Source organism: Ranitomeya imitator, chromosome 2 (genome assembly GCF_032444005.1).
Source record: "Ranitomeya imitator isolate aRanImi1 chromosome 2, aRanImi1.pri, whole genome shotgun sequence".
NCBI lineage: Eukaryota > Metazoa > Chordata > Amphibia > Anura > Dendrobatidae > Ranitomeya > Ranitomeya imitator.
The window spans coordinates 7556154-7628242 of NC_091283.1; positions in this window are offsets into that span (position 1 = coordinate 7556154).

Here is a 72089-nt window from a genome sequence, read left to right on the forward strand (position 1 = left end):
GAGTACAGAAGTCTGAACCAAACTTTCTTTTTTTACAGAACCTGACGAACCCGGACATCCGAGGGTCGGCCCATCGCCAGTCACCATGTTTGTCACCTCACCATTTAGTTTGGAGCTAGAGGAAGACCTTGGCTATGCTTTACATACGGAGATAGCGCGTTATTATAATTTATATACTGTTATGTCATTTGTGACGAGCTCCATATATCTCCATTGATCAGTCACAAGATGGACGATGATATACAGATTGGTCAAATGTTACGGCCATTGCACGACGGACCCTCATTCCCCAATAGTCTTCTACTGACCAGGCAAGCACGGTAACAGGACAGGAGGCAAGAAAGCAAGCAAGGTAGAAACATGCAGGTCACCGAGTTCTGGGGAAATGACTGGAGGTCGGGTGTCTCGAGGGCCCAGATCCGAGGTTGGCATTTATTATATCGATGTATCTGAGCACTAAAGCTGATAATATTATTACTTTCCATTATTTAACCTGCAGTCAGTGGAGGGTAGAATGTAGTTATCTTTCAATTTAGGAAATAAAGATGAATGAACCGCCGGTGTGAGGAGAAGAGAGCTGCTTCCTTCCTTACTGATCGTGTTATTATATAGGAAGCCATAGACAGGGCAGCTCTGGGGGGAAATATCACCTGCAGATGTGGAAGATCTCATTTTTCTTTAAAAAGATTTTAAAAATTCTTTAAAAAAAAAAAAAAGTGATTTTCCGTTGCTCCGTCAGGAGATGTTTCTGCTATTGTCTTCTCTCTGTGGCCACCCGGTGGTTGTGATGTGATTTGCAGTCTGCTTTTGATTTTGTTAGAATGTCCTAATAATGTCTGAATCATGGCAAATCGGAGTCTTTACCCTCGGCCATAAACAGTAAACGTTGGGTGCGGTAAACATGGTGTCGATCCGAAAGCTTTACACAGCCGCCACCTGACTGTAACAGCAGCGACCAGAGCTGGTTTATAAAACAAAAACATTTCAATCTTCCTTCTTTTCCAATAAATAAATAAAATAAGCATATTTTGGTATTTCTGTAAAAGTCCAACCTATCAAAACATATGTTAAATGGTGTAACTCAAAGCCAGAGTTATCATTTATCCAAACATCGGATACACCGCAGGTTATTAGCAAAGAACAACTGCAGCTGCCTCGACCACAAAATAACGAGCCCTAGCACGGTTCACTCGACAGAAAAATCAAAAGGTTATTGGAACACAATCCACATTTTTGGTGCCAAGTTCTGATATTTTTCAGTCACTAAAATTATAGAATAAAAATCTATCTGCTTAGTATCATCGTGATAGGACTTACCTATTTTACCGCGTCATTTTTACACCAGATTGCACAATTTGAAAATGAAGCTGAAAAAAAAAATAGTGAAATCTCATGGTATTTTTCATCATTTCACCCCATTTGGATTTTTTTTTCAGTACATACAGATGCTTCCCACAAAATTAGAATATCATCAAAAAGTCAATTTATTTCAGTTCTTCAATTCAAAAAGTGAACCTCCAATATTCTATAGAGTCGTTACACACAGAGTGATCTATTTCACGTGTTTATTTCTGTTAATGTTGATGATTATGGGAAAAATGGGTAGAACTCAGTCAAGGGAGCGGCGAAAGGAAACTCTGACACAAAATGGGGTCAAACCACAATGCGTTTCGACGGAAGCACTGTCTTCATCAGGTACTCTGTACCCTCCTCACACTAGGGCAACCCTTCCTAGCGCTCCTAAGACATCCGCCTGCTACTGACTTTAATGTTGATTATGGCTTACAGGCAATTAAAACCCAAAAGTCATTATCTCAGTAAGTTAGAATAATTAACAAAAAAAACACCTGTAAAGGCTTCCTAAGCGTTTATAAAGGTCCTTAGTCTGTTTCAGTAGCTCCACAATCATGGGGAAGACTGCGGACCTGACAGATGTCCAGAAGGCGTCACTGACACACTCCACAAGGAGGGGAAGCCACAAAAGGTCATTGATAAAGAAGCCGACTGTTCACACAGTGCTGTATCCAAGAATATTAATGGAAAGTGGAGTGTAAGGAAAAAGTGTGGTAGAGAAAGGTGCACAAGCAACCGGGATAACCGCAGCCTGGAAAGGATTGTTAAGAAAAGACCATTCTGTAATGTGGAGGAGATTGACAAGGAGCGGACTGCTGCTGGAGTCATTGCTCCACCACACACAGACGTCTCCAGGACATGGACTACAAGTGTCACATTCCTTGTGTCAGCCACTCATGATCAATAGACAATGCCAGAAGCGTCTTACCTGGGCCAAGGAGAAAAAGAACCGGACTGTTGTCAGTGGTCCAAGGTGTTGTGTTCAGATGAAAGTAAATTTTGCATTTCATTTGGAAATCAAGGTCCCAGAGTCTGGAGGAAGAGTGGAGAGGCCACAATCCGAGCTGCTGGAGGTCTAGTGTGAGGTCTCCACAATCAGTGATGGTTTGGGAGCCATGTCATCTGCTGGTGTAGGTCCGCTGTGTTTTATCAAGACCAAAGTCAGCACAGCCGTCTACCAGGACATTTTAGAGCACTTCATGCTTCCCTCTGCTGACAAGCTTTTTGGAGATGGAAATGTCATTCTCCAGCAGGACTTGGCCTCTGTCCACACGGCCAAAAGTACCAATACCTGGTGTAAAAACAACAGTATCACTGGGCTTGATTGGCAGCAAACTCGCCTGACCTTAACCCCATAGAGAATCTATGGATATTGTCAAGAGGAAGATGAGAGACACCAGACCCAACAATGCAGACAAGCTGAAGGCTGCTATCAAAGCAACCTGGGCTTCCATAACCCCTCAGCAGCGCCACAGGCTGATCGCCTCCATGCCACGCCACATTGATGCAGTAATTGATGCAAAAGGAGCCCAGACCAAGTACTGAGTGCATTTACTGAACATACATTTCAGCAGGACATTTCAGATTGTTCAATCATTTTTCAAGCTGGTGTTATAAAGTATTCTAATTTACTGAGATAATGACTTTGGGGTTTTCATTGGCTGTAAGCCATAATCATCAACATTAACAGAAATAAACACGTGAAATAGATCACTCTGTGTGTAATGACTCTATAGAATATAGGAGATTCACTTTTTGTATTGAAGAACTGAAATAAATTCACTTTTTGATGATATTCTAATTTTGTGAGATCCATTTTTCTTCTCTGATAGGTCCATGTTTTCTCTGTGATGTCTTACCTATTTGGTAGGTCCATCTTTCCTCCCTGGTAAGTCCAACATTCTTCTCTTTTAGGTCCATCTTTCCTCTCTAGTAGGTTCAACTTTTCTCTCTGCTAGGTCCATGTTTCTTTTATGGTAGGTCCATTTTTCCTCTCTGGTAGATCCATCTTTCTTATCTCACAGGTCCATCTTTCTTCTCTGCTAGGTCCATCTTTTCTCCCTGCTAGGTCCATCTTTCTTATCTCGCAAGGCCATCTTTCCTCTCTGCTAGGTCCATATTTCCTCTCTGCTAGGTCCATCTTTCCTCACTGATAGGTCCATCTTACCTTTCTGCTAGGTCCATCTTTCCTCTCTGCTTTGTCCATCTTTCCTCTCTGCTAGGTCCATCTTTCTTATCTCGCAAGTCCATCTTTCCTCTCTGCTAGGTCCATCTTTCCTCACTGATAGGTCCATCTTTCCTCTCTGCTAGGTCCATCTTTCTTATCTCGCAAGTCCATCTTTCCTCTCTGCTAGGTCCATATTTCCTCTCTGCTAGGTCCATCTTTCCTCACTGATAGGTCCATCTTACCTTTCTGCTAGGTCCATCTTTCCTCTCTGCTTTGTCCATCTTTCCTCTCTGCTAGGTCCATCTTTCCTCTCTGCTAGGTCCATCTTTCCTCTCTGCCAGGTCCATCTTTCCTCTCTGCCAGGTCCATCTTTCCTCTCTGCTATGTCCATCTTTCCTCACTGATGGGTCCATCTTTGCTCTCTGCTAGGTCCATCTTACCTTTCTGATAGGTCCATCTTTCCTCTCTGCCAGGTCCATCTTTCCTCTCTGCTATGTCCATCTTTCCTCACTGATGGGTCCATCTTTGCTCTCTGCTAGGTCCATCTTACCTTTCTGCTAGGTCCATCTTTCCTCTCTGCCAGGTCCATCTTTCCTCTCTGCTGGGTCCATCTTTCCTCTCTGCTGGGTCCATCTTTCCTCTCTGCTGGGTCCATCTTTCCTCTCTGCTGGGTCCATCTTTCCTCTCTGCTAGGTCCATCTTTCCTCTCTGCTGGGTCCATCTTTCCTCTCTGCTGGGTCCATCTTTCCTCTCTGCTAGGTCCATATTTCCTCTCTGCTAGGTCCATCTTACCTCTCTGCTAGGTCCATCTTTCCTCTCTGCTGGGTCCATCTTACCTTTCTGCTAGGTCCATCTTTCCTCTCTGCTAGGTCCATCTTTCTTATCTCGCAAGTCCATCTTTCCTCTCTGCTAGGTCCATCTTTCCTCTCTGCTAGGTCCATCTTTCCTCTCTGCCAGGTCCATCTTTCCTCTCTGCCAGGTCCATCTTTCCTCTCTGCTGGGTCCATCTTACCTTTCTGCTAGGTCCATCTTTCCTCTCTGCTAGGTCCATCTTTCCTCACTGATGGGTCCATCTTTGCTCTCTGCTGGGTCCATCTTACCTCTCTGCTAGGTCCATCTTTCCTCTCTGCTAGGTCCATCTTTCCTCTCTGCTTTGTCCATCTTTCCTCTCTGCTTTGTCCATCTTTCCTCTCTGCTTTGTCTATCTTACCTCTCTGCTAGGTCCATCTTTCCTCTCTGCTAGGTCCATCTTTCCTCTCTGCTGGGTCCATCTTACCTTTCTGCTATGTCCATCTTTCCTCTCTGCTAGGTCCATCTTTCCTCTCTGCTAGGTCCATCTTTCCTCACTGATGGGTCCATCTTTCCTCTCTGCTAGGTCCATATTTCCTCTCTGCTTGGTCCATCTTTCCTCACTGATAGGTCCATCTTACCTTTCTGCTAGGTCCATCTTTCCTCTCTGCTTTGTCCATCTTTCCTCTCTGCTAGGTCCATCTTTCCTCTCTGCTAGGTCCATCTTTCCTCTCTGCCAGGTCCATCTTTCCTCTCTGCCAGGTCCATTTCTCCTCTCTGCTAGGTCCATCTTTCCTCACTGATGGGTCCATCTTTCCTCTCTGCTAGGTCCATCTTTCCTCTCTGCTGGGTCCATCTTACCTTTCTGCTAGGTCCATCTTTCCTCTCTGCTAGGTCCATCTTTCCTCTCTGCTAGGTCCATCTTTCCTCTCTGCTAGGTCCATCTTTCCTCTCTGCTTTGTCCATCTTTCCTCTCTGCTTTGTCCATATTTCCTCTCTGCTAGGTCCATCTTTCCTCTCTGCTAGGTCCATCTTTCCTCTCTGCTTTGTACATCTTTCCTCACTGATGGGTCCATCTTACCTCTTTGGTAGGTCCATCTTACCTTTCTGATAGGTACACCATTACTTGATTGCATTTTTATGCCAATCATCTCTAGTTCTTAGATCAGTAGATGATCTCCATTTTCAGCATGGCTATAAGGATCTAATTAAATTTTATCAATAAATTTCTCTGCAGTAGGTCTGATCTGATACCATAAGAATTTGTGTAATTAAAGCTAATAAAAAGTGATCCTTTCAACGCGGCCTTATAACTTACAGTATCCAGTAAAGATGCAGTTGAGTGATTGATCTGCAGATGGTGGTGCCCAGTGAATATGATGCATAATAACATGATAATGTACCAGTCCATGAGCCTGGGCATCTGATACAGTATAAGAGAGTCCTGTCAACAGGACATTGTATTGGAATGAATGAGAGGTCGTCAAAATGAGGGAAATGGAAGATTAGATGAGCACTATAGTTTAGAAAATCCTCTTTTTAACATACCATTAGTGAATAGAGGGAATTCGAGCCTCCCATCTTCAAACATTTCTTGGACAACCCATTCATTTCAATGACAATTGTGCAGTTCCTTATTCTTCCTGTGGAGGCGCTGCAGCGCAGAAAAACACAGAAATGGATCCAACAGACCACAGCTGATCTCTGTGACAACTATACCCTGGTTCAGATTGTAGTCAGTGGCCAATATAACGAAAACATCTCCAAGTGACTGTTTCTGCTCCAGTATAGCAGTATATAATATACAGTATATACAAAGAAAACATAAAAAGCACAAAAACTGAGGTGGGAGGTTGAGGGCAGCATGTGTTCCCTGCTACGGTCATAGCAGAGCGAGCCACTAAGGGAACACTTAAACACCAGAATATAACTCCAAGTAAATCAAACTGTGAAATCAAACTGTCCACTTAGGAAGCCACACTGATTGCTGTTGTGCAAATGGAATAGACAACAGATGGAAATTATTGGCAATTATCAAGACACCCTCAATAAAGGAGCGGTTCTGCAGGTGGGGACCACAGATCACATCTCAGTACCAATGCTTTCTGGCTGATGTTTTGGTCACTTTTGAATGTTGGTTGTGCTTTCGCACTCGTGGTAGCATGAGACGGACTCTGCAACCCACACAGGTGTCTCAGGTAGTGCAGCTCATCCAGGATGGCACATCAATGCGAGCTGTGGCAAGAAGGTTTGCTGTGTCGGTCAGCGTAGTGTCCAGAGGCTGGAGGCGCTACCAGGAGACAGGCCAGTACACCATGAGACGTGGAGGGGGCCGTAGGAGGGCAACAACCCAGCAGCAGGACCGCTACCTCAGCCTTTGTGCAAGGAGGAACAGGAGGAACACTGCCAGAGCCCTGCAAAATGACCTCCAGCAGGCCACAAATGTGCATGTGTCTGCACAAACGGTTAGAAACCGACTCCATGAGGATGGTCTGAGTGCCTGACGTCCACACATGGGGGTTGTGCTCACAGCCTAACACTGTGCAGGACACTTGGCATTTGCCACAGAACACCAGGATTGGCAAATTCACCACTGGTGCCTTGTGGTCTTCACACATGAAAGCAGGTTCACACTGAGCACATGTGACAGACGTGACAGTCTGGAGACGCCGTGGAGAGAGATCTGCTGCCTGCAACATCCTTCAGTATGATCGGTTTGGCAGTGGATCAGTAATGGTGTGGGGTGGCATGTCTTTGGAGGGCCGCACAGCCCTCCATGTGCTCGCCAGAGGTAGCCTGACTGCCATTAGGTACCGAGATGAGACCCTCAGACCCCTTGTGAGACCATATGCTGGTGCGGTTGGCCATGGATTCCTCCTAATGCAGGACAATGCCAGACCTCATGTGTCTGGAGTGTGTCAGCAGTTCCTGCGAGATGAAGGCATTGAAGCTATGGACTGGCCGCCCGTTCCCCAGACCTGAATCCGATTGAGCAAATCTGGGACATCATGTCTCGCTCCATCCACCAACGTCACGCTGCACCACAGACTGTCCAGGAGTTGGCGGATGCTTTAGACCAGGTCTTGGAGGAGATCCCTCAGGAGACCATCCACCGCCTCTTCAGGAGCATGCCCAGGCGTTGTAGGGAGGTCACACAGGCACGTGGAGGCCACACACACTACTGAGCATCATTTCCTTGTCATGAGGCATTTTCACTGACGTTGGATCAGCCTGTAAGTTCATTTTCCACTTTGATTTTGAGCATCATTCCAACTCCAGACCTCCGTGGGATATTCATTTTGACTTACATGTTTTATTGTTCTGAACACTTTCCACTATGATATGAATAAAAATTTTCAACTGGAATATTTCATTCAGAGATATCTAAGATGTGGTATTGTAGTGTTCCCTTTATTTTTTTGAGCAGTGTAGTAACCGCAGACTTCTAGTTGGGTGGCATGCTGCACAAATGGCGTCATGTTTACAATTGTTTCATCTGTAACTATGTCTAAAACTCGTGAAGAGTAGACTGAGGTCCACACTGACGGCTGGGTACAGGCAGTATTTGTTATAGGAATGTTTCATGTAGAGATGATGTATCTGTTGCCCCTTTATGTATCAGGTCTGCAGGGTCGGAGCCGCTACATCGCTGTTATCACTACAGACTCCACATCCAATCAGCAGATGCTGCTGTTTTCAAACTTGCAAATCCCGCTGCCCCTCTCCTGGCATCTCACCACCTGCCGGACCCATCTGATCCCAAGGGGCGAATTCTGGCTGCAAACAACAGCCTGACACAACGTGATGCTGCGCGGGGTGACAGCTGACACGTGTAACACGGACATAGGGGAGGAGCCTGCACACCGTCCGCTGGATACAAAGTGTAATAGAGCCTGATTACCGGAAACTCCAAGATCTCTAATAATACGGCTACATTTCTCCGATAACAGAAATCCAGTGATCATGGAATATGAATGGATATAAAGCAAGTGATGTAGTGTCTTCCTCACTATATATTATCTATCTATCTATCTATCTATTATCTATCTATTATCTATCATCTATCTATTATCTATATATTATCTATCTATATTATCTATCTATTATCTATCTATCTATTATCTATCTATTATCTTTCTATTATCTATCTATCTATTATCTATGTATCTATTATCTATCTATTATCTATCTATTATCTATCTATTATCTATTATCTATTATCTATCTATTATCTATATATTATCTATCTATCTATTATCTATCTATCTATTATCTATGTATTATCTATCTATTATCTATCTATCTATTATCTATCTATCTATTATCTATCTATCTATTATCTATTATCTATCTATCTATTATCTATCTATTATCTATCTATCTATTATCTATCTATTATCTATATATTATCTATCTATCTATTATCTATCTATAATCTATACATTATCTATCTATTATCTATCTATAATCTATATATTATCTATCTATCTATTATCTATCTATTATCTATCTATTATCTATCTATTATCTATCTATATATCTATCTATCTATCTATTATCTATCTATTATTTATATTTCTATTTTCTATCTATTATCTATCTATTATCTATCTATTATCTATCTATCTATCTATCTATTATCTATCTATTATCTATCTATCTATTATCTATCTATTATCTCTCTATTATTTATCTTTTATCTATCCTGTATCTGTCATTCTGTGACCTGTAATATTTCTACTTTCATGTTTTGGGGATAAACAATAATACTATTTTGATATCACATTAATGTCCTTCTGATTATTGATGATTATTATTAGTTTTTCTCAGGCTTCTCCTAGTTTCTTGTTACTGTTGCAGTTTTGTGTTACAATTGTGTGACTGATGTTACGTCCATCTTGGTGACCCACAAACTAAGGACTCGTTGTCTATTGACATATTAGACTTATATTTTATATTAATCCTCAGTCTGTTATGATCCAATCAGCGCTCGGTGCAATATTCAAACTGCCCATGGATGCGGCTCCTGATGCGTCCGGATCTGTACCGGGCAGAAGGGGCCGCTTTGCCCCCAAATGTCCCAAATGGGGGACAAAGGAGAAGCCACTTAACCCCTGAGCCCCTGGGACAGACGCTGCGGACAATGGGCACACGCCTGGCAGATTGTAGATAAAGGACGGAGGGTAATGATGGGCGGATTATCACATTATAACAAATCGCCACACAATGCACCGAGCCGGGCGACGCAGCACTGGAGCAACACGTGCAGCCACACGGGGGCCCGAGCGTCCGGGGCCACGACCACCCGCAAAATAGACGGAAGAAGTAGCAGTGATATTATTAACATTATTATTGCTAGTAGATAAAGTAATAGCAGCAATAGTAGTAACGTTAGTAATAGTAATTGTAGCAGTGATATTATTATTATTATTATTATTATTAGATAAATTTATAGCATCAATAGTAGTAATATTAGTAATAGTAATTGTAGCAGTGATATTATTATTATTATTATTATTAGAGAATGTAATAGCATCAATAGTAGTAACATTAGTAATAGTAATTGTAGCAGTGATATTATTATTAGATAATGTAGTATTATTAGTAATTGTCGCAGCCGCTGTATCATTGGTAACAGGAGCAGTTTATTAGTAGTAGCAGTAATTGTCAGTCATCGCTGCGCGGCTGTGGCGCCGGTGCGGAGCCCGTGGCTGTGACGCCGGTGTGGAGCCCGTGGCTGTGACGCCGGTGTGGAGCCCGTGGCTGTGACGCCGCTGCGGAGCCCGTGGCTGTGACGCCGGTGTGGAGCCCGTGGCTGTGGCGCCGGTGCGGAGCCCGTGGCTGTGACGCCGGTGCGGAGCCCGTGGCTGTGACGCCGGTGTGGAGCCCGTGGCTGTGACGCCGGTGTGGAGCCCGTGGCTGTGACGCCGCTGCGGAGCCCGTGGCTGTGACGCCGGTGTGGAGCCCGTGGCTGTGACGCCGCTGCGGAGCCCGTGGCTGTGACGCCGGTGTGGAGCCCGTGGCTGTGACGCCGGTGCGGGGCCCGTGGCTGTGACGCCGCTGCGGAGCCCGTGGCTGTGACGCCGGTGCGGAGCCCGTGGCTGTGACGCCGGCGCGGAGCCCGTGGCTGTGACGCCGGTGCGGAGCCCGTGGCTGTGACGCCGGTGTGGAGCCCGTGGCTGTGACGCCGGTGTGGAGCCCGTGGCTGTGACGCCGCTGCGGAGCCCGTGGCTGTGACGCCGGTGTGGAGCCCGTGGCTGTGACGCCGCTGCGGAGCCCGTGGCTGTGACGCCGGTGTGGAGCCCGTGGCTGTGACGCCGCTGCGGAGCCCGTGGCTGTGACGCCGGTGTGGAGCCCGTGGCTGTGACGCCGGTGTGGAGCCCGTGGCTGTGACGCCGCTGCGGAGCCCGTGGCTGTGACGCCGGTGCGGAGCCCGTGGCTGTGACGCCGGTGCGGAGCCCGTGGCTGTGACGCCGGCGCGGAGCCCGTGGCTGTGACGCCGGTGCGGAGCCCGTGGCTGTGACGCCGGCGCGGAGCCCGTGGCTGTGACGCCGGCGCGGAGCCCGTGGCTGTGACGCCGGTGCGGAGCCCATGGCTGTGACGCCGGTGCGGAGCCCGTGGCGGACGCCCCGTAGTAATTAGCAGTGAGAGTGACTACAATGGACATAAGTAGCTGGATCCCGATAACGACCGCCGGTGACAGCTCCGTTCAGTAATCCCCTTGTCCCCTGCCCTCCACCCCCTCGTTACAGCGACAGCTCTTGCAGCCAATCAGCAGGCAGCGCCACATTTAAAGCGCCCAATCCGCATGGTCGTCATCCTCGCAGCTGAGCCGCCGGGAGCTGGAAGGTGAATTTCTTCTACAATGGGGCAGACAGATGGCTGTAACAAGACTCGGGAATGACTCTGCTTTTCAGGGGGCTTCTCAATGTCTTGACCTTGTGGGACCCCTGGGCAGAGGCACGCGTGGACTAATCAATGAGCCTGACATCCAAAGTTATTCACCTCAGCCAGAGACTGATCCAAGCATTAGAGGAAGACGCCATGAATACATTGTTACACCAGGAGGGTAAAATATTGTGATATTTATTATCAGTTCTATAGTGCCATCATATTCCGGAGCGCTGTACAGACAACATCACTGTCCCCGCTGGGGCTCACAATCTAATAATAATAATAATAATCTTTATTGTTATATAGCGCTAAGTAATTCCGCTGCGCTTTACAGATTGCACACATTATCATCACTCTCCTCGCTGGGCTGACAATCTATCAGTATGTCTTTGGAATGTGGGAGGAAACCGGAGAACCCGGAGGAAACCCACGCAAACACGGAGAGAACATACAAACTCCTTGCAGATGCGGTTTTTGATGGATTTAAACCCAGGACCTCAGAGATGCAGAGCAACAGCACTAACCACTGAGCCAATGTGTGCTAACCACTGAACCACCATGTGCTGACCACTGAACCACCATGTGCTAACCACTGAGCCTATGTATGTTAACCACTGAGACACCATGTAACAGCCACTAAGCAACTGTGCTAACCAACGTGTCATCAAGTGCTAACCCCTGAGTCACCATGTACTAATCACTAAGCAACTGTGCTAACCACTGAGCCACCATGTGCTAACCACTGAGCCACCATGTGCTAACCACTGAGACTCCATGTGCTAACCACTGAGACTCCATGTGCTAACCACTGAGTCACCATGTGCTAACTACTGAGCCACCATGTGCTAACCACTGAGCCACCATGTGCTAACCACTGAGACTCCATGTGCTTGCCACTGTGTGCTAACTGCTGAGCCACCATGTGCTAACCACTGAGCCACTGTGTGCTAACTACTGAGCCACCATGTGCTAACCAATGAGACTCCATGTGCTTACCACTGAGCCACTGGGTGCTAACCACTGAGTCACCATAGAATGGGTAGATCTGTGAGTGGATGGATGGATGGATGGGAGGATGGATGGATGGATGGATGGATAGCTTAATGGGTGGATGGATGGATAGAAGGATGGATGGATGGGTAGATGGATAGATGGATAGAAGGATGGATGGATGGATAGATGGGTTGGTGGACAGTTGGATGGATGGGAGGATGGGTGGATGGATAGATGGATGGATGGATGGATGGATGGGTAGATGGATGGATCGGTGGATGGATGGATGGGAGGATGTGAGGATGGATGTATAGATGGATGGGTACATGGATGGATGGATGGATGGATGGATGGATGGATGGATAGATGGATGGGTACATGGATGGATGGATAGATGGATGGATGGATGGATAGATGGATGGGTACATGGATGGATGGATGGATGGATGGATGGGTGGATGGATGGATGGGTGGATGGAGGGGAGGATGGATGGGTGGATGGATAGATGGATGGGTACATGGATGGATGGATGGATGGATGGATGGATAGATGGATGGATAGATGGATGGGTACATGGATGGTTAGATGGATGGGTGGTTGGATGGATGGACGGATGGATGGATGGATGGGTGGATGGATGGGTGGATGGATAGATGGATGGGTGGATGGATAGATGGTTAGATGGATGGGTGGTTGGATGGATGGACGGATGTTGTTACTTTGTGTGACTCTGTACATGTCTGCATGTTATCAGGATTATTTCGGCCACTTCTGGTGATGTTTGTGTATTTATAGCATCGATGATACATTATAATCCTTATTACACGTAGGTTTGTGTTCACATTGTCTCCGCTGTCCGTGCTTTTTGTACATTTGTTATGTGAATTCTATGGAGTTTATCATTAACATGAACGTCTTGTAACTTGTGTATTTATTGTATTTTACGTGCATTCAAGCATTTTTCTTGTACTTTGTGTTTTCATGGATGTGTTATGAGCGCATTATTTTTATGTTATTCACATTTATCTGCGTTTCTCGTCCTTTGTGTATTTTTATATATGATGCATATTCATGTGCTGCACTGGAGTTTATGATTATTATACGTGAGCTTCTTGTAACAAACACGTCAAAAGGAGAAAAGTTCCGCAGCAAAACATGAAAAAATGTTATCGAAAATAAAATATCCAGTTTATTTAGATTGATTAAAATACAATGAACTGCATTAGGCCACGTTCACACGGTCAGTGTTTGGTCAGTTTTTGGTCAGTATTTTACATCAGTGTTTGTAGCCAAAACCAGCAGTGGGTGATAAATCCAGAAGTGGTGCAGATGTTTCTATTATACTTTTCCTCTGATTGTTCCTCTCCTGATTTTGGCTACAAATACTGATGTAAAATCCTGACCGTGTGAACATGGCCTAAATATAGGACAGGAAAACGGAGGATCCATAATAGTAGACCTTATGCATTTTGGCTGTCCATGTCCTTACCCAGCCATGTCCTGAGTTGTGTCACTTTGTATCCCTCGCTTTCCCTTCCTATTTTTAATGCACTTTATTGTAATTTAATGGATCGAAATAAAGTGAATTTTTGTTTTCAATAATATTTTTTTTATTTTTTGCCGCCTGTCTTCTCCTTTTGGTGCGTTTGCCGTGGGGATGTCAGCCCGCTATATCCACACATTCATTCTCGAACTTCATGGTGAACTGATGTTTTATCTTTTTCTTGTAACTTTAGTGAATGTCTTGTACTTTATGTTCACTTTATGCATTGTTGCATTTTATGTATTTGTTATGTCCACATTATGTATTTTTGTTTTTGTTTTTACATTTAGGTATATTTTATGTCTAGTGTATGTACTGATTTATGAATATTTTTGTACATTTTGTATTGAAGCATATAATAATAATAATAATAATAATAATAATAATAATCTTTATTTATATAGCGCCAACATATTCCGCAGCGCTTTACAGTTTAACAGTTTCAAACACAAAAGTCATATTTTATGTGCTCTTTATGTATTATTGTACTTTTTGTATTTATATCCATTTTTTGTTTTTATATTTTTTACATATTATTGGTAATAATTGTTTAGCAGAGTTAGTTTTATACTTCGGTCAGATTTTATGCTCGTAGTAATACAAGGATTGTGCAGACCATAAACCCATCTGCATCCCATAAAGTGTCATCCTTTGTATCATTTCACCTGTGACCACCCCAGAACCGTTCATCCAATCAGAATTCAGAGCTACGTTTAAATGCACCAATCCTGTCCAGGTCCTCTGCATGTTATGGCCCTTACTAATCCCCAAGGTCAGGAACAATGGCAGAAAATTGTGACCATTTGACCCAACACTCATCTTCTCCAACGGAAAACCCTGTGAGTGGGTCCCAGCTGTGAGTGCAGGCGGCGAAGGCCGGAGCTCGTCCTCATCCTCCCCTGATAGCAGGGCAACAATGTAGCAGTAATGTATTGTAACATTCCATAGATTCTATTATTGTGCAGAACTCAGAGGATTCTCTTCTCCTGCAGCAAGTGAGCTGAGGATGACAAGGCAATGCATTGTGGAATGCATCCTGCGTCTGCTGCAGAACCTCTTTGTAATGATAAAAATATTAATGTCAATCTCTCTGCTTCCAGATAAGAGACTCCTCGGGAACTGTAATATGGAGAACTGCACAATACTGACAGCCTCCGTCATCCAGTATCTACAGTATGTACACCTCTACCACCGTCTTCTGTGCTCGTTACATTCTAAGAAACATCTTGAAAAAGGACCAAAAATTGGACTGAAACCTTAATTACTGAATAAAGAAGGAAGTCTGTTTTTTTTTTTTTACCCATAAAGGGGTTTTCCCATGAACAAAAGTTCATTTTAGTCAATAGATCTTGCAATAATAACAATTTCCACAATTAGATTGGATTAAATAAAATGTTCCTGTGCTGAGATAATCTTATCAATGTTCCCCTGCTGTACTGTGTAATGGTCGTGTCTGACCGTACAGGTACATGGTCTGATCGTACCACAGCCCCTGGGCGGGGGGGGGGGGAAGCCACGGACAGTGTACAGTTAGCACAGCAGTGGATCACAGCCATGGGGGATAACACTTCCCTGCCTGTTTTTAAGCAAGGTTTTGATTCAAAGAATCATTTTGTATCCTGTAGTGTATTGTCTATATCCCCCCGCCCAGGGGCTGTGGTACGATCAGACCATGTTCCTGTACGGTCAGACACGACCATTACACAGTACAGCAGGGGAACATTGATAAGATTATCTCAGCACAGGAACATTATATTTAATCACACCCGATTGTGGACGTTATTATTATCCCAAGATCTATTGGTTAAAATGAACTTTTGTATGTGGGAAACCCTTTAATCTTGGACTGTGCACATGGCTGTGACCGGTGACTGTTACACGACTATGACGCAGGGTGAAGCTCTGACACTTTCTTATTGCCGTCCGCGCGGCTCGTCCTGCAAGACTGAAGTGTACATAAGATGAAGTCTCCTCCATTTACAGCCTGTCAGTAATCCGCGCTGTCATCATTTATATGCACAGATGTCATAACACGATGCGGAGGGCGGATCTGTGAGACATCGATAATTAATGCAGCCCCGGTCGCCAGGACAGCAGATGAACTGGGAACTAGCAGCTGAACAGAATTCCTTCATCATCTGTCAATCAGAATCTCTTCACTTTCTGTTTAGTTTTATTGATTTCTCCTGTCTCTTTCTGAATTTCCTTTTTACTTTTATTTTAAAAATGCCTCCAGTATTTCTTCTTTTCTTCCATATTTCCTTCCTCTCTTTCTTTTTATCTATATACTCTTTCTTTTTTTGCTTTCTTTGTGTCTCTTTCCAGTCTTCATTTTTTTCTTCAATCCTAAACCTTCATCTATTCTCCCTTTGTTGTATCTACTCTTTCTTGTCTATATATAAATAGATCTAAACGTTCTTTCTTTTGCATTTTTTATTCTCTTTTTGACTTTTATAATTCTTCTTTCCTTCTTTCCTTCTTTCCTTCTTTCCTTCTTTCTTTCTTTCTTTCTTTCTCAATATCTCTCTATTTCTTTCTTTCTTTAGATCTTTCTTTTTTTCTGTCTTTCTTAATATCTCTTGTCTATTTATAAATATATCTAAACGTTCTTTCTTTTGCATTTTTGCATTTTTTATTCTCTTTTTGACTTTTATTGTTCGATTTTAAAAATGTATGTAACCTCTCCTTCCTTCCTTTTTCTTTCTTTCTTTCACAATATCTCTCTATTTCTTTCTTTCTTTAGATCTTTCTTTTTTTCTTTCGTTCTTAATATCTCTTGTCTAAATATAAATATACCGGTATCTAAATGTTCTTTCTTTTGCATTTTTGCATTTTTTATTCTCTTTTTGACTTTCATTTTTATTCTATTAGAAAATGTATGTAACCTCTCCTTTCTTTCTTTCTTTCTTTCTTTCTTTCTTTCTTTCTTTCTTTCTTTCTTTCTTTCTTTCTCTGTCAGTCTCTGTCTGTCTTTCTTTCTTAATATCTCTTTCTATTTTTCTTTCTTTCTTAATATCTCTTTCTTTCTTCATTTCTTTCTTAATATCTTTCTTTCTTTTTTTCTTTCTTTCTTTTTCTTTCTTTCTTTCTTTCTTTCTTTCTTTCTTTCTTTCTTTCTATCTCCTTCTTTCTCTTTTTTTCTTTCTCTTTCTTTCTCTCTTTCTCTCTCTCTCGAATTTGAACTTTTGAATGTAGCACTGGTCTCTGATTGGCTGCTGTTGCTGCCTCATCACTATTCACATATGCTACATGTCTGTTAATGGCACAGAAGGGGCCGTGAAATGACAGCAATTGTTACCATCCACCTCTCGTGTCTCCCCTTTTCCCCATAGTTTGTAGCTTGCGAGCAGCAGGGCCCTCACTCCTCCTGGTATCTGTTTTGAACTGTATTTCTGTTATGCTGTAATGTCTATTGTCTGTACAAGTCCCCTCTATAATTTGTAAAGCGCTGCGGAATATGTTGGCGCTATATAAATAAAAATTATTATTATTATTATGACTGTACCCACAGATGCCACAATCACAGCCATCAAAGCCCTGGAGGAGACTATTCACTGCCCAGAAATGTTTTTTTCCTTTTTATTTTTTTGTCATAGTAATTTACCACTTGTAGTAGGTGAAATAATAGTGGTACTCCATCTGATGGGTATTTCAGTGGGAGGACTTCTTATCTGCGGCATATTTATCCTGTGTAACATCATTTCTTGCTGCTCCTCAATAATAATAATAATAATAATAATAATTTTTATTCCATAGTAGTTTTTTAGACTTTACTGGTTCTGGCTGTGTGGCATCATTTCTTGCTAGTTCTCTATAATAACAATAATTATCATACTGAGGACTGATTTCTTTGTCATGGTCCGGTCTTTTCTGATGAGCTGGTTTATTTTACGTTTGTTGATGTGATAAAATGTAACAAATACTGATGAGTAGTGTTGAGCGATACCTTCCGATATCGGAAAGTATCGGTATCGGATTGGATCGGCCGATATTCAAAAAATATCGGATATCGCCGATACCGATACCCGATCCCAATGCAAGTCAATGGGACCAAAATATCGGAATTAAAATAAACCCTTTCTTTCCTTGTAGGTTCATTCTACATGAAGGAAAACAACTAAGAATAATGTAGGATGTATTTGGGGAGGTGGCGGAGACATTAAAGTCATAGAGGTTTAGCGCAATCAAATAGAATAGCCTTTTTTTTTTTAAAGACGTTCGTAGTGACTAAGATATTGACTATGTAAATTTTTTTTTATTTTGTCAGATATTGATGTTTCACTATTCCACGCCCTTCCCCTTTTTTTTTAAACTTTTCCCACACTTTCATCTTCATCATCATCAGCATCTTTGACATCAACTTCTTCACCTTATTCATCTTCTTCATCTTCTACCAATTTTTTTTTTTTATTACATTCTTCATATTCATTTTCTTCAACTATTATTATTCTTCCTATTCTACTTCTTCATCATATTCTCATTTGTGACAGGCATTCCCGTAGTTGTTATCTATAAAAGTTTGAAGATTACACCTTCCGTTCTGCCAGTCACAAAAGTTACATTTGTCCGCGTTCAGTTTGGCCTGCAGCATCAGGCTTTATCCAGGGGCACCACGAGGAGGAACGGACTCACCCCCATACACTGCTTAGTCTTCTTCTGCATATAATTTAGATAATATCTTTTGCTCTGATATTAAGTCTTATGCTTAATGTTCTTCTGCTCTTTGTTCTGCAGCCTCTTGTTCTTCTGCTTCTCAGTCTTCCATGTCGTCGTCTCCAGGGTCGTCGTCTCCAGGGTCGTCGTCTACGCCGTCGTCGTCTCAGCCGTCGTCTTCTCCGCCGTCGTCGTCTCCAGGGTCGTCGTCTCCAGGGTCATCGTCTACGCCGTCGTCGTCTCCGCCGTCGTCGTCGTCATCAGGGTAGTCTTCCGGGTCGTCGACTTTAGGGTCTTCAACTTGGAAATGTAGCAGAAGGTACAAGAAGGCTGAGAAAATGCCAAGAACCAGCTGATGGAACTGGAACTCGGATGGCTACCCGAAGGTTCAAGAGCCTATGGAACTACCGAGGACCAGCTGACGTTACTGGAACCCGGTTACTAAGCAGGAGGTACCCGTGCTAAAAAGCACTACCAAGGACCGCCTGACGTTGGCGGAACTCGGATACCCAGAAGGAGGCACCTAAGCCAAAGGCTGTGCCCGGAACCAGCTGACGTTACTGGAACCAGGATGGGGAGCAGAAGGTACAAGAGCAAAAGACACTGCCGAGAACCAGCTGACGGTACTGGAACCCGGATGGGTAGCCGAAGGTCCAAGAGCCAATGGAACTACCGAGGACCAGCTGATGTTACAGGAACCCGGTTACTAAGCAGGAGGTACCCGTGCTAAAAAGCACTACCAAGGACCACCTGACGTTGGTGGAACTTGGATACCCAGAAGGAGGCACCTAAGCCAAAGGCTCTGCCCGGAACCAGCTGACGGTACTGGAACCAGGATGGGGAGCAGAAGGTACAAGAGCAAAAGACTGCCGAGAACCAGCTGACGGTGCTGGAACCAGGTGGTGGACCCAAAGGTCCACAGGAGAGGAGAGAACAGCTAGGCCGCGAGGCAGCCGCAGTTACCGAACCCCAACAGTCCTACAGGGGGAGCTTGGCCTACTGGTACTACAGAACCAACCTTGACTACCAATTCATGCAGCCCACATAGGAAGCTCCTAAACTGGAGGCACCCTGGAGTTGGCTAACCTGACCGCAACACGACGGGGCAAGCATAGGTGTCTCAGTGAGCTTGACACTACCCGGAAACAGCTGACGGTGCTGGAACCAGGCTGGGCACGAGGGAGTACCCGTGACAAAAACACTGCCGAGAACCAGCTGGCGGTGCTGGAACCCAGATGCGTTGCCCCAGTGTGCAAGAGCCAATGGCACGACCGAGGACCAGCTGACGGTGCTGGAACCCGGTTACTAAGCTGTAGGTGCCTGCGCTTAAAAGCACTACCAAGGACCGCCTGACGTTGGCGGAACTCGGATACCCAGGAGGAGGCACCTAAGCCAAAGGCTCAGCCCGGAACCAGCTGACGGTGCTGGAACCAGGTGGTGGACCACAAGGTCCACAGGAGAGGAGAGAACAGCTAGACCGCGAGGCAGCCGCAGTTACCGAACCCCAACAGTCCTACAGGGGGAGCTTGGCCTACTGGCACTACAGAACCAGCCTTGACTACCAATTCATGCAGCCCACATAGGAAGCTCCTAAACTGGAGGCACCCTGGAGTTGGCTAACCCGACCGCAACACGACGGGGCGAGCTTACGCGTCTCAGTGAGCTTGACACTACCCGGAAACAGCTGATGGTGCTGGAACCAGGCTGGGCACGAGGGAGTACCCGTGACAAAAACACTGCTGAGAACCAGCTGGCGGTGCTGGAACCCAGATGCGTTGCCCCAGTGTGCAAGAGCCAATGGCACGACCGAGGACCAGCTGACGGTGCTGGAACCCGGTTACTAAGCTGTAGGTGCCTGCGCTTAAAAGCACTACCAAGGACCGCCTGACGTTGGCGGAACTCGGATACCCAGGAGGAGGCACCTAAGCCAAAGGCTCGGCCCGGAACCAGCTGACGGTGCTGGAACCAGGTGGTGGACCCGAAGGTCCACAGGAGAGGGGAGAACAGCTAGGCCGCGAGGCAGCCGCAGTTACCGAACCCCAACAGTCCTACAGGGGGAGCTTGGCCTACTGGCACTACAGAACCAGCCTTGGCTACCAATTCATGCAGCCCACATAGGAAGCTCCTAAACTGGAGGCACCCTGGAGTTGGCTAACTCGACCGCAACACGACGGGGCAACGCATAGGTGTCTCAGTGAGTTTGACAGTACCCGGAAACAGCTGACGGTGCTGGAACCAGGCTTGGCACGAGGGAGTACCTGTGTCAAGAACACTGCCGAGAACCAGCTGGCGGTGCTGGAACCAGGTTTGGCACGAGGGAGTACCCGTGACAAAAACACTGGCGAGAACCAGCTGGCGGTGCTGGAACCCGGATGCGTTGCCTATTAAAGATTGTCTTCCTAGAGTCCCAACTAGTGGTGTTGGAGCAAAGGGCAAGCAGGGGGAGCAGAGTGTAGGCCGAAGCCTGCACTGGAGGCAGCTTTGTGTCTGCGTTGCGTTTGCAGGACACTTTGCCGGCTACACAGTGGGGGAACAGCTGGCGTTGCTGAACCCCACTGACACAATGGCAGGTGTTTTTCTCTGTGCAGCTAGCACTTCCGGGCAAAAACTAGCGGTGTTAGAGCCCGGGGGCAGCAGGAGGAGGAGAGGAGCAGAGTGTAGGCCGAAGCCTAGTTGAACCAATTTCAAAGGAAACCTTTAACCCCCCTCAGGTGTTACAAAGTACAAGAGACACACCTTGTGCAGTATTAATGCTGCACAAGTGAAAGGTTGCTGTATTAATTTGTCTACTTGCACACGCTGAATGAAAGACGTACACAATTTAGCCCATTCTACAGTCAAACTGTAGTGGAGGCGTGACTTGGCTTTTTAAGGAAGCTTTATTCTGCCATACAAAGTTACAACGTTTCGGCCAAGGTGGCCTTTGTCAAGTATGACCTTGGCCGAAACGTTGTAACTTTGTATGGCAGAATAAAGCACCTTTTTGGAAATCGTTTTCACCTGAGATGGATGCTGCCCTCTTTTCTTCTTTGAGTTTTCCTGGTCTGATTGGATCCTTGGACTTTGGAGCGTGCATCCTTCAAGCCGAGTGCTGATGGTTGAATTTACCTACTTTTGGCTTTTTAAGGAGACGCAGCACAGGTGTCCCAAATAACGCCTTGGTGCTTGGCGCAGCTTCCTGAGCGTTGTTATTTGCTGTACAGGAGTCTGCGCTCTTGTGTTATCCCTTGGCAATGCCCTGTTAGCGCTGCCCGTCTTATGACCTCATTTCATGTTGGCCGGTGCGGTTAACGATGGCCATAAATCCCAGACCCACAGTGCCTTTTCATAAAGTCACACTGCGGTGCTGGGATTCGTGGCCTTGAGCAGTAAATATTTTCGCCGCTCACACACGTCCTTACACCTGCTTCAGACTGGGCGGCCTCTGCTGATCCCTTCTCGCATGCCGCGGCCATGAGGCTGCACAGTCTGAAGAAGGCGGAAGGAGATGAGTGACGACAGGCGAACATATGCATATGGTCTGTTGTGGCAGCGTGGCTTGTGCTGGACACGATGCCGGCTACACAGCAGGGGAACAGCTGGCGGTGCTGAACCCCACTAACACATTGGCTGGTGTTTTTCTCTGTGCAGCTAGCACTTCCGGGCAAAAACTAGCGGTGTTAGAGCCCAGGGTCAGCAGGAGAGGAGCAGAGTGTAGGCCGAAGCCTAGTTGAACCAATTTCAAAAGTTACCTTTAACCCCCCCTCAGGTGTTGCAAGGTACAAGAGCCACACCTTGTGCAGCATTAATGCTGCACAAGTAAAAGGTTGGTCTCTTAATTTTGCTCCTTGCACACGCTGAATAAAACACGTACACTATTTAGCCCATTATACTGTCAAACAGTAGTGGAGGCGTGACTTGTCTTTTTAAGGAGACGCAGCACAGGTGTCAAAATTTACACCTAGGTGCTGGATGCAGATTCCTGAGCATTGTTATTTGCTGTACAGGAGTCTGCGCTCTTGTTATCCCTTGGCCATGCGCTGTGAGCGCTGCCTGTCTTCTGACCTCATTTCATGTTGGCCGGTGCGGTTAGCGATGGCCATGAAACCCAGACCCGCAGTGTCTTTTCTTTAAGTCACATTACGGGGCTGGGATTCGTGACCTTGCGCAGTAAATTTTTTCGCCTGTCACTCATGTCCTTACACCTGCATCAGACTGGGCGGCCACAGCTGATCCCTTCTCGCATGCCGCGGCCATGAGGCCGCACAGTCTGAAGAAGGCGGAAGGAGATGAGTTAAGACAGGCGAAGATATGCACTGCTTGTGCCCATCAATCACACCCTCGCAGTCAAAATAAGTAGGACAACGAGGAGCATTGTTTCAGGCAGGGCGGACGCACAGGCGCAGCCAGCCAACCAATGATGTCAGAAGACTGGAAGCACTACCAAGGGTGGTGCTGCGTATCATTAGAAAGGAAAGTCACACCTCAGGGACAGTGGAATGGTTTCAATGAGACACATTTTGTACGTGTTGAGTTCCACGTGGGCAAGTAGAAAAAGTCAGCCACCTTGTACAAATGCAGCATTACTGCTGTACAAGGTGGCTGTTATACATAGAAACACCTGGGGGTGGGGGGCAGGCTCCCTTCAATTTCAGTTCATGTGCCTGCGTGGCGTTTGCAGGTCACGTTGCCGGCTACACAGCAGGGGAACAGCTGGCGGTGCTGAACCCCACTAACACATTGGCTGGTGTTTTTCTCTGTGCAGCTAGCACTTCCGGGCAAAAACTAGCCGTGTTTGAGCCCAGGGGCAGCAGGAGGAGGAGAGGAGCAGAGTGTAGGCCGAGGCCTGCACTGGTGGCAGCTTTTGGTCTGTTGTGCCAGCGTGGCTTGTGCTGGACACGATGCCGGCTACACAGCAGGGGAACAGCTGGCGGTGCTGAACCCCACTAACACATTGGCTGGTGCTTTTCTCTGTGCAGCTAGCACTTCAGGGCAAAAACTAGCGGTGTTAGAGCCCAGGGTCAGCAGGAGGAGGAGAGGAGCAGAGTGTAGGCCGAAGCCTAGTTGAACCAATTTCAAAAGTTACCTTTAACCCCCCCTCAGGTGTTGCAAGGTACAAGAGCCACACCTTGTGCAGCATTAATGCTGCACAAGTAAAAGGTTGGTCTCTTAATTTTGCTCCTTGCACACGCTGAATAAAACACGTACACTATTTAGCCCATTATACTGTCAAACAGTAGTGGAGGCGTGACTTGTCTTTTTAAGGAGACGCAGCACAGGTGTCAAAATTTACACCTAGGTGCTGGGCGCAGATTCCTGAGTGTTGTTATTTGCTGTACAGGAGTCTGCGCTATTGTGATCCCTTGGCCATGCGCTGTCAGCGCTGCCTGTCTTCTCAACGCATTTCATGTTGGCCGGTGCGGTTAGCAATGGCCATGAATCCCAGGCCCACAGTGGGTTTTCAAAATATCACACTGCATGGCTGGGATTCGTGGCCTTGTGCAGTACATATGTTTGCCGCTCACACATGTCCTTACACCTGCTTCAGACTGGGCGGCCTCAGCTGATCCCTTATCGCCTACCACGGCCATGAGGCCGCACAGTCTGAATAAGGCGGAAGGAGATGAGTTAAGACAGGCGAACATATGCACTGCACATGCCCATCAATCACACCCTCGCAGCCAAAATATATGAGACAACGAGGGGGGTTGTGTCGGGCAGGGCGGACGCACAGGCACAGGCAGCCAACCAATGATGTCAGAAGACGGGCAGCGCTACCAAGGGGGGTGGTGCGTGTCATTAAAAAGGAAAGTCACACCTCAGGGACATTGTAATGGTCTGTAATGAGACACATATTTTACGTGTTTAATTCAACGTGGGCAATGAGAAAAAATCAGCCACCTTGTACAAATGCAGCAGTACTGCTGTACTAGGTGGCTGTTATACATAGAAAGACCTAGGGGGGTGGGGCCAGGTTCCCTTTAATTTCAGTTCAGGTGCCTGCGTGGCGTTTGCAGGACACGTTGCCAGCTACACAGCAGGGGAACAGCTGGCGTTGCTGAACCCCACTAACACCTTGGCTGGTGTTTTTCTCTGTGCAGCTAGCACTTCCAGGCTACAACTGGCAGTGTTATAGCCCAGGGTCAGCAGGAAGAGGAGAGGAGCAGAGTGTAGGCCGAAGCCTGCACTGGTGGCAGCTTTTGTTCTGTTGTGCCAGTGTGGCTTGTGCTGGACACGATGCCGGCTACACAGCAGGGGAACAGCTGGCGCTGCTGAACCCAACTAACACATTGGCGGGTGTTTTTCTCTGTGCAGCTAGCACTTCTAGGCTACAACTGGCGGTGTTATAGCCCAGGGTCAGCAGGAGGAGGAGAGGAGCAGAGTGTAGGCCGAAGCCTGCACTGGTGGCAGCTTTTGGTCTGTTGTGCCAGCGTGGCTTGTGCTGGACACGATGCCGGCTACACAGCAGGGGAACAGCTGGCGGTGCTGAAACCCACTGACACAATGGGGGGTGTTTTTCTCTGTGCAGCCAGCACTTCCGGGCCCCAACTGGCGTAGTTAGAGCCCAGCGTCTGCAGGAGGAGCAGAGTGTAGGCGGAATGCTACTTGAACCAATTTCAAAGGTAACCTTTAACCCACCCTCAGGTGTTACAATGTTGAAGAGCCACACCTTGTGCAGCAGTAAAGCTCCACAAGTTAAAGGTTGCCCTTTAAGTTTTGCTCATTGCACACGCAGAATGAAAGACGTACACAATTTAGCCCATTGAACAGAAGTTCAGTTCTGTATTGGAGGCGTGACTTGTCTTTTTAAGGAGACGCAGCACAGGTGCACATAAATAACGCCTTGGCGCTGGGCGCAGCCTCCTGAGCGTTGTTATTTGCTGTACAGGAGTCTGCGCTATTGTGATCCCTTGGCCATGCGCTGTGAGCGCTGCCTGTCTTCTCACCTCATTTCATGTTGGTCGGTGCGGTTAGCAATGGCCATGAATCCCAGACCCAGTGTGTTTTCAAAAAATCACACTGCGTGGCTGGGATTCGTGGCCTTGTGCAGTAAATATGTTTGCCGCTCACACATGTCCTTACACCTGCTTCAGACTGGGCGGCCTCAGCTGATCCCTTATCGCCTACCAAGGCCATGAGGCCGCACAGTCTGAAGAAGGCGGAAGGAGATGAGTTAAGACAGGCGAACATATGCACTGCACATGCCCATCAATCACACCCTCGCAGCCAAAATATATGAGACAACGAGGGGGGTTGTGTCGGGCAGGGCGGACGCACAGGCACAGGCAGCCAACCAACGGTATTCACGGTGGAAAATGAAATGCTAGGTGAAAACCCAAGAAACAATGAAAACCCTATATTAAGGGTCACCAACCTAACCCAAGAAGAGGTGCGAAACCGGCTAAATAAGATTAAAATAGATAAATCTCCATGTCCGGATGGCATACACCCACGAGTACTAAGAGAACTAAGTAATGTAATAGATAAACCATTATTTCTTATTTTTAGGGACTCTATAGCGACAGGGTCTGTTCCGCAGGACTGGCGCCAGTGGCGTAGGAAGGGGGGTGCGGGGGGGCGGTCCGCCCCGGGCGGCACAATGCTGGGGGCGGCCGGCGCTGCAGGAGAAGAAGATTAAAAAAAAAAAAAAAAAAAGACGCCCCTTTAAATCTTCGTGCGGCGCCGTCCGCCGCCACGACCAGGGCCAGCTCCCCCCACCCCCGGGTCCCGCCCCCCGCTCTAATACTCACCTCTCCTGGTTCCTGCGGCTTCAGCGTCCTCTGACTCTGCGACGTCTCAGAGCAGAGGGCGCGATGACGTCACTACTGTGCGCGCCGCTCTGCCTCTCTGTCCTGAGCGTCGCAGAGCCGGAGAGACGCTGACTGCACCGGACCTGCGCTGGGAACGGGAGAGGTGAGGATTTTACTTTTTTTTTTTTTTTTTCTTTATGTCTGACTGTCTGGGGCTGGGGCAATGCTGGACACACTGGGGCAATACTGGAGACCATGGGGCAGAATGCTGGACACACTGGGGCAATACAGGAGACCATGGGGCAGATTGCTGGACACACTGGGGCAATACAGGAGACCATGGGGCAGATTGCTGGACACACTGGGGCAATACAGGAGACCATGGGGCAGATTGCTGGACACACTGGGGCAATACAGGAGACCATGGGGCAGATTGCTGGACACACTGGGGCAATACAGGAGACCATGGGGCAGATTGCTGGACACACTGGGGCAATACTGGAGACCATGGGGCAGAATGCTGGACACACTGGGGCAATACTGGAGACCATGGGGCAGAATGCTGGACACACTGGGGCAATACTGGAGACCATGGGGCAGAATGCTGGACACACTGGGGCAATACTGGAGACCATGGGGCAGAATGCTGGACATACTGGGGCAATACTGGAGACCATGGGGCAGATTGCTGGACACACCGGGGCAATACTGGAGACCATGGGGCAGAATGCTGGACACACTGGGGCAATACAGGAGACCATGGGGCAGATTGCTGGACACACTGGGGCAATACTGGAGACCATGGGGCAGAATGCTGGACACACTGGGGCAGTACAGGAGACTATGGGGCAGAATGCTGGACACACTGAATACTGGAGACCATGGGGCAGATTTCAGGACACATTGAGGCAATGCTGGAGACCCTGGGGCAGACTTCTGGACATACTGGGGCAATACTGGAGACCATGGGGCAGATTGCTGGACACACCGGGGCAATACTGGAGACCATGGGGCAGAATGCTGGACACACTGGGGCAATACAGGAGACCATGGGGCAGATTGCTGGACACACTGGGGCAATACTGGAGACCCTGGGGCAGATTGCTGGACACACTGGGGCAATACTGGAGACCCTGGGGCAGATTTCTGGACACATTGAGGCAATGCTGGAGACCCTGGGGCAGACTTCTGGACATACTGGGGCAATACTGGAGACCATGGGGCAGATTGCTGGACACACCGGGGCAATACTGGAGACCATGGGGCAGAATGCTGGACACACTGGGGCAATACAGGAGACCATGGGGCAGATTGCTGGACACACTGGGGCAATACTGGAGACCCTGGGGCAGATTGCTGGACACACTGGGGCAATACTGGAGACCCTGGGGCAGATTTCTGGACACATTGAGGCAATGCTGGAGACCCTGGGGCAGACTTCTGGACACACTGGGGCAGACTTCTGGACACACTGGGGCAATGCTGGACACTGGGGCAGATTGCTGGACACACTGGGGGTAATATACTGGACACACTGGGGCAATGCTGGACACTGGGGGTAATATGCTGGACACACTGGGGCAGACTGCTGGACACACTGGGGAAAGGCTGGACACTGGGGCAGATTGCTGGACACACTGAGGGCAGATTGCTGGACACACTGGGGGTAATATGCTGGACATACTGGGGCAGATTGCTGGACACACTGGGGGTAATATGCTGGACACACTGGGGCAGATTGCTGGACAACATGGGGGTAATATGCTGGACACACTGGGGCAGATTGCTGGACAACATGGGGGTAATATGCTGGACACACTGGGGCAGATTGCTGGACAACATGGGGGTAATATGCTGGACACACTGGGGGCAGGACTTGAGGCATGGGCAGAATGTAGATACGGGGCATGATTGGAGACACGGGGCAGGATTGGATCATGGGGCAGGACGGATACGATGGAGGCTGGTGGGGCAGGATGGGGAGATCATATGGGGTAGAATGGATACTCATGAGGGCAGGATACGACAACATATGGCTGGAGCCAGGAATGAGATAAACGGGGCCAGGGTGGGGAATATTATTACCATAGGGGATAATTAAGGGATATTGTTACTGCAGTGATGTATTTATTTTATTTTTTGAGTATACTGTTTTAAATGGGGGGGCGGTCCTGTTACTGTGCAGAGTGACACTATATCACCTTTTTTTCTTCATGTGGTGTAATGTAGAAGTTGTGAAAAATTAAGTAATGTGTTCTGCAAGCGGAGCTCGAGATAACTGTGTTATTTCCTGCAGAAACGAGTCCTGGCTGGAAGGAATGATGGCGGTCTGTGCTGGATGAAAGATGAAGGACTTCACCTAGAGACGTCACTGGTGAGTCAGTGTTACCTATACACTGACACTATACACTGTATACTATATAGAGGTCCTGTGTATAATGTCACCAGTGATCTCTGTATTACCTCTACACAGACACTGCATACTAAGTACAGATCTCCTGTGAATACTGGCACTTATGGTGATAGTATTGTGGTTTTTTTTTTATTACTGATCAGTATTGTAGTATTCAGTCACTATGTGGTGGTAATATGTGGTCTGGAAATGGTGCGGTGGTATTTGTCCCTTGTATGTAGTATTATTCGGTCACTGTGGCCTGGTCATGGTGTGGTGGTATTAAGTCACAGGTGTGGCATGTGGGGGTGACACCATTAGGCCCAGTTTAAGTTCTACAAAACAGGAAAACCATTTTTGGTAACCTTTGTGTGTATTGAGCTGGGGGGGGGGGATGGGGGGGATGGGGGGGGGGGCGCCAAACTCGGGATCAGCCCCGGGCGGCAAAAGCTCTAGCTACGCCTCTGGATGTGACCTGAGAATATCGGGTGACCTTCCAATATGAACCAATATTTTTTCAAAAGTCTTTGGATAGTAGCATGAGATTGATTAAAGGTTGTAACCAAGCTCCACTTTGTAAATTCAGAGGTCACGGATTTAGTACCCCGACTAGTTTTACTTTTAATTTTCTGTATACATTCATATTGGGACAATATTCCTGTTTTAGAAAGGGCGTCTTTAACCAGTTTTTTAGGGTAGCCCCTCTGCGGCCGAGTGATGTGCCTCTATTAGCGGCACGCCACTGGCTCAGCTGGGGGCCCCTGGAGAGCAGGGGCCCTAAGCAGCTGCCTGGTTTGCCTGCCCCTAATGCCGACCCTGCTCTTGTGCTACATATAACAATACCACGGCAATGCTGTATATAGCAGCGATCACAGTCTTGTTTTAAGCCCAGCCACAGGATGGATTTCAAGTCAACTCTGTAATGACAAGCACAGGGGTCTTCTGCGGACTTCTGGCTGTCATACCTACTGATCAGCGACCTGCGAACACGTCACGTGACACGCCACCATGCTGCTGCATTGTTAATGCATACTCTGACAGCGACACTTAACAGGTTAACAATCGGAGGTGGCGCTACTTGCTACCTGCAATTGTTGCAGGCAGGTCTAGACTGTAATACACAGCCATCACGTGCCAATTTTGGGGTAAGCTGACCCAGTGATCCCGCTCCATACACCCACTTCCAACTTGTGCAATACATCTACATTGCATGTCGTGAATGGGTTAAATGTAAAAAGGAAAGTGCAGTACCAGTGATGACCACCAGGGGAGCGGACCCGTGGAAGTTTGGGTTCTGTTACCCGAAGTTTACTCCAAAGTTGAGTTCAGGTACCATAACTGTACTCGAACTTGAACCTGAAGCCAAACCCCATAGAAAATAACGAAGAACCAAAATGTATCTCTTTCTCTTTTTCTGGGGAAGTCCGTGTTCTAGCACTTTTAGGTTCAGGTTCGCTCATCTCTTGTTATTATGTGACGTGTGTGCAATGTGGTCTCTTCTAGGGCAGGACCCAGATACAGAGTATCAGAGTCACTGCCTGGATACAATCTTTGCTTGCTCCATATTTGCAGTACAACATTCCAGCTTCTTGTATCTTCCTGATGTCCATGCACTGCAAGAAATCAATTTACTGTTTTTCTAGGCTTTGTATTTGTGCTCACCCCCTTTTCCACCCACAAATGAATTATTTGTTTATTTTTTTTTCTGAAAGCTAAGAATAAATCATAAATGGCTTCATGTAATAAAGGAGAAGCGTCCTTGTCCCCAAACTGCACTGGAAAATTAATCACAACCTCTGAATTGTTGCTATGGAAAACAAGGACATCAATTTCTCTGAAACTGTATAGTTTAACAAGGTCTGTGATGTCAGAATATGCACTTATTAGCGTTTATTACTCTGTAGATACTTTAATATTAAGGTATTTTTCCTCCTTTTAACTTCATTGTGGAATATTTAGGAAAAGTAAAACATGGGAGATTTCTACTGTTACAAGGTGCAGCAGTATATGAAGCAATATAAGATGGATTCCTGTGTACTATGCAGCCGCAGGTGGAGGAAGAGGCCATGAGAAACGGCAATAGAGGAAAGTTCTTTCACATCTTCTGCTGTGTGTGCCTGATGTGAGCTCTGTGTGTGTTGTCTTTTAGAAGCAGCTATGTCCTCATGGTCGTTCAAGCCTTTACAATCAGCTATTTCTTCCTTCCATAGATAAACCCTTTAAAGCAAATATTTCCTCTTCTGGCAGATTAACCCTTTACAATTGGCTTTTTCCTATTCTAGTAGATTAACCCTTTACAGTTGATTTTTACTATTGTCTTCTAGATTACTCTTTAGAAGCAGCCTTGCCCTCCTTTTTAAGATTAGCCCCATATTAATAGCTGTATCTTTCTCCTATTTCTGAGCTGTATAATACCAAGGGACATCTCATTATTTGGTTGATATATAACAATATTCTGTCACCTGTATATTTTTGTTTTGCAGGTTTGCGGCACTTTGGGATGCATTGGGGAATAAATTTACCACATATGTACTTCGCTTTCAGTGAATTTATTATATTCTAATCTATGAACCAGCGACTCCACACACCCTGAAGAAGGTGGATTATTGCCCACCCTGAACTCTGAGCGGGTCACTGAGCACTGGCTTCTGCTTGCCATCCAGATAGTGAACAAAGCGAGCTCCTTCTGCCCCTCTCACAGTTTGTACAAGACCAGATTTGGAGCTCCTCCGAATAAAACAAATGGAAAACCTGTGTCCCCGCGTTATTGAGAGAAATCATCTGATTTGCTAACGATTTGGATTTAGGAAAAGTCTTATTTCATTTTGTGTTATGTTTTTCTCTGAAACGCTGGTTACTCTTTTTAAGGCTATTTCCACCATAGACTTTAATGGGAAATCGGCAGGAAATGCACCTGGTCGGTGCAAGTCGCAGGGTGGGTGTGTGAAGATGAAGAAGTGGTTGTGTCGGTCTGTGGCTACATGTCTACATTCACTTCTATCAACACAGTGCAGCATGCTTGTGTCCCTCCATTGTAGGTTCAGTGGGGCGTTTTCACCGGTGAGGTCCCCTCATCCCTCTCCCCCCACGGGCATCAGGTGAGCTCTCCCTGCGATTGTATGTCTGACATTGGGGCCGTTCTGGCCACCCACGGCCTTTGGCTGTGCGCTCCTATTTGAGTGTGAGGGCAACGGCGAATCCCTCTCACACCATACTACTTTTACCATATGATTTACTTGTTTCTATTTGGTGTGATAGGGAACGTTATGGATGCCATTTTGTACATGCTGCTAGGCTCTGCACACATTTAGTCATCCATTAGTCAGGCACTGCCACTGCGGTGGGGGCTTCTCTTTGGCCAGTGCATTTTGGCTCCTGTCGGCTTGGTGGGACATATTTTGTTCTGTGTTCCCACCTATCCCAGTTTATGGTACCACGCTTTTTGCAGGGGTACTCCCCTTTATTGCCAGATTACAACCACCTTATTACTCTACGTGGGGGCAGTGGGTTGTGGGATGTGTTTCTCCCCCCCTTTTTTCATGTTCTGTCATGGTTTACAAGATTACGCTCATTGTGTGTCCTATACCCCTCTTTTAACTTTGTTATATTAATAAAGATTTTTTACATTATTACTATATGCTCCTGTTCCTCCTTCCATTTCATATATATATATATATATATATATATATATAAAAATATATATATATATATATATATATATATATATATATAATGTTGGGCAAAACCCTGGGTGTTCGAGTCCAACAGATTTGGCTGAACATTTTAAAAAAAGTTTGGTTCAGGTGCCAGAACAGTACCCGAACCCAGACCCCATTCGGAGGAATAGAGGGGGCAAACATCTGCCTCTGGTCGGCAGTAAGATCATTTTGGCCAGTCAGAGAGCTGCGTTTCCCACGCTGTCAGATGACAGTGTGAACCCGAAGCTTTGACAACCAATATAAGGTTTCCTTCCAGTCATAGAGGCATCAGCTGATGAGAGAGTACTATTATCAGCCTGCGCCTGCTGTCGCTAATAACAGCGAGGGCAGGTGCGGCTGATGGGAGTATCCAACAGCTGGCACCTGCGGTATAAATAAAAAAAGTGGACTCTTTCTGTTTTTGATAACAAGCATGGCAAAACAGACAGCAACATCATGCAGACCAGCTTTATCATGGCTGGCTATCAAAAAGAGGGGTCCCCATGTTGTTGTTTTTTTAATGATTTAACTTAATCATTTAAAAAAACAGCATGGGGGTTAGCAAAGCTAAAGAAGACAGCTGGGGGCTGGTATTCTCAGGCTGGTAATGGAAACAGGAAACAGGAACAGGAACAGGAACAGGCTGGTAATGGGCCGTGGATATTGTCCCCCTAAGCCTAAGAATAGCAGCCCGCAGCGGCCCCAGAAACGTTGCATCTATTAGATGTGCCAACACTGGCACTTTGCCCAACTCTTCCCACTTGCCCTGTGGTGGTGGCAAGTGGGGTTCATATTTGTGGGGTTGATGTGACCTTTGTATTTTCAGGTGACATCAAGCCCAGTAGTTAGTAATGGAGAGGAGTCTGTAAGACACCTCTGTAGTACTAACCCCAGAGTCATATTGTCAATAAAAAATCACCCAGAATAAAATCCTTTATTTGAAAGAAAAATATGCAACGTTTTACAAATTTATTTAAAATAACAAACAATTATACTCACCTTACACCCATTCCATTAAAGCCCTGGTCCCCTGTAAAAACAAAAGCAAAAAGCAAAAATATCCCTCACCTGTCTGACATACTGTCCCATGTCGTAATTCACATCTGCTATAATTGTTTTTCAACCTGGACAGTGCGACCATCCATGATGAAAACCATGGGAGAACGAGCTGCTGCAAGCGCATCATGAGTGACTAGCGGTGATCTCATTGAGGTTACCACAAGTCACTGAGGCTGCGTTTCCAGCTCATTTCAGTATGAGCCGGGCCGATGAACTGCAGTAACCTCAGTAAGATCACTGCTAGCACAGTGAGGAAAAGTCGCTGCAGCACTGAGCTCAGTGAGTTTACCGCAGTTCACCATGAGAAATTTCTTATGGTGACTCAGTGAGTTTACCGCAGTTCACTGTGAGAAATTTCTTCTGGTGAAGTCGCCAAGCTCAGTGCTGCACCTTTTTCTCACTGTGCTAGCAGTGATCTTTCTGAGGTTACTGCAGTTCATAAAGCATCTCATACTGAAGTGAGCTAGGAACCCAACCTCCGTGACCTGCGGTAACCTCAATGATGTCACCGCTAGTCACTCGCGCTGCGCTTCCAGACGCTCTTTCTCCTTCGAGGTTGAAAAACAATTATTGCAGACATGGATTAAAGTGTGGGACAGTATGTCTTACATGTGAAAAATATTGTTTGTTTTTTTTGTTTTTGTTTTTACAGGGGACAATGGGCGTTAGCTGGGTATAACTGTGTTTGTTATTTTTAAATAAATTTCAAAAACAGTGTGTATTTTTATTTCATTTCAAAGACTTTATTCGGGGTGTTTTTTATTAACAATAAGACTGTAGCGTTAGTAATGGATGGGTGTCTTATAGACGCCTCTCCATTACTAACTAATGGCCTTGAAATCACTTGAAAATACAAAGGTGACATCAACCCCATAAATATGAACCCCACTTGCCACTGCCTTTTCTGGGGCGGCTGCAGGATGCTATTCTTAGGTTAGGGGGCAATATCCATGGCCCCTTTCAAGCCTGAGAATACCAGCCCCCAGCTGTCTGCTTTAGCTTGGCTGGTTGTCAAAAATCAGGGGGACCCCACATGGTTTTGTAACGTTAAATAGAAAGACACCATGTCATATTATATTATTTATTTATCGTGCAAGCATCGGCTGTTGAGTACTCCCATCAGCCACGCATGCTCTTGCTGTTATTAGCGGTTGCAGGTGTAGGATTATGGGAGTAGTATTCTCTCACTAGATGGTGGCCCGATTCTAACGCATCAGGTATTCTAGAATATGTGGGCAGCACGGTGGCGCAGTGGTTAGCACTGCAGCCTTGCAGCGCTGGGGTCCTGGGTTCTAATCCCACCCAGGACAACATCTGCAAAGAGTTTGTATGTTCTCTCCGTGTTTGCGTGGGTTTCCTCCGGGCACTCCGGTTTCCTCCCACATTCCAAAGACATACTGATAGGGATTCTAGATTGTGAGCCCCATCAGGGACAGTGATGATAATGTGTGCAAAACTGTAAAGCGCTGCGGAATATGTTAGCGCTATATAAAAATAAAGATTATTATTATTATTATTCATATGTATGTATATAGCAGCCACATAGTATACTCGATACGTTAATACAGGCCACGCAGTATATAACAGTTGCCACGCAGTATATAACACAGGCCAAACAGTATATAACAGGCCAAACAGTATATAACACAGCCCACGCAGTATATAACATTGCCCACATAGTATATAACACTGGCCACGTAGTATCGGAGTATATAGCAGCCATATAGTATATAACGCAGCCCACACAGTATATAACACTGCCCACATAGTATATAGCAGCCATGTAGTATATAACGCAGCCCACGCAGTATATAACATTGCCCACACAGTATATAACACTGCCCACATAGTATATAGCAGCCATGTAGTATATAACGCAGCCCACGCAGTATATAACATTGCCCACATAGTATATAACACTGCCCACGTAGTACATAGCAGCCATGTAGTATGTAACACAGCCCACGTAGTATATAGCAATGTGGGCACTATATGCGTGGTTAAAAAAGACTTAAAATAAAAAATAAATATATACTCACCTTCCGTAGGCCAATTGAAGTCCTGGCGCCTGTGTGCAGTGCAGGCAGCAGCTTCCGGTCCCAGGGTTGGTATGAGCACAGGACCTGTGATGATGTCGCGGTCACATGACTGTGACATCATCGAAGGTCCTTCTCGCATAGCATCCTTAGCACCGGAACCTGCCGCTTGCACTGCCGACGACAGCAGGCGACGTCGGAGGGTGAGAATAACCTTTTTTTTTAATTATTATTATTTGTAACATTATACCGTTTTACTATTGATGCTGCATACGCCGTGGCATAACGCGGTCTATTAACGCTGGCATTAACCCTGTGGGAATACTGACTGGAGGGGAGTATAGAGCGGGCACTGACTGCGGGGAGGAAGGAGCGGCCATTTTGCCGCCGGACTGTGCCCGTCGCTGATTGGTCGTGGCAATGGTCTTGGGTGTTTTGCCACGACCAATCAGCGACTTGGATTTCCATGACAGAGGCCGCGACCAATGAATATCCATGACAGACAGAAAGACAGACAGACGGAAGTGACCCTTAGACAATTATATAGTAGATGCAGAGCCCCATAGCATCTATGTAGTACAATGCACAATCCATAGTCATCCAAGCAGCATAATGGACAGCCCATAGTCATACATGTAGTATAATGCACAGCCTACTGTATAGTCATCCATATAGTATAATGCACAGCCCATAGTCCTCCATGTAGTATGATGCACAGCCCATAGTCATCCATGTAGTATAATGCACAGCCCATAGTCATCCATGTAGTATAATGCACAGCCCATAGTCCTCCAAATAGTATAATGTACAGCCCATAGTCCTCCATGTAGTATAATGCACAGCCCATAGTCCTCCATGTAGTATGATGCACAGCCCATAGTCATCCATATAGTATAATGCACAGCCCATAGTCCTCCATGTAGTATAATGCACAGCCCATAGTCATCCATATAGTATAATGCACAGCCCATAGTCCTCCATATAGTATAAAGCACAGCCCATAGTCCTCCATGTAGTATGATGCACAGCCCATAGTCATCCATGAAGTATAATGCACAGCCCATAGTCATCTATGTAGTGTAATGCACAGCCCATAGTCCTCCATGTAGTATAATGCACAGCCCATAGTCATCCATGTAGTATAATGCACAGCCCATAGTCATCTATGTAGTGTAATGCACAGCCCATAGTCCTCCATATAGTATAATGCACAGCCCATAGTCATTTATGTAGTATAATGCACAGCCCATAGTCCTCCATGTAGTATGACAGCCCATAGTCCTCCATGTAGTATAATACATAGCCCATAGTCATCCATGTAGTATAATGCACAGCCCATAGTCATCCATGTAGTATAATGCACAGCCCATAGTCCTCCAAATAGTATAATGCACAGCCCATAGTCCTCCATATAGTATAATGCACAGCCCCTAGTCCTCCATGTTGTATAATGCACAGCCCATAGTCATCCATATAGTATGATGCACAGCCCTTAGTCATCCATAATCTTTATTTTTATTTTTTATTTTTATATAGCGCTAACATATTCCGCAGCGCTTTACAGTTTTGCACACATCATCATCACTGTCCCTGATGGGGCTCACAATCTAGAATCCCTATCAGTATGTCTTTGGAATGTGGGAGGAAACCAGAGTGCCCGGAGGAAACCCACGCAAACACGGAGAGAACATACAAACTCTTTGCAGATGTTGTTCTGGGTGGGATTAGAACCCAGGACTCCAGCGCTGCAAGGCTGCAGTGCTAACCACTCCATGTAGTATAATGCACAGCCCATAGTCCTCCATGTAGTATAATGCACAGCCCATAGTCATCCATATAGTATGATGCACAGCCCATAGTCATCCATGTAGAATAATGCACAGCCCATAGTCCTCCATATAGTATTATGCACAGCCCATAGTCCTCCATGTAGTATAATGCACAGCCCATAGTCATCCATATAGTATTATGCACAGCCCATAGTCCTCCATGTAGTATAATGCACAGCCCATAGTTATCTATGTAGTATTATGGCTACTGATAAAAAAAAAATACTCACCCTGCCTTCGCTCCCTCACCGAGTGTCGTTCTCTTGTGAAGCTGGCAGCAGACTTCAGCATTTGACGGAACCGTATGATGTCATGTGTCGACGTCAGCTGCTGGCCTCTGATTGGCCAGCCACATGTATTGCCACGCACGGAGTTGAAGGGTTTGTGTAGTGCAATACACTTCAGCTGAATGTGATCCTGAGGACGCATATCCAGTTTTAGTTTCCGCTGGCGTCGGCGGACCCCTGATCTGTTGGGCCCGGTGGCAGTGGCGACTGCTGTGACCGTTGTCTTTACTTCACTGCTGGTTCTATTTCATTGACTTGTCCGGTTCTCCACAAAAAAACACTATTTGTAGACGCTGTCTCCTTTAGGCCGGCTTCACACTCAGCGTATGAAAATACAGTCCGTATATTACGGCCGTAATACGCTGAAATGTCCCGAAAATAGTGGTCCGTAGCTCCTCCGTAGGCAGGGTGTGTCAGCGTTTTTTGCGCATGGCATCCTCCGTATGTAATCCGTATGGCATCCGTACTGCGTGGTTTTCTCGCAGGCTTGCAAAACCAACATACCGCTATAGAAGTGATCCATGTGTCCCAAAAAGAAAAAAATATATATATATACTGTCTATATATATATATATATATATATATATGTCATTAGACACATATATGTATATATATTAATATTTATTCCAGCGCTATACAGCTTGAAAGCCGGTAATTCAATTACCGGCTTTTTCTTTCTCCTTCCTAAAACCCGACATGATATGAGACATGATTACATACAGTAAACCATGTCTTCTCTCCATTTTTTTTGCAGATTCCACACTACTAATGTCAGTAGAGTGTATCTGCAAAATTTGGCCGTTCTAGCTCTTAAAATAAAGGGTTAAATGGCGGAAAAAATTGGCGTGGGCTCCCGCGCAATTTTCTCCGCCAGAGTAGTAAAGCCAGTGACTGAGGGCAGATATTAATAGCCTGGAGAGGGTCCACGGTTATTGCCCCCCCCCCGGCTAAAAACATCTGCCCCCAGCCACCCCAGAAAAGGCACATCTGGAAGATGCGCCTATTCTGGCACTTGGCCACTCTCTTCCCATTCCCGTGTAGCGGTGGGATATGGGGTAATGAAGGGTTAATGCCACCTTGCTATTGTAAGGTGACATTAAGCCTAATTAATAATGGAGAGGCGTCAATTATGACACCTATCCATTATTAATCCAATTGTAGTAAAGGGTTAAATAAAACACAAACACATTATTTAAAATTATTTTAATGAAATAAAAACAATGGTTGTTTGAGTATTTTATTCTACGCCCAATCCAGTTACTGAAGACCCTCGTTCTGTGAAAGAAATAACATAATAAACCAACAATATACTTACCCTCCGCAGATCTGTAACGTCCAACGATGTAAATCCTTCTGAAGGGGTTAAAACATTTTGCAGCAAGGAGCTTTGCTAATGCAGGCTGCTCCTTGCTGCAAATCCCCGGGGAATGAGTCTAAATTTAGCTTCATTTGCGGTGAGGCGCCCTCTGCTGGATGTTCATAGATCGTGGGAAATTACCTAGAAAGCTCCCAGGCTTTCTAGGAAAGTTCCCGCGATCTATGAACAGCCAGCAGAGGGCGCCTCACCGCAAATGACGCTAAATATAGATCATTGATCTATATTTAGACTCATTCTCCGGGGTTTTGCAGCGAGGAGTAGCATTGCATTAGCAAAGCTCCTTGCTGCAAAATGTTTTAACCCCTTCAGAAGGATTTACATCGTTGGACGTTACAGATCTGCGGAGGGTAAGTATATTGTTGGTTTATTATGTTATTTCTTTCACAGAACGAGGGTCTTCAGTAACTGGATTGGGCGTAGAATAAAATACTCAAACAACCATTGTTTTTATTTCATTAAAATAATTTTAAATAATGTTTTTGTGTTTTATTTAACCCTTTACTACAATTGGATTAATAATGGATAGGTGTCATAATTGACGCCTCTCCATTATTAATTAGGCTTAATGTCACCTTACAATAGCAAGGTGGCATTAACCCTTCATTACCCCATATCCCACCGCTACACGGGAATGGGAAGAGAGTGGCCAAGTGCCAGAATAGGCGCATCTTCCAGATGTGCCTTTTCTGGGGTGGCTGGGGGCAGATATTTTTAGCCAGGGGGGGGCCAATAACCATGGACCCTCTCCAGGCTATTAATATCTGCCCTCAGTCACTGGCTTTACTACTCTGGCGGAGAAAATTGCGCGGGAGCGCACGCCAATTTTTTCCGCCATTTAACCCTTTATTTTAAGAGCTAGAACGGCCAAATTTTGCAGATACACACTACTGACATTAGTAGTGTGGAATCTGCAAAAAAAATGGAGAGAAGACATGGTTTACTGTATGTAAACCATGTCTCAAATCATGTCGGGTTTTAGGAAGGAGAAGGAAAAAGCCGGTAATTGAATTACCGGCTTTCAAGCTGTATAGCGCTGGAATAAATATTAATATATATACATATATGTGTCTCACTGACATATATATATATATATACCTATTCTATGTGTACACATTTATTCTACCTATTCTACTGTAAGCTGTCAGTGTGATTTTACTGTACACCGCACTGAATTGCCGGCTTTTCTCTCTAACAGCGCTGCGTATTTCTCGCAAGTCACACTGCTTGTCCGTGTGTAATCCGTATTTTTCACGCTTCCATAGACTTTCATTGGCGTATTTCTTGCGCAGTACGGTGACAAACGCAGCATGCTGCGATTTTGTACGGCCGTAGAAAGCCGTATAATACTGATCAGTAAAATACGGCAAATAGGAGCAGGGGCATAGAGAATAATTGTGCCGTATTTTTTGCGAGTTTTACGGACGTAGATTCTGCGCTCTTACGTCCGTAAAACTCGCAAGTGTGACGCCGGCCTTAGAGGGGAGGGAAGAATAAAAATGTTTCAGATCTCAAAATATCAACAAATAAAGTTGTTTTCATCACTTAAAAAATTCTAAACCATTTTGCTATTGCCATAACTGCACTGACTACAAAATGACAAAGACAACATAAAAACAAAATCCCCCCAAACAATGTCAGAATTGCAGCATTTCACTATTTTATAACACTTGGATTTTTTTCCCCTTTTTTCTGCACATTTTATCGTAAAATGGATGATGTTATTCTAAACTACAGCTCGCCCCACAGAAACAATCCCGGGTACGGCGATGGAGAGAAAAGTTATAGATCTCGGAAAGAATCCCCGCATTGGCTGCAGAGACGAAGGGTTAATCCGGGTGGGAGCGCTGGCCGCACATTATCAGGTTCACAATTATACTGGTCTTAATACAATGTATCACTTTTCTATCACATGATGAAGCACAGAGCAGAACAATGCCTATTATCAGCCATAATACGTGTATTTAGACACAGCCATTTGTGGCAAACTGCGGCTCATCTAATAGGGCGGCCGCGCGCCCGGCTGTCAACACACGTACAATTTTCTTCGTAATTAGAGCAATTGCCAACGTTTGTGGTTAGAACTGGTATTGACTTTGAAATTAACACTCCAGTCAACATCCACTTTTCTTTACAACTGGAGAGATAATTGCTTTCTGTATATCAAAGACCTTTGTTTCACTTAGTAAAGCAGCATAGGACGACAGACACAAACAGCCCAGCGGCTCGTCCGCCCGCAACAATGTAACACTGTGTAACTATGCAAGAAAGTTGTTTCATTCAATAATGGAGGACAATCAAGGGCAGCAATGTAACGAAATATGACCAGGACTTATCTATATTACCCAGGATCCACTAAGTGCTAGGGGGATATGGACACCTTTTGGATTTATTTTAATTACATGAATTTTGGAGTAAAAAAAAAATTGCATTTGGGTTTTATTAACAATTTTGCAATGTTTGGCTCTTAAAGGGTTTTTGTTTCCCTGCACAATGAGTTACCTGAGAGTCTGTCATTGAGCTTGTTTTGCCCAGAAGTGTGTAACGTTTCTATGTTTCTGCGCTGGTTTATGGCCATAGATCTCATCAAAGTTTAGCTTCACTTTCAGAGAGATCATAGCTTTTTTTTTTTTTTTTTTTGCATCAATGAAAACATTAGGATTACCTGCAGCCACCACTAGGGGGAGCTTTGATGGTGACCGCATACTGTGTGTACAATGACCTGTATAATAACGGTGAGCTCCCCCTAGTGGTGGCTCTATTTAACTCCACATCTATGCAGCAGATTTACAGAGACTAAGCTCCGGCTGCTGTAAAGAGATGACTCCGTACAAAGCATTGGACATAAAAGAATAAGACATCGGCCTGTTAAATGAACATCACAGGGGTTTTCATCATGACCCCATTCACCCTCTCTGTGCATCAATTTAGGAAAGAAATCTTCATGTTTTAAATGGGCTCAGCATAAAGACAAGAAGGCCACACAGTCCACTCTCAATTATTCCCGCAGCCTTGAAGTAGGATGGTATGTTCCCATGATCCGGGCTTATATTTCACTTAATTGGCCTTTTTTTAGAAATGTTTTAACTAAATTGACAATAACCGTCTTGCGGTAATGGAGCGGTGAGTGCTCGGCGGCTGCTCCGCTCCTGGTACATAGAAAGCCTGTGCTGTATATAGGGCCGGGCAGCGAGACAAAAGCGCTATATACGGGATCCCTGCACAATAAGGACGATATTAAGGTTTTATTAGGAAATAATGGAAAACAAAACCGTTACAAAAATTGAATTGTATCTGATTCATTATTATATCAAATCGAATGCAGAAAAGGGGAATAGAAACCAATCAATGGAGACGATTCAGATGTGCAGCTCCTATATTCCAGCCTGGTCTGCACTAGTTATTGGGGGTCGCGGATCTATCGTCCTTCATAGGAGGACCACCCGACATGAGCGGCCGACCTCACTTATTGGGCGATAATGGCTCCAAGAACAAGCCAAAAGGCAACAATGTATAATGTATAGCGGCTCGCGGGCTCACAATGCAGGCTCCTCGGCCTCTACACCGCACGCCGTGAGCTGCCTCGCAGGAGGCTACAAGGGATGAGCCGCCCGAAAACCAATCAAATTCATTCACAATTTCACTAATTTCATGGATTTAGACAACTCTAAACTTTGGGTGATTCGCTTTGTGAGAATCCAGGAGAATGACGGCCGGCCATGAAAAACAGTCATCCGTCCTCTGAACTGAGCGAATCTGCCTGAAATGAATCTTCGGAGGGACGGTCCACCCTCGCGGCTCCCTGCGGTCAGCGCCTTGTAGCAGAACAGGGGCAGGATGGCGAGCCGGAAACTCCTCCTCTCTCATGTGGAGCATGCTCCTCTCCTGGGCGAGGCTGCATTATAAGATGGCTACTTTCATCCTGCGAGAGGGATCATTTGCATTCTTTCTCCCATGAAGCATTGCCCATAAGACTTCATGCTCTGCTGATCTCGTGAAGGAAAATGAACATTTCCACCATGTTGCCTCAAGGGCATTGTCAGTCTCGGCACTACACTGATGACGGACAAGCACCCGAACATGGCTGCCTGCAGATAAGTCAGGGGCATTTATCTGATTCTAGGCCGTAGTTCTCATAACGCTATTATCCTCTGTGATAGATCGTTTGCATTGTCCCCCATGTAGCACCGCCTATAAGGTAATGTTCCCATGATGAGATTTGCGTGAGTTTTTGATATTGCAGATTTTCTGAACTATTTCTGCACTCATTAAAAAAAATAGGTAAAGGACACCAATAACTCATCTTGAAAAAGTAGCCTCAGACTCCATACTCCATAGCCGGTCTCTCTGTAGAATCACTCCTCCTTCTCTTCCTCCTCCCATCAAGTGCGTACACTATATACATTGAGTACGGAAAGTATTCAGATCCCTTTACATTTTTCACTCTGTTTCATTGCAGCCATTTGGTAAATTCTAAAAAAAAATTCATTTTTTTCATATTAATGAAAAGACCTCACAGCTCCCAGTGCATGTCAGACCAAATGAGAATCATGAGGTCAAAGGAACTGGCCAAGGAGCTCAGAGACAGAATTGTGGCAAGGCACAGATCTGGCCAAGGTTACAACAGAATTTCTGCAGCACTCAAGGTTCCTAAGAGCACAGTGGCCTCCATAATCCTTAAATGGAAGAAATTTGGGACCTCCAGAAGTCTTCCTAGACCTGGCCGTCCAGCCAAACTGAGCAACCGTGGGAGAAGATCCTTGGTGACAGAGGTAAAGAAGATCCCCAAGATCACTGTGGCTGAGCTCCAGAGATGCAGTAGGGAGATGGGAGAAAGTTCCACAAAGTCACCTATCACTGCAGCCTCCACCAGTCGGGCCTTTATGGCAGAGTGGCCGACGGAAGCCTCTCCTCAGTGCAAGACATATGAAAGCCGCATAAAGTTTGCTAAAAAACACATGAAGGACTCCCAGACTATGAGAAATAAGATTTTCTGGTCTGATGAGATGAAGATAGACCTTTTTGGTGATAAATCTAAGCGGTATGTGTGGAGAAAACCAGGCCCTGCTCATCACCTGCCCAATACAATCCCTACAGTGAAACATGGTGGAGGCAGCATCATGCTATGGGGGTATTTTTCAGCTGCAAGGACAGGACGACTGGTTGTAATTGAAGGAAACATGAATGCAGCCAAGCACAGAGATATCCTAGATGAAAACCTCTTCCAGAGTGCTCTGGACCTCAGACTTGGCCGAAGGTTCACCTTCCAACAAGACAATGACCCTAAGCACACAGCTAAAATAACAAAGGAGTGGCTTCAGAACATCTCTGTGACCATTCCTGACCGGCCCAGCCAGAGCCCTGACCTAAACCCAATGGAGCATCTCTGGAGAGACCTGAAAATGGCATCCACCGACGTTCACCATCCAACCTGACGGAACTGGAGAGGATCCGCAAGGAAGAATGGCCGAGGATCCCTAAATCCAGGGGGGAAACTTGTGGCATCATTCCCAAGAAGACTTCTGGCTGTACAAGCTCAAAAGGGGCTTCTACCCAATACTGAGCAAAGGGGCTGAAGACTTATGACCATGTGATATTTCAGTTTTTCTTTATTAAGAAATTTGCAAAAATTTCTACATTTCTGTATTTTTTCGGTCAAGATGGGGTGCAGAGTGAACATTAATGAGGAAAAATTAACTTTATTGAATTTACCAAATGGCTGCAATGAAACAAAACGTGAAAAATTTAAATTGGTATGAATACTTTCCGTACCCACTGTGTTAAGGGACTGTGCTGTACATAATAAATGAGTACACGATATACTAAGGGACTGTGCTGTAAATAATAAATGAGTACACGATATACTAAGGGACTGTGCTATACTGTATATAATAAGGCTACATTCTTGTATCCATGTGCAGCGATGGTGTTCTGTCCACTTTCACAGATGCATTGAGCACATCCTATTCTGCTCCTCAAAACTGGATCAGAAAAGAACAATCTCTGACTCTCACAGATTTCATTCTCAGATCTGTGATTTTCATGGATGTGTGACTGGACCTATAAAACTCTACAAACCTGTGTGCCATCTGATAAAAGTACCTGGAAGCACACGGACATTTCACACCAATGAGAGAATGTAGAATAAGGATGTTACAGATAACATTATCACTCCACATCACACAGAGCAGAGACAGAATAATCTCTACATCCAGGCACCGCTGACGTCTCGTCTGATTAGAGCCACGTTCTTCTGTTTCTTCTCCATCTGGTCAGACCTTCATGTCGACTTCTCCCAGCCACGACTCGTCTTGTCACGATGATCGTCACAGCCCTGAAAATAACAAGGTCACATACATTGTATACATACATGTGGCTCCCCCCGAATACAGATATGTACCCACCATTAATATACTATTAGCCACCCACCAATATAAATATACAGTGATGATCAGCACTGTGCCCCCATTACTTGTAATCTCTGCCTCCCAATAATATAAATGATTCAGTCTGTGACTCCCCAATTACCTGTAAGGCCATGTGCACACGGAATATATACAAGGTTTTACACTACAAGAGAAGTGAATGAGATTCCTGAAGCCTCGTGCACACGCTGCTTATTTTTTCCTTGCAGATTTGTAGCAGATTAAAATCTGCATAATGTCAATTCTTGCAGCGTATTTAACCCTTGCTAATGGGAAAAATACGTAACAAAAGCATGGCAAAAACGTGGAAAAAAATAAATGTATTTTATGCATCTTTCTTCCTGCCAACACATTAGGACATGCAGCAGAATTTTCTCCTGCTAATCCTGAACGTGTGCACATAGCCTTAGTCCTGTCCTGTGTACCCCTCATTCATTATAAGTCCTTGATAGCGTCATAATGAATTTGGGGGTGGGAGAAGACGCTATCAGGTACTGAGCCTCCTCCGTCACCTCCCAATTCATTACAAGTCCCTGGCAGTCTTGTCCCGGCTTTCTTTTCACTATAAATTGTCCTATGCGCCTTATCGCCTCCTCTCCCAATATAAGTCCCCAATAGCATCACAATGAATTATGAGATGGGGAAGATGCTACAAGGGGCTTACCCTGTTCGTAAGTCCATTATAAATCCCCCTTCCTCCCATCCCAATCCCCCACATCCCTCATTGTCCTCCTCCCTCACCTCCATCATTGCCTTCTCCCACCACCATCCTCATCATTGCCCTGTCCCATCACCTCCATCATTGCTTTCTCCCCCACCTCCATCTTTGCCTTCTCCACCACCTTCATTATTGTCCTCTCCCCCACCTCCATCATTGCCTTCTCCCACCACCATCCTCATCATTGCCCTCCATCACCCCCATCATTGCCCTCCCCATTACCTCCATCATTGCTTTCACCCCCACCTCCATCTTTGCCTTCTCCACCACCTTCATCATTGTCCTCTCCACCACCTCAATCATTGTTCTCTCCCACAACCTCCATCATTGCCCTCTCCACTACCCCAATCATTGTCCTCCCCATCACATCCATCAATGCCCTCTCCAAAACCCCAATCATGGTTCTCCCCACCATCTCCATCATTGTCTTCTTCACTACCCCAATCATTGTTCTCCCCCACCACCTCCATCATTACCCTCTCCACTACCCCAATAATTGTTCTCCCCTATCACCTCCATCATTGCCCTCTCCACCAACTCCATCATTGACTTCTCTACCACACCCCAACATTGCCTACACACACACGTGTGTGCTTTGGGTCATTTTCTCCCTGCAAGATCTTCGACTCAAATCAAGTTTTCATACACTGAGTAGGACATTTTTGCTCTAAAATCTCTTGATAATTTTGTGATTTTATGATTCTTGTGATGCGGTCAAGTCCTCCAGTACCAGACACAGCAAAGCAATGCCACTGCATTATGTATCCTCCAACATGCTTAACTGTAGGTAGGGTGTTCTTTTCCTTATAAGCTACAGTGTGCCGCCTGTAAACAAACTGTTGCTATGCATTGCCACAAAGCTCTATATTTGTTCAGTTGTCTACAGAACATTTTGCCAGAAGGATTGTTGTTTGTCAAGGTACTCTTTAGCAAGGCTTAGTCTTTCCTTTTTATGTCTTTCTTCATCACTGGTTTCTCCCTGGACCTTCGCCCATAAACCTTTGCTTAGTTTAGATTAATGTGTGGCTTATGATACTTGTTAAAACAATGACTCAACACAACACTGTTCCAGGTTGGCCCTCAGGTCTTCGGATGTTTGACGTGGTGTTTTTTCCACTATTCGCACCAACCTTTTAAGACATCGCTTGTCAATTTTCCTCTTTCCCCAACATCCAGGGAGGTTCTTGATGAAGTCATAATTCGCTGGCTAATTCATGTCACATGAACACCGACAATTAATCACAGGTGATTCTCATTTGTGTTCTATCACAGGAGTCAAAATGTGTTTCCACACTAATATAATGCAAAGGGGCCAATACCTGTGTTACCGCAGCTTTAGGTTTTTCTATTTTTCCTCCCATTGTCTTTTATTTTTATTTAATGTTTATCATTTGCTCTTTTGTATTTAACACGACGAGTCCTCAATACAAAAAAACTGTTTCACTTGATACTTTTGTTCAGGAGACATTCCACATTATATACTTACACTTCATGGCGCCAATAACAATGAGCAGGACTGCAGAAACAGGACTTCTCTTTTCCCTGCATCACTGGAAAAGTTCCTGGAAGGAGAAGGGAGCAGCTGGGTCAGAAGGTGAAGGGGGATGACTCATGCAGGAAAAAAAGACTTCCTATTTCTACAAAGAGCAGAGAAAAGAGAAGAATTATCTGGGTAGAAAGGCAAAATGAGCAATTGTAAGTACACAGCACTGTATAATATCATGGCTGCAAAATATAAAGGGGATAAAAACTTTGATGGGAGGAGGAGGACAACGGCTTCTTTAACCCCTTTATGACCTAGTATGATTTTTCCGTATGTAATAAGTTGCCTCCACCTCTTTGATGCTGCTCCGACGCTGATACGTACCTTTTCTGGCACATGACAGCTCATAATAATTAGCTGTCATGTGCCTGTAACAGCCACAGGTGGAATCTTGATCCACCCGCGGCTGTTAACATGTTAAATGCAGCTTTCAACCTCTGACAGCGGCTTTTAACAAGTGCAAACTGGAAGCGCATCATAAGACCCGCCGCTTGGGGGCCCCTGTCACATGATTGCGGGGTGCCGATGGGTTGGAATGACAGCTGGGGGACTGCAGAAGACCCTCGTGCCTGTCACTGCAGATCTCCTATGCATGTCGCCCCATGGCCGGCGTTCAAAGGAGATGATAATTTCTGCTACACATAGCAGAGCTGAAGTCCCACTATGTGTAGCACAAGTGATCAGCACGTCTCCTAAAGAGATTATTGATGCCAGAGTAAAGTATAAAAAAAATATATTAAAAACATGAAAAAAAAAGGTTCAAATCACTCCCCTTTTTTCCATACAAAACAATAAAACAAATACACTTATTTGGCATCGCCACATTCATAAATAGTGGGCGATCAAAGGATCTTTTCTACACAAAATGGTATCAGTGAGAACATCAGCTCGTCAAGTAAAAAATAAGCCCTCACGTGGCCCCAGATCCTGAAAAATGGAGACGCTACGGGTCTCAGAAAATGGCGATTTTTTTTAAATTAATTTATTTTTACAAAGTTTGGATTCTTTTTTCACCCCTTATGGTAAATAATAAAGAACCTAGACATGTTTGGTATCTACAAACTCGTAATGACCTGGAGAATCACGATGGCAGGTCAGGTTTAGCATTTGCTAAACTTGGTTTAAAAAAAAAACTATTTTAGAATGATAATTTTTATGCAATTTCACAGCACTTAGAATTTTTTTTCTATTTTCCACTACACTATGTGGTAAAGTTGTGCAAAGGTACAACTCGTCCCGCAAAAAAAACAAGCCATCACATGGCCGTATTGATTGAAAAATTAAAAAAAAGTTATGGATCTGGGAAGAATGGGAGCCAAAAAAACGAAAACGCAAAAACGTAAAATCCCAAGGTTGTGAAAGGGTTAATGAAAACCAGCATTTCTCACTTTACAATCAGTCACAATATCTTAAAGTGGTGTCATAGGCGCCGGCCGCATCAGTAGGGTCAGTTACCCAATAATGCAGATATCTAGACATGTGCCCTGTGGGGACCGTGTGCGGTGATTGACGGTCAGTTCTGCATCTCCCTGGACTCACGAGCTAGAATTTAACCAAAAATTCAGTCTGCATTGAGCTCATATGTCGCCCCTCGGACTTTTAATAAGTTAAGCCCCCGATGTTACCTGAAAGAGGAGAAAAAGACGTTATATTATACTCACCCAGGGGCGGTCCCGCTGCTGGTCCGGCCGGATGGGTGTCTCTGGTCCGCTGCGGCGCCTCCCATCTTCATTCCAAGACGTCCTCTTCTGATCTTCAGCCACGGCTCCGGCGCAGGCGTACTTTGTCCTCCCTGTTGAGGGCAGAGCAAAGTACTGCAGTGCGCAGGCGCTGGGCCTCTCTGACCTTTCCTGGCGCCTGCGCACTGCAGTACTTTGTTCTGACCTCAACAGGGAGGACAAAGTACGCCTGCGCCGGAGCCGTGGCTGAAGATCAGAAGAGGATGTCTTGTAATGAAGATGGGAGGCGCCGCAGCGGACCAGAGACGCCCATCGGACCTGACCAGCAGCGGGACCGCCCCTGGGTGAGTATAATCTAACGTCTTTTTCTCCTCTTTCAGGTAACATCGGGGGCTTATCTACAGCATTACAGAATGCATTACAGAATGCTGTAGATAAGCCCCTGATGCCGGTGGGCTTACCTCCCCCGCGATTTTCGGGGTGACAGGTTCCTTTTAATTGTAGCATTCAGCAAAACCATTTTGCAGGACCCTTGTTCAGCGGTCTCTTGGTCGGTCTATGGCCGCTGGAGCGGAGCTCTGTGAACCTCATACAACCCACAGCATCCACGATGCCTCCTCTAATGATGGGTCCTGGGGCTCAGGAGTCAGAAGAGGCGAGCGGAGGTCCAACCATGGACCATGCTACACTCTGGTTAATTGATCTCCTGTGAAATTGACCCCAGTGCTTCTTGGGGCGAAAAACCATGAACGCCTCTACGCCTCAATTTTCCACGTAACAAGATTTTCCTGTGTTTTGAGCTCCCTGTGAGAAAAGTGCATTACAAAGAGTTGTCTGTGTTTGGTGCAGGAACCGGAGTCGGATCATTGGTGCATTTTTCGGGTGTCGTATTCTCCACTGGATACACATTGACACATGAGTCCTATTGTTTCTGGGTTCCCATGGTCCGGCTCCCATGTGCTGCTTATTCTGCCTGCATCTAATACGTTCTGTAACATAATATCATCGTATTGCAGAGAGAAATGTCGTCTCCTTCGGAGCACACGGTCGGTCCTCTATTTTGTTGACTTTCTGTCGTTACTTCCCAAACTCGTTCACCTTCATTCCAGGAGTGAAAATAAAACTCCAATGACTGCCCTGCAGCCGGGGAAAGAAGAGATGTTCATGCACCTCGCTGGGGTGACACGGCTGGTATTCGCCCTGAGGGCGACTCGGGTTCTCACCTTACCAGTAATTATAGATGACCAGCGCTGTGACATTGGCTATCATTCTCACAGAGCCTTGAATGTGTCCAAAAGACTTATGAATATATATACACATGATGGAAGCCAGAGGCAAAGTATCTGACCCATAAGTGTATGAATCCTGTGTGTAGTCAAACTCATTGTAACATTTATGGAACAGCACTGAAATAAATAGCTGCAAGCAAAATCCAACAGAGCAGATGTTTATAAAGAACATCAGCCCATTGTAGAGAATATCATCTTCATCTTTATTTTTATATAGCGCTAACATATTCCACAGCGCTTTACACTTTGCACACATTGTCATCACTGTCCCTATTGGAGCTCACAATCTAAATTCCCTATTAGTATGTCTTTGGAATATCAGCCCACTGTAGAAAAGATCTGGTCGCTGTAGAAAAGATCTACCCGTTGCAGAAAATTTCAGCCCATCATAGAGAACATCAGCCCATCATAGAGAACATCAGCCCGTCGTAGAGAACATCAGCCCGTCGTAGAGAACATCAGCCCATCGTAGAGAATATCAGCCCGTCATAGACAACATCAGCCCATCATAGAGAACATCAGGCCATCATAGAGAACATCAGGCCATCATAGAGAACATCAGGCCATCATAGAGAACATCAGGCCGTTGTAGAGAACATCAGGCCATCATAGAGAACATCAGCCCATCATAGAGAACATTAGGCCATCATAGAGAACATCAGGCCATCTTAGAGAACATCAGGCCGTTGTAGAGAACATCAGCTCGTCGTAGAGAACATCAGCCCATCGTAGAGAACATCAGGCCATCATAGAGAACATCAGGCCGTTGTAGAGAACATTAGCCCATCGTAGAGAACATCAGCCCATCGTAGAGAACATCAGCCCGTCATAGACAACATCAGCCCGTTGTAGAGAATATCAGCCCGTCATAGACAACATCAGCCCGTTGTAGAGAAGATCAGCCAGTAGTAGTGAACATCAGCCCGTTGTAGAGAACATCAGCCCGTCATAGACAACATCAGCCTGTCGTAGGGAACATCAGCCTGTCGTAGAGAATATCAGCCGGTCGTAGAGAACATCAGACCATCATAGAGAATATCAGACCATTGTTGAGAACATTGTTTAAGATTATTGTACTTGTTTTTATTATGTACACCCCTCCTCACATGTAAAGCGCCATGGAATAAATGGCGCTATAACAATAAATAATAATAATAACATCAGCTCGTCGTAGAGAATATCAGACCATTGTAGCGAATATCAGCCCGTCATAGAGAGCATCAACCCATTATAGAGAATATTAGCCCATTGTAGAGAATATTAGCCCGTCATGGAGAACATCAGCCCGTTGTAGAGAAGATCAGTCCATTGTAGAGAATATCATTCCATTGTAGAGAATATCAGTCCATTGTAGAGAATATCAGCCCATTGTAGAGAACATCAGCCTATTGTAGAGAATATCAGCCCATTGTAGAGAACATCAGCCCATCATAGAGAATATCAGCCCATTGTAGAGAATATCAGCCCATTGTAGAGAACATCAGCCCATTGTATAGAACATCAGCCCATTGTAGAGAATATCATCTTCATCTTTATTTTTATATAGCGCTAACATATTCCGCAGCGCTTTACACTTTGCACACATTATCATCACTGTCCCTATTGGAGCTCACAATCTAAATTCCCTATTAGTATGTCTTTGGAATATCAGCCCACTGTAGAAAAGATCTGCCCGTTGCAGAAAACTTCAGCCCATCATAGAGAACATCAGCCCATCATAGAGAACATCAGGCCATTGTAGAGATTATTAGCCCGTCGTAGAGAACATCAGCCCATCGTAGAGAACATCAGCCCGTCATAGAGAACATCAGGCCGTTGTAGAGAACATCAGCCCGTCGTAGAGAACATCAGCCCGTCGTAGAGAACATCAGCCCATCGTAGAGAATATCAGGCCATTGTAGAGATTATTAGCCCGTCGTAGAGAACATCAGCCCATCATAGAGAACATCAGGCCATTGTAGAGATTATTAGCCCGTCGTAGAGAACATCAGCCCGTCATAGAGAACATCAGGCCGTTGTAGAGAACATCAGCCCGTCGTAGAGAACATCAGCCCGTCGTAGAGAACATCAGCCCATCGTAGAGAATATCAGCCCGTCATAGACAACATCAGCCCGTCATAGAGAACATCAGGCCATCATAGAGAACATCAGCCCGTCGTAGAGAACATCAGCCCATCGTAGAGAATATCAGCCCATCGTAGAGAACATCAGCCCATCGTAGAGAACATCAGCCCGTCGTAGAGAACATCAGCCCATCGTAGAGAATATCAGCCCGTCATAGACAACATCAGCCCATCATAGAGAACATCAAGCCATCATAGAGAACGTCAGGCTGTTGTAGAGAACATCAGCCCATCGTAGAGAACATCAGCCCGTCGTAGAGAACATCAGCCCGTCGTAGAGAACATCAGCCCATCGTAGAGAACATCAGCCTGTCGTAGAGAACATCAGCCCGTCATAGAGAACATCAGCCCATCATAGAGAACATCAGCCCATCATAGAGAACATCAGCCCATTGTAGAGAACATCAGCCCGTCATAGACAACATCAGCCCGTCATAGAGAACATCAGCCCATCATAGAGAACATCAGCCCATCATAGAGAACATCAGCCCATTGTAGAGAACATCAGCCCGTCATAGACAACATCAGCCCGTCGTAGAGAAGATCAGCCCGTAGTAGTGAACATCAGCCCGGTGTAAAGAACATCAGCCCGTCATAGAGAACATCAGCCTGTCGTAGAGAATATCTGCCGGTCGTAGAGAACATCAGACCATCATAGAGAATATCAGACCATTGTAGAGAACATTGTTTAACATTATTGTACTTGTTTTTATTATGTACACCCCTCCTCACATGTAAAGTGCCATGGAATAAATGGCGCTATAACAATAAATAATAATAGTAACATCAGCTCGTCGTAGAGAATATCAGACCATTGTAGCGAATATCAGCCCGTCATAGAGAGCATCAACCCATTATAGAGAATATTAGCCCATTGTAGAGAATATTAGCCCGTCATAGAGAACATCAGCCCATTGTAGAGAACATCAGCCCGTCATGGAGAACATCAGCCCATCGTAGAGAAGATCAGCCCATTGTAGAGAACATCAGCCCATTGTAGAGAATATCAGCCCATTGTAGAGAACATCAGCCTATTGTAGAGAATATCAGCCCATTGTAGAGAATATCAGCCCATTGTAGAGAACATCAGCCTATTGTAGAGACTATCAGCCCATTGTAGAGAACATCAGCCCATTGTAGAGAACATCAGCCCATTGTATAGAACATCAGCTCATTGTAAAGAATATCATCTTCATCTTTATTTTTATATAGCGCTAACATATTCCGCAGCGCTTTACACTTTGCACACATTATCATCACTGTCCCCGATGGGGCTCACAATCTAAATTCCCTATTAGTATGTCTTTGGAATATCAGCCCACTGTAGAAAAGATCTGCCCGTTGCAGAAAACTTCAGCCAATCATAGAGAACATCAGCCCATCATAGAGAACATCAGGCCATTGTAGAGATTATTAGCCCGTCGTAGAGAACATCAGCCCATCGTAGAGAACATCAGCCCGTCATAGAGAACATCAGGCCGTTGTAGAGAACATCAGCCCGTCGTAGAGAACATCAGCCCGTCGTAGAGAACATCAGCCCATCGTAGAGAATATCAGCCCGTCATAGACAACATCAGCCCGTCATAGAGAACATCAGCCCATCATAGAGAACATCAGCCCATCATAGAGAACATCAGCCCATTGTAGAGAACATCAGCCCGTCATAGACAACATCAGCCCGTCGTAGAGAAGATCAGCCAGTAGTAGTGAACATCAGCCCGTTGTAAAGAACATCAGCCCGTCATAGAGAACATCAGCCTGTCGTAGGGAATATTAGACTGTCGTAGAGAATATCTGCCGGTCGTAGAGAACATCAGACCATCATAGAGAATATCAGACTATTGTAGAGAACATTGTTTAAGATTATTGTACTTGTTTTTATTATGTACACCCCTCCTCACATGTAAAGTGCCATGGAATAAATGGCGCTATAACAATAAATAATAATAATAACATCAGCTCGTCGTAGAGAATTTCAGACCATTGTAGTGAATATCAGCCCGTCATAGAGAGCATCAACCCATTATAGAGAATATTAGCCCATTGTAGAGAATATTAGCCCGTCATGGAGAACATCAGCCCGTTGTAGAGAAGATCAGCCCATTGTAGAGAACATCAGTCCATTGTAGAGAATATCAGTCCATTGTAGAGAACATTAGCCCATTGAAGAGAACATCAGCCCATTGTAGAGAACATCAGCCCATTGTAGAGAACATCAGCCTATTGTAGAGAATATCAGCCCATTGTAGAGAATATCATTCCATTGTAGAGAATATCATTCCATTGTAGAGAATATCAGCCCATTGTAGAGAATATCAGCCCATTGTAGAGAACATCAGCCCATTGTAGAGAACATCAGCCCATTGTAGAGAACATCAGCCCATTGTAGAGAACATCAGCCTTTTGTAGAGAATATCAGCCCATTGTAGAGAATGTCAGCCCATTGTAGAGAACATCAGCCCATTGTAGAGAACATCAGCCCATTGTAGAGAACATCAGCCTTTTGTAGAGAATATCAGTCCATTGTAGAGAATATCAGCCCATTGTAGAGAATATCAGCCCATTGTAGAGAACATCAGTCCATTGTAGAGAATATCAGTCCATTGTAGAGAACATCAGCCCATTGTAGAGAACATCAGCCCATTGTAGAGAACATCAGTCCATTGTAGAGAATATCAGTCCATTGTAGAGAACATCAGCCCATTGTAGAGAACATCAGCCCATTGTAGAGAACATCAGCCCATTGTAGAGAATATCAGTCCATTGTAGAGAACATCAGCCTATTGTAGAGAATATCAGTCCATTGTAGAGAATATCAGTCCATTGTAGAGAATATCATTCCATTGTAGAGAATATCAGCCCATTGTAGAGAACATCAGCCCATTGTAGAGAACATCAGCCTATTGTAGAGAATATCAGTCCATTGTAGAGAATATCAGCCCATTGTAGAGAACATCAGCCTATTGTAGAGAATATCAGTCCATTGTAGAGAATATCAGCCCATTGTAGAGAACATCAGCCCATTGTAGAGAATATCAGCCCATTGTAGAGAACATCAGCCTATTGTAGAGAATATCAGCCCATTGTAGAGAATATCAGCCAATTGTAGAGAATATCAGCCCATCGTAGAGAATATCAGCCCATTGTAGAGTACATCAGCCTGTTGTAGAGAATATCAGCCCATTGTAGAGAACATCGGCCCATTGTAGAGAACATCAGCCCATTGTGGAGAACATCAGCCCATTGTAGAGAATATCAGCCCATTGTAGAGAACATCAGCCCATTGTGGAGAACATCAGCCCATCGTAGAGAACATCAGCCCATTGTAGAGAACATCAGGCCGTCATAGAGAACATCGGCCCGTCGTAGAGAACATCGGCCCATTGTAGAGAATATCAGCCCTTCGTAGAGAATATCAGCCCATCGTAGAGAACATCAGCCCATCGTGGAGAACATCAGCCCATCGTAGAGAACATCGGCCCATTGTAGAGAACATCAGCCCATCGTGGAGAACATCAGCCCATCGTAGAGAACATCAGCCCATTGTAGAGAACATCAGGCCGTCATAGAGAACATCGGCCCGTCGTAGAGAACATCGGCCCATTGTAGAGAATATCAGCCCTTCGTAGAGAATATCAGCCCATCGTAGAGAACATCAGCCCATCGTGGAGAACATCAGCCCATCGTAGAGAACATCGGCCCATTGTAGAGAATATCAGCCCTTCGTAGAGAACATCAGCCCATTGTAGAGAATATCAGCCCTTCGTAGAGAACATCAGCCCATTGTAGAGAACATCAGCCCATTGTAGAGAATATCAGCCCATTGTACAGAATATCAGCCCGTCATAGAGAATATCAGCCCATTGTAGAGAATGAAGAATACCATTGATTTCTCCATGTGTCATGCGTTAGATTAACAACCTGGAGCACTTCTGTGAGTTGGAGACTCGTTATTTCTTTCTTTCCCGTCACTTACACAACATCCGCACTACAGAAAACACTGCAGGTTAAAAAGTGTGATCCCCAGTTATAGCAGTGAGCCGACATGGCCTCCAGCGCCAGGAGAATACACATTATATCTAGTTATGGAATCCATTTCCAGCTCCGGCGAGTCCAGCTGCTCTCGCACATCGTCAGCTCACTGGCAGCACCAGATACAAGGTCTCCGGATCTTTGTTGGGATGGTAATATATTAAATCTCATTTATGGTCGTCTCCCTCGTGAATAATTCTTATTGTAAGAAGCACAAGTGTCATCGATAATAAGTGAAGAGTTTCTACAATTACATCTGATATTATTTATAGTCTGTGGACAGTAAAATGCTCCAGTTTGCCATAATAAAGGGATTTATGCGCGAATTACACTCACCTTGTGTCAACAGAAAGCCCCAACCTGCATAATGTACAGAATGGAGGCTGCAAAGATGCAAATCTAATCCCCTTCGTACACATCGCCTTCAATTATCTGTCACAATGACCTTCTATAAAGTGTGGAGAAGATAAGTTACTGACAAAGAACAATCTTTAATCTGTCTATTATGCATTTATCTATTATCTATCATCTATTATCTAGGTGTTATCTATTGTCTATCTATTATTTATCTATTACTTATCTACTATCTATCTATAATCTGTCTATTTTCTATTATCTATCATCTATCTATTATCTATCCGTTATATGTTATCTATTTTCTATCTATTATCTATCATCTATTAGCTAGCTGTTATCTTTTATCTATCTAATATCTATCTACGTGAAATCAATCTTACAGCATCTATCTAGATTGTGATAAATCTGCGTTTCTGTGACAAATCAGAAGGCCAAATTTCCACTTAAAAATCGTTAACAGTGTTGTTCAGGCTCACTATGTAAGAAAATAAATAGTGATTGTACATTTAGTGACAGGTGACTGACAGCTGTGGGCTCAAGGTTGTGAAACAGCAGGTTGCACGAAGGGTAGATAAAACAACGTTAGTGGGAAAAAGCGAGATCGTGGTGGAAGGGGGAATAGGCTTGGTGTTTGAAGTGTACGTGGGTTAGGTGTTAATTAAAACTCAACTGAACAAACACCGTCTCGTCCTGTCCAAAGACTACTGACAAGATCTGCTACTGGACAGGCTACTCCACTCCCTTTCTTTGGCAGCCGCATAGTGGCACGCCTTGTAGATGAGGCTCAGAAAGAGAATGTGCTCCAGTGGATGGCAAGCACTGCATCAAGAGGCCTCTCCTCCTCTTCCTCCACCTTAACATCACACAGCACAATCCTCAGAGCTGGCACCCCAATGACCCTTGTTTTCCCTGCCATCACAAATTTCCAAACGCCCAACTGACTGTGGGAAACTTAGATGGGCCATTTTACAGAGCTGCTCACACATTGTATTCTATGGGCTTCAGAGAAAGACTCACAAAATCCAGAGGAGGAAAGCAGGGTCTGAGCAGAATCCAGACTCAAGTCACCAGACGTTAACCACAAGGGTGGAGGTGATTCTGATGAGACTGATACCAGAGGCACACGCGGACTCTACTGTGGTGTCAGGGCAGGAAGAGAAGGAGGGCGACTCTCAGGGTGAGGAATGTGAGAACAGAGAGGATGATCATGATTTTGCAGATCCCACTTGGCTTGAACACAGAGGTACGTAGCTGAGTAGCACAGAAGAGGAGATGAAGGAGGAGGAAGACAAGAAGGTTATGTTGCGGCTTCCCACACAGACAAGAAGTGATGCAACGATGACAGGCACTGCATCCTCAGCCCCTACTCTGGATGTGGCCAACACCAGATGACAGTGTGTAGTTTGGAGGGGCGGCAAGGGTTGCCTAGCCTGGGCCTTTTTTGAGACAGCAATGGATCACCCAACTCACGTTATCTGCCAAATTTGCAAAATAAAACTCAGTAGAGTTAAAAATTGCAATAATTTAACAACTACTTGCATGAACTGGCACATGTGCAATCAACATGCCTTGCGGGAATCTCACAGAACTAAAATGCTGACTAGCGGGCCTCATCAACCACCATTTGTCCCATCAACCACATCTGCTGCTTCCTCCTCCGTCACCATGCCAAATCTACTCCCACAGGTCTCTGGCCGCAGAAACTCCACCTGTTTACCCACCACAGTTGGAGTGAGAGCCCGTCAGCTGTTACGGAAGTGGACATGATTGCTGCTGTTGTGTCACCAAGCACAACACATCTTTCTTAATCCACCATAACATCTCCACTACACCTCACTCACAGTCCAGCAGTTTGTCCTGTTCTTCATACTCCACCCTCTCTACGCACAGCAGCCTGTCCTTGGTCCTGCAGCTGTGATCATGTAAAAGAATGTTTCTTCCTTCACATGCCAAAACTAAGAGCATGTACTCCTCCATCTCCAATCTGTTGGCCATGGAAATGCTGCCTTTCTGCCTAGTGGATACAGACAGTATCAGAAAGTAGGTGGCCGACGCAGTCCCCCAGTACCAGCTGCCCAGTCACCATTACTTCTCTAACAAAGCTGTGACTGCACTACACCAGAATATCGCAGACATCACCTGCTCTCTGAAAAGATCTATGTCTGCCACGGTCCATTTCAGCACAGACACTTGGACAAGCAAACATGAGCAGGGGCATTACATCTCGCTGACTGGATACTGGGTGACTCTGGTGGCTATGGGGGCAGGTGGTCAAGGGGCTGCTCTACAAGTATTTGAATTCCCAAGGGTTGTGGGACAAATCTCTGTATCTAACACTTCCACCATTGCTTCTGGCTCCTCCACCTCTTTTAGGGCCCCCACCTGCGCCATCAACCTCTCACTTAATCAGACATGAATTCCAACAGTGCAGATAGAATCTCCCCCACCTCCATACTGTGCAGCCAAGGCTCATCACAATCAGGCAGTGTTCAAATTAATATTCCTTGGAGATTGCAGTCACACAGTTCAAGAGTTGTGGACAGCTATCCAGTCTGAGTTAGAGCAATGGCTGTCTCCACTGAACCTGGAGCCAGGGATGGCTGTGTGCGATAACGGTGCAAACCTGATGACTGTGCTACGCTTGGGCAACCTCACACACATGCCTTGCATGGCTCACATCCTCAACCTCGTGGTATAGCAATTTCTCTGCCATTATCCCAGCCTGGTTGTGCTGCTGCAAAAAGCATGGTCACTGTGTGCTCACTTCTGACATCGCACCCCTCTGGTCATCGACTTGCATCGCTACAGAGGGCTTTCGGCCTACCGGTTAACCGTTTGACTTTCGATGTTCCTACATAATGGAATTCCATTCTGCACATGTTGCAGCGACTGTGGCAGCAGCGATAAGCCCAGGTGCAGTATGTCCTTTTGCATACTCTGGGCCAATGCAGTATGAACATGGTGTGCAAGTCACCCTTGCGGAGTGGGCACAGATGAAGGACCTCTGCACCCTACTTCACAGTTTTGAAATGGCTAAGATAGTTAGCGCTGACAATGCCATCATCAGCATCACTATTCTGGTTATCTACATGTTGAAACATACTTTGAATAGTCTGCGAGAGGAGGTGGTGGTCCAGCACTCTGTGAACGACTGGAGAGGATGTTGCAGGAGTATCTTGATTTAAATATCAATGCCATCAGGGAGAGTTTGGACCCTTTTACATTTTGGTCTTCAAAAATGGAAGAGTGGCCTGAGCACACCTGTCATGCCTTGGAGGTTTTGTCATGCCCTGCAGCCAGAACGTTCCTTCAGTGCTGCTGGTGGTCTCCTGATGGAGAAGCGCATCCAGCTGTCTCCTGAAAGCCTAGCTTTCATCAAATGAACAAGTCATGGATCTCCAATCACTTTTGCACCCCAGTCTTAGACTGGGCAGACTAGACGATGGTGTCGTTTTTAGTGTCATGTATTGCTCTCGTGTTATTGCAGTCTGTGTCATCTTTCTGGTGTCTTCTGTGCCTGCTGTTGCTACTGCTGCTGATGGTACAAACAATTTTTTGAAATGTTGGAAACTCAAGTTGGGTCTCCATGCGATGGGTTGCCTGTGGTGGAAGGTGAGTCAGAGGCCTATTATACTGATTCTAATCTGTGGAAATTGATGTCACTTTAGTGGTGTGTGACATTATTTTTTTTAAGGGTATGTGCACACATCAGGATCTCTTGCAGAAATTTTCCTGACAAAAAACAGACATTTCTGCCAGAAATCCGCATGCGTTTTTTTCGCGTTTTTTATGCGTTTTTTGTGTGTTTTTTCCCAAATGCATAGAATAGCGGGAAAGACGCAGAAAATCCGCAAAATTAATGAACATGCTGCTTTTTTTTACCGCGATGTGTTTTTTTCGTGGAAAAAAAAGCATCATGTGCACAAAACATACAGAATGCATTCTAAATGATAGGATGCATAATGTATGCGTTTTTAATGAGTTTTTATAGCGTTTTTATCGCAAAAAAACCTGAACTTGTGCACATACCCTTAATGTGGAGACTTCAAGTTTGGTCACCAACTGGTGTGTTGCCTGGGTAAGTATGGCTCCCAAACAGGCAGGCCTGCACCTACTTTCAGTCAAATACCTGTGTTACTTTCCCTACATTTTTCTACCAATATCACTGTATGAAACTGATGTGGCTGTAAAAAAAATTGTAGGTGTTGCATGAGGTATCAGGTCACCCAGCTAAGAAGGCTTACACCGCTTCCTTAACCATTAGGTCCTCATTGAAACTTCAATTCAAAGCTGTAAATGCTGGCCCAGACCCTGTTACCTCATGCACTGCTGCTGTGCCATTTGCAAATTTCTGCTGTTGGTCAATTGATGCCACGTTTCGTGGTCTCTGCCCCTAATTTTAGCAGTTTGGGAAGCTTTTTGTCACCCCTTAAGGTGTTGTGTTGTGTGTACATTTGGTTTGGCCTCCCATTGAGTATAATGGGGTTCAAGTATGTTCATCGAACCAATCAGTGAACGTCTAAAAGTTCAGCAAATCGAACTGAACCAAATCTTGAAAGGTTTGCTCATCTCTTCTCTAGCACTAGTGAAGCAGAGCTCTGCCAGTCCAGTAGGACTGCCACCAGTTCCTCGTTAGATATAAGCCCATCCTTTAATGGGATTTTATCAGGCCAGAAACCAGCCTTGGTAGTATGGGAAGTTGAACCGAGAAATGGACATGTGGATTCGTGCATCGAGATAAAAGAAGCCCAAGGTTAAATTACATATTTAATCGCCTTAAGGGCACATTAGACAATACACTCTATGCATGGTGGCTATACATATACAATGGTCAGATATGCAAACACAGATAGTGGTAGAACAAAAGATATAAGCAAAATATATGTGAATTAATGGGTGATGTTAGTTCATGGGTACGCTGGACCAGAGGGTGCATGGGCTGCCAGCTGTCACCTTGGTCCCTTCTCTGCACGTTATTTGACATAGCCCCCACTTCTGAAGTGGACAGCATGCATCACAGAGAGAGCGAGAGACCACATGGCATTACACTAGACTTTAGCTGAACCTAAATCCCCTTCCCTTGCCTCTGCAGCTGCAAACTTCAAAACCTATAAAAGATCATAACTCTTTTTTTGGACAGTCGTAGTGCAGCCATTCTGGTGCCATCAGATGTAGATGGGCCCCTGCCATATGTTAAGACCAAACAGCTTTGTATTCTAGTTTCTACTGGCTGTTCTACGTATCTCCATACCCCTGGATTCTAGAATGGGTCAAGACCAAGCTCGCCATATTCTGTGGATCTCGGAAAAATTACCGTTGCGTGGCCAGGCCATACAGTAAGTTTATATTCTCCTTATGAAACCATAGCTGACATATAGTACTTCATGATAGTGGTAAAATTTCTTCAGTATATGTTTGTTTATGCAAAAAATGTAAATTTGGCGAAAATTTAGAAAATTTTACAAGTTTCAAACTTTGAATTTTCATGCCTTTAAATCACAGAGATATGTCACACAAAATAGTTAATAAGTAACATATCCCACATGTCTACATTAAATCAATACCATTTTTGAACCAATTTTTTTTGTTAGGAAGTTATAATTTATTAGAGGTAAAAGGTGACCAGAGATTTCTTATTTTTACATCAAAATTTACAAAACCATTTTTTTTAGGGACCACATCAGATTTGAAGTCACTTTGAGGGGTGTATATGACAGAAGATACTCAAAAGTGACACCATTCTAAAAACTGCACCCCTCAAGGTGCTGAAAACCACTGTCAAGAAGTTTATTAACCCTTCAGGTGCTTAACAGGAAAAAAAATGAACATTTAACTTTTTTTTCACAAAAAAATTACTTCAGATAATATTTTTTTTATTTTGACAAGAGTAACAGGAATAAATTGATCCCAAAATTTGTTGTGCCATTTCTCCTGAGTAGGCTGATACCCCATATGAGGGCGAAAACCACTGTTTGGGCGCACGGCAGGGCTCGGAAGGGAAGGAGGGCCATTTGACTTTTTGCATGTAAAATTTCCTGGAATCATTAGCGGATGCCATGTCCCATTTGGAGAACCTCTGATGTGCCTAAACAGTGGAAACCAACCACAAGTGACCCCATTTTGGAAATTAGACCTCTTAAGGAATGTATTTAGATGTGTGGTGAGCACCTTGAACCCACGGGTGCCTCACAGAAGTTTATAACATTGCTCCATGAAAATAATATGCTCACATTTTCCTCACAAAAATGTTATTTTAGCCTCATATTTTGCATTTTCATAAGGGTAACAGGAGAAATTGCTCCATACAATTTGTAGTGCAATTTGTCCTGAGTACGCCGATACCCAATATTAGGGAGAAAACTACTGTTTGGGCGCATGGCAGGGCTCGTAAGGGAAGGAGCATCATTTGACTTTTTGAATGTAAAATTTCCTGGAATAATTAGCGGACGTTGTGTCCAATTTGGAGAGCCTCTGATGTGCCTAAACAGTGGGAACCCCCCACAAGTGACCCCATTTTGGAAACTAGACCCCTTATAGAACTTATCTAGATGTGTATTGAGCACCTTGAACCCACAGGTGATTCACAGAAGTTTATAAAATAGAGATGTGGAAATAAAAAAAATAACATTTTTCCCAGAAATATCTTTTTTAGCAACAAATTTTGCATTTTCCTAAGTGTAGCAGGAGAAATTGCTCCATACAATTTGTTGTGCAATTTCTTCTGAGTACGCCGTTATCTAGGGGTACAGTGATCATATTGATATCACAGGTGTGTCAAAACATTTTATACCATTGGGCAGTGAAGAAAAAATAACTACATTTTTACCATCCAAATTTTGTTTTAGCCCCAGATTTTACATTTTCACACAAGAAGTGGATAAAAATGACACCAAAATTTGTACCACAATTTCTACTGAGCCTGTATGTGGCTGTACAGTACTGCTTAGAGCAGCAAGTTCCGTCTGAGCATAGGACGTAGGCCATATTATCTATATACTCCCCCAATGAATCAACTATGAGGAAACGTGTCGGGAGACTCAATAATATTTGGGACCAAGACAGCTAAGAGGTTGGGGTACATATACCTGTTTTCAATGGTAGGGCTGTTCCTGTAATTTTGCCCATGGGAATTACCCGTTTTGCAAAGGTTAACATCCTTTGTAATGGTTGCAAATCCTTTAAAGGGAACCTGTCACCCCGTTTGTTCAGTAGGAGATAAAAATACCGTTAAATAGGGCCTGAGCTGTGCTTTACAATAGGGTATTTTTTGTCCCCTGATTCCCTACCTATGCTGCCGAAATACCTTACAAAAGTGGCCTTTTTCGCCTGTCAATCAGGCTGGTCAGATCAGATGGGCGTGGTCACAGCGCTGTTTCTCCCCCACATCTTGCTTATGTTCCCGTTGGTGGCGTAGTGCTTCTCGCATGCGCAAGTGCCGAATGCACTGCACAGCCCCTATTCAGCGGTTTCTCGGTGGGCGCGGTTTCTCGGCTTCAGGAAAATGGCAGCCGCGATGTCCATCTGCGCACGCGCGGCATCCCGTGGCCATTTTCCTGAAGCCCCGGGAAGCAGCAGACTTCATCTGCGCACGCGCGGCCTCAGGAAGATGGCCTCGCCCACCGAGAAACCGCTGAATAGCGGCGAGCGCGCTCTTTTTCTACAGCTTCGCAGTGCATTCGGCACTTGCGCATGCGAGAAGCACTACGCCACCAACGGGAACATAAGCAAGATGTGGGGGAGAAACAGCGCTGTGACCACGCCCTTCTGATCTGACCAGCCTGATTGACAGGCGAAAAAGGCCACTTTTGTAAGGTATTTCGGCAGCATAGGTAGGGAATCAGGGGACAAAAAATATCCTATTGTAAAGCACAGCTCAGGCCCTATTTAACGGTATTTTTATCTCCTACTGAAAAAACGGGGTGACAGGTTCCCTTTAAACAAACGTTTTTTGATGACAAAAATGTGTTCAACAAAGTAATTATCCTGACGAACTTCTCGGAGGGCAGCCTAAATTCCATCTTAACAGTGTCCATTGTAATGCCCAAGAATTCCAAACACTTACATGAAAAAACGGTATGTTACTTTGCCATCGGAACACGAAAAAAAAATCCATCAAAGCTGAGAAAGTTTCCAGTAGAACTCCTGTTACCAACAAATAAGAAATCTTCCAGGGAGTGTAACATACTGTACCTCCTTTACCGCTATACTCTGTACAAATGGAACGCCCGCCAGGGCTGTGTGTGGGGTACTCAGTACCGGACTTAAAGGGATGTGTCACGGCTGCGGTGTCCCGGTCCGTGGCCCTGGGCGCCCATGTTAAAGGAAAGGTCTTTAAAGGGGTGTGTTAAATAATAAAAGTTTGTAACGCCACCTGTGGTATTCGGTCAGGGGTGACCGACGCTGCTTAAAGGGGTCGACTGGGGTGATGTTATGGCAGCTGGGATAGTATGACTTCCCACAGGTGAAGCTGGGTCTCCAGGGCTCCCGGTGTAATAGGGACAGGTGATAGGTGGTGTAGAAAGAAACGGAGGACACAGGGTTGCAGTCTCTTTACCTCTTTACTGTATGATTCAGGCAGCCACAGTCCAGGCTACCGGATCACAGGTGATGGTGCGGTCCGGCCGGCTTGGAAGCGTGTCAGGAATCCCCCTAACCAGGTGGAGTTAGAAGCCTTCCCTCTAGCGCTGTGTTGTTGTAGTTCCTTGCTGCTTTAGGCCTCTCACAAGGTCCTCACATTTCTCTCTGGGGACCTTGTAGGTAGGACACTAACCCGTACGACAGGTAACTTGAGCCTTTTTACAGGATCTTTATCACGACCCGGGCTCTATCTGTTATTGTGTCCTCGGGTGTTAATGGTGGACAGGTAACTTGCAATCTGCTGTCCGTTGGTTTCTGCCATGGGGCATGAAGTTACCCCCACAACCTCGGTCTTCCGGCTACCGGTATATGCGCTCAGCATGGAAGAAGTTCAGTCACAACTTCTCTCTCCAGCTCTTTACTTCACCTTTGCTCCTTCCTCCTTTCAGTCTCTTTACAAGTTGCTCTGCTTTCTTTTTTCCTTCCCGGGAGCTGCAGAATTACTCGTCTGCATGGCCCCAGCTTTCCTTCCTCACTCCTCCCTCTCCTCTCACCAACTGTCTAACTCCAACTGCCTAGCCACTGCTTAGCAACTGTCTCCTCCTCCCGACCAGAGAGAGCAGCTCCCTTGAAGTAGGGTGTATAGCTCCCCCTTCTGGCCTGGAGTCAGAACAGTGTTGTATGTGCTGAATACCTGTTAAAGGGATCCTTCCTTGCTTCCAAGCGTGACATCACTCTCCCCGTGAGGAAAGCAATGCCACTGTAACAACCGGTTTCCTGGGGTGTTACACTAGCGTCCCATTCTAAGGCCACTCTCACACGGACAGTATGTGGTCAGTATTTTACATCAGTATTTGTAGCCAAAACCAGGAGAGGAAGAATCAGAGGAGACGTATAATAGAAACATATGCACCACTTCTGTATTTATCACCCACTCCTGGTTTTGGCTACAAATACTGATGTAAAATACTGACCAAATACTGAATGTGTGAATGTGGTCTTAGGAGGAGAAAAACATTCAAAATAAAAACATGACACCGTAAAACTCACTGACAGTGCTTTGTCAAGGTACAAACGAGTCTGGATACACCTCTCGCCAAGGAATAATCTTTATACGTTCACTGGGGTCGGCACCTCTAACCATAGATTCCTTGGCGCCATGCTGCTGAGGAGAAGACTGATTTGCCTTATTGAAGCATCGGACCATGGAGAGGGATCCGCCGCACACTGAACACTCATGTTTGAAGCGGCAATTGGAGAGTCACTTACACTGCGTTCACTGAAAACAAAACAAACGCTTCGTGAAAATTAGAATTATTATTCACGGTAATGATCTAACAGGCCTTTGCGGTATCAATAAATTAATCCACAAACCAACATCTTTTTAACCCCATTTGATACGTTCGTGAACCGCCAACTTCTGCCGAAACATATCATCATCCACCAACCAGGCATCCCCACCAAAGTTCCTGAAAGCTTCAAGGATAATACCGCATTCTGAAAAAGACTTATACATTTTATGGACATTTCTCACCCAAAACTGACAACAAAATGCAGACAGCCTACAACCAATTGTTTAGAAGATTTAGGCTCTGTGCACACGCTGCGGATTTTGCTGCGGATTTTGCTGCGGGTCCGCAGTGGTTTCCCATGCGTTTACAGTACAATGTAAACCTATGGGAAACGAAATCCGCAGTGCCCATGCTGCAGAAAAAAACGAAGCGGAAACGCAGCGCTTTACATTCCGCAGCATGTCAATTCTTTGTGCGGATTCTGCTGCAATAGAAACTGCGATAAATCCGGAGGAAAAACTGCGGATTTATCAAATCTGCTGTGGAAAAATCCGCAGCACTCACAGATACGTATGCACATACCCTTAGGCACAGATTTTTTTCTATCCTCTTCCTCTCCCCTTACTGACATGGTCCCGGTGACTTCCTCCAGTCCAGTGATGGAACCAGTCGTCCTGGGAGATCTGGGTTTAGAAAAGCACTATGTATTGTGAATTGCAGAGCTTCCATTTAGATTGTGTGTTTCTGTTTCATATTAAATGGATTTCATTCCCTTTGGTGCTGCAGAGGTTAACGACCCTTTCTATGCTGGTTTGACACTTGCGGCTCCATCTCACAGCTACTCCTGACCTGGTTCTTTCTCTCTCTATAAAATCTGGCCAGACCTTCTCTTCCTTGCCAGTGAAAGTTTGCTTCCTAGCTACTTGGGGTCATGGTGCTGAGTTGGAGATCGTTGTTGCTGCTGCTAGAGATTGTGGTTTGCTGTTTTTGGGTGTTTGCTTTCCTCGTTGTCCTATTCCCTTTTGGTTTGTACATTCCTTCTCTTTCTTATATTCCTCTCTATCTTTGGTGAGTGTTTTGTATATTATTTGCTTTTTATTATCCCTGTTTCTCTTACATGTTTATACACTAACATTTCTGTCCCACGCCTCCTGGGGAAGAGACAGCTTAGCGTATAATAGGAGAACAGTAAGACTCGTGGCCCAAACCTTCTCACTTTCAGAGGTACCTTTGGGAACAGGGATAGTTAGGGCTCCAGCCCAAGGGAGAGTGCAGGGCCCCATTCTCTATTTACGTGCAGTCACAGCATGACAGCTCCTCTTCTCCATCCTGTAGACATCTTCTCTGCTATTACTCGCCAGCACTCCCGCCTTCTTCACCAACTTGCTCAGGAGCTCATCCATCTTCAGGGGCGCCGATCTTCAGGCACGCAGCCTGGGAGTCGGAGCGCATGCGATTAAGTAGCTGAACTGCACCTGCCAAAACTTGATATGTGCCAATCAGGAACCCGTTGATGAATTCTGCCTGCTCGCGTGACCTTGGGTAAAAGATCTAGAAGGTTAATATTACCCCTGAAGAAGACACTGATGGGGTCCATACGTGTGGGGTTCCCCGCTTCCCAGGCTGCATACTACACACAACACCTTATTTATGGAGGTCATATGGCTGCCTAACATTGCCAGAGCATGTATTAGCTGGAACCATATCGGACAATGGCTCTACTATGCAAGTAGAGCGTTTTTTCCAGCAACTGCCCATGTTTATTTGCATTTTACCTCTACTTATCCTCTTTCATCTTAGATTGCTTTTTTGGTAATGAGGCTTGGCTGGCAGGATACCATCATTCGAGTTGTTTGCTCTTAGTGAACTGATTTTGTCTTTGTAATTGGATTTTGCTAACAATTGTATATTTTGATTGTAGTCATATTGTCAATATCTTGATAAATGTTACCTCCATGTATGCCAGTGGGGAGGACCTTATTGGGTTAGCTTCTTCTAGCCATTTTGGGGGGGCTTTTTAAATGTTTTTATACTTTTTGGTGACATTTTTGCATCCTCATGTCTGTACACAAATAGCATTATTTTGTTAAGGTGAGCCCCACTGGAACCTATGCTCCTTTTTCTCTCGATTTCTTGGCTTTATTCTAGTATGCATTGGGCCGATCCCTCACTGATTATTAATTGTTAATAATTCTTTATGGTGCCCGCTTCTGTTTACATATCTTAACCCCATCCCGACCTTTGACGCATACGCTGCGTCATGAAAGTCGGTGCCATTCCGACCCATGACGCAGCATATGCGTCATGGAAAGATCGCGTCCCTGCAGGCCGGGTGAAAGGGTTAACTCCCATTTCACCCGATCTGCAGGGACAGGGGGAGTGGTAGTTTAGCCCAGGGGGGGTGGCTTCACCCCCTCGTGGCTACGATCGCTCTGATTGGCTGTTGAAAGTGAAACTGCCAATCAGAGCGATTTGTAATATTTCACCTAAAAAACTGGTGAAATATTACAATCCAGCCATGGCCGATGCTGCAATATCATCGGCCATGGCTGGAAATACTAATGTGCCCCCACCCCACTCCTCCGATCGCCCCCCCAGCCCCCCGATCTGTGGTCCGCTCCCCTCCGTCCTGTGCTCCGCTCCCCCGTCCTCCTGTCCGCTTCCCCGTGCACCAATCACACCCCCCGCGCTCCAATCAAACCCCCCCGCACTCCGATCCCCCCCCCCGCACACAGCGACCCCCCCGTGCTCCGATCCACCCCCCCCCCGCACAGCGATCCCTCACCCCGTGCTCCAATCCTTCCCCGTGCTCCAATCCTCCCTCCCGTGTTCCGATCCACCCCCCCCATGATCCGATCCACCCCCCCGTGCCCTGATCTCCCCCCCCTTATACTTACCTGGCCGCCCGAGGTCCGTCCGTCTTCTTTCCTGGGCGCCGCCATCTTCCAAAATGGCGGGCGCATGTGCAGTGCGCCCGCCGAATCTGCCGGCCGGCAGATTCGTTCCAGAGTGAATTTTGATCACTGAGATATAATCTATCTCAGTGATCAAAATAAAAAAAATAGTAAATGACCCCCCCCCTTTGTCACCCCCATAGATAGGGACAATAAAAAAAATAAAGAATTTTTTTTTTTTTCACTAAGGTTGGGGTAAGAACTAGGGTTAGGGGTAGGGTTAGGGGTAGGGTTAGGGGTAGGGTTAGGGGTAGGGTTAGGGTTAGGGGTAGGGTTAGGGCTAGGGTTAGGGTTAGGGGTAGGGTTAGGGGTAGGGTTAGGGCTAGGGTTAGGGCTAGGGTTAGGGTTTCGGTATGTGCACACGTATTCTGGTCCTATGCGGATTTTTCCGCAGCGGATTTGAAAAATCCACAGTGCTAAACCGCTGCCGATTTATCGTGGATTTACCGCGGTTTTTCTGCGCATTTCACTGCGGTTTTACAACTGCGATTTTCTATTGGAGCAGTTGTAAAACCGCTGTGGAATCCGCAGAAAGAAGTGACATGCTGCGGAATGTAAACCGCTGCGTTTCCGTGCAGTTTTTCCGCAGCATGTGTACAGCGATTTTTGGTTCCCATAGGTTCACATTGAACTGTAAACTCATGGGAAACTGCTGCGGATCCGCAGCGTTTTCCGCAGCGTGTGCACATACCTTTAGAATTAGGCTATGTGCACACGGTGCTGATTTGGCTGCGGATTCGCAGCAGTGTTCCATCAGGTTTACAGTACCATGTAAACATATGGAAAACCAAATCCGCTGTGCCCATGGTGCAGAAAATACCGCGCGGGAACGCTGCGTTGTATTTTCCGCAGCATGCCAATTCTTTGTGCGGATTCCGCAGCGTTTTACACCTGTTCCTCAATAGGAATCCACAGGTGAAATCCGCACAAAAAACACTGAAAATCCACGGTAAATCCACAGGTAAAACGCAGTGCCTTTTACCCGCGGATTTTTCAAAAATGATGCTGAAAAATCTCATACGAATCCGCAACGTTGGCACATAGCCTTAGAGTTGGGTTGGAATTAGGGTTGTGGTTAGGGTTAGGGGTGTGTTGGGGTTAGGGTTGTGGTTAGGGGTGTGTTGGGGTTAGGGTTGTGATTAGGGTTACGGCTACAGTTGGGATAAGGGTTAGGGGTGTGTTGGAGGTAGAATTGAGGGGTTTCCACTGTTTAGGCACTTCACGGGGTCTCCAAACGCAACATGGCGCCACCATTGATTCCAGCCAATCTTGTATTCAAAAATTCAAATGGTGCTCCCTCACTTCCGAACCCCGACGTGTGCCCAAACAGTGGTTTACCCCCACATATGGGGTACCAGCATACTCAGGACAAACTGCGCAACAATTACTGGGGTCCAATTTCTCCTGTTACCCTTGAGAAAATAAAAAATTGCTTGCTAAAACATCATTTTTGAGGAAAGAAAACGTATTTATTATTTTCACGGCTCTGCGTTATAAACTTCTGTAAAGCACTTGGGGGTTGAAAGTGCTCACCACACATCTAGATAAGTTCCTTTGGGGGTCTAGTTTCCAAAATGGGGTCACTTGTGGGGGGTTTCTACTGTTTAGGCACACCAGGGGCTCTGCAAACGCAATGTGACGCCCGCAGACCATTCCATCAAAGTCTGCATTTCAAAAGTCACTACTTCCCTTCTGAGCCCCCACGTGTGCCCAAACAGTGGTTTACCCCCACACATGGGGTATCAGCGTACTCAGGACAAACAGGACAACAACTTTTGTGGTCCAATTTCTCCTGTAACCCTTGGGAAAATAAAAAATTCTGGGCTAAAAAATTATTTTTGAGGAAAGAAAACGTATTTATTATTTTCACTGCTCTGTGTTATGAACTTCTGTGAAGCACTTGGGGGTTCAAAGTGCTCACCTCACATCTAGATAAGTTCCTTTCGGGGTCTAGTTTCCAAAATGGGGTCACTTGTGGGGGGTTTCTACTGTTTAGCCACATCAGGGGCTCTGCAAACGCAACGTGACGCCCACAGAGCATTCCATCAAAGTCTGCATTTCAAAACGTCACTACTTCACTTCCGAGCCCCAGCATGTGCCTAAACAGTGGTTTACCCCCACATATGGGGTATCAGCGTACTCAGGAGAAACTGGACAACAACTTTTGGGGTCAAATTTCTCCTGTTACCCTTGGGAAAATAAAAAATTGCGGGCTAAAATTCATTTTTGAGAAAATAATTTTTTTTTTTTATTTTCATGGCTCTGCGTTATAAACTTCTGTGAAGCACTTGAGGGTTCAAA